Source organism: Lissotriton vulgaris, chromosome 3_1 (genome assembly GCF_964263255.1).
Source record: "Lissotriton vulgaris chromosome 3_1, aLisVul1.2, whole genome shotgun sequence".
NCBI lineage: Eukaryota > Metazoa > Chordata > Amphibia > Caudata > Salamandridae > Lissotriton > Lissotriton vulgaris.
The window spans coordinates 1,986,569,216-1,986,641,304 of NC_141689.1; the positions used below are offsets into that span (position 1 = coordinate 1,986,569,216).

General features: G+C 44.2%; 1 long non-coding RNA gene across 1 annotated transcript; it reads left to right on the plus strand.

Annotated features, from left to right (window-relative positions):
* The first annotated feature begins 5,118 nt into the window (after positions 1-5,118).
* LOC147728701 (uncharacterized) lies at positions 5,119-9,972 on the plus strand. Its single transcript, XR_015309572.1, has 3 exons — positions 5,119-5,211; positions 5,331-5,502; positions 9,833-9,972. It is a non-coding gene; the product is annotated as an uncharacterized LOC147728701 (long non-coding RNA).
* Positions 9,973-72,089: the final 62,117 nt, after the last annotated feature.

A 72,089-nucleotide genomic window follows, 5' to 3' on the forward strand; every position in this document is an offset into this window, starting at 1 on the left:
ATATATTTTTTTTAATATATATTGATATTTCATTGTTCTTTTCTCTGTATAGTTTAGACTAATTGTTCACTAATTCTTGCTGACGGCCTAGGTTGTTTTTCTCGTATTGGTTGTACCCGGTTTTTGCAGGTGCGGTAGCAGAAGTCTGTGGTCACTATTTCAATGAAAACTGGGGTAGTGCGACCATGAAATCCTTGGAAGGGGATGCAATGTAGGTGGTACTGCGGGTGAGTGTATAAAAGTAATGTACGGGTGCAAACAAAGACTTAATAGATCCTTGGCTGAACTGGAACTGCAGTTAAGTGTTCTGGCACAGGAGGTAATTGAATTGCCTCTTTGTTTGTCTGAATGGAAAGAGTGCAAGCGGGAGTTGTTAGAAACCTGGGACAGACTAGATACATTTGTCAGATCCAATTACAGACAGCGACTCCACCGACTCCATAAAGAAGGGGATATGGCCAGCAGAATGCTAGCCATGCTTATCCATTGTGAGACCCAGCACCAGCTCAAAGTGGGGTTACAAGACTCGCAGGGGCACTTAGTGATCTCACAGAAGGGCATCACAAAAGTATTTTACATAAAAATGGTCTTACTCTCTCAGGAGGAGAAAGACGGGATGGATACACCCTTAACCAAGGAAAAAAATCATAGTGAGGATATGAAACTTAAAGACAGTCAAGGCCCTAGGAGGTAACGGCCTGCCAGCAGAATTTTATCAGGGCAGGGGGAATATCAGACCAGTTGTTGTGGGCCTACAATGAGACAAATAACAGGCAGATACTCCCCGCCTCAATGAGGGAGGCACTCAAAGTCCTGCTCACCAAACCTGACAGAGATGGTATGGAGGTGAAATCCTACCGCCCTTAATAATGCTTAATGTAGATGTAAAAATACTTTGTAAAGTACTGGCAACAAGGCTGCTAGAGTACATACCCCAGCTGATCGCCAAAGATCAGAGTGGGTTCATCCCTCATAGGAATACCCTTTGTAACTTGAGGAGACTGTCCCTGGTGATGCATTCCTAGATCCCGGAGGAGGAGCAGTATGCATTGGTGCTGCTGGACTTCTGATAGGCGTTTGATTCCCTCTCCTGGGATTTTCTAAAGGGGTGCTGCACAAGGTCAGCATTAAGGGATCCAATTTTGAATGGATGCAATTACTGTACTGTACCCCAAAGGCGTGGTGAGAGTAGGGAGCACAGTTTGGACAGTGGACCACTCCTACACTCTCAAAGCACCAACCCACATATCTCTTAGTGGTGATTTGATTACTGCATCTTCTTGTACCACTACTATTTCTGACCTTCAGAATGCACAATTATTATTGTCCATTGAGACTGGTGACAACCCCTCACTGCAAGAAATTTGTTCCGACCTAAATATCGAGGAAGATATAACCATCAGTAGTGGTCTGAAGGTCCGTTCCAAATATATCCCTACAAACACACATAAAAACATTGACTTGTTCAAAGAAAGAGTTTCACAGGACTTTTGCAAATTGATTGACTCTCCTAACAAATATACACGTAAACAACAGAATCTAACAAAAAAAGAAAGATTGGCACTCGATGGATTGGCTAAGGACAACAGCATCACAATAAAGGAAGCTGACAAGGGAGGAAATGTAGTTGTCATGAACACTGTCGATTATGACAATGAGATCATCAGACAACTAGGTGACACTACATGTTACAAAAAACTAGAAGACAACCCCATTCCCTCCCTTGTCACTCATATCAATAATCGGATACAAGATTGGGGAGAAGTAGGTCTTCTGTCTTAAGAAGAATGTTGGTACCTCAAGGTAGCACATCCCATGGCACCATGTATTTACCTACTCCCCAAAATACACAAGGGAGGCCACTTCCCACCGGGACGCCCCATCATATCGGGGATTAATTCCCCGACAGAAAGTCTCTCACAATATGTAGACGGGTTTCTACAACCTTTGGTGGTTAACCTACCGTCTTACATACAAGATTCAGGTGACATTCTGAAAAAATTTGACGGCCTTGAATGGTCCACGGACCTTATGTTCGTCACACTAGATGTGACCGGATTATACACTTGTATACCGCAACATTTTGGTATTAGAGCACTTTCTTCATTTCTATCACTGAGAACAGCAGATCATATAGACCACAATGAAATGCTTATTGAAATGACTGAACTGATACTTTCAAGGAATTTTTTCCTACACAAAAACACCTGGTACCACCAAATAAGGGGCACCGCGATGGGGAGCAAATTTGCTCCCTTGTACACGGGGCTTTTTATGGGGTGGTGGGAACGTGAACATGCCTGGGGTAAATATGCCTCCCCCTGGATAGACATGATTATCTTTTGGGGGAGGTATATCGATGATATCATCATGTTGTGGAAAGGAAGTGAAGTACAACTATCAGATTACTTTGACTACTTGAAAGACAACCCTTATAATGTACAGCTGACAGTTAAATCAAACCACACCCAGATAGAATTTTTGGATATACTCTTCTATGTAGAAAATAATACAATACAGAGTAACCTGTACCGTAAAAGCACATTGTGCAACAGTCTGTTGCACGCGTCAAGTGCACACCCTAGTTCAACTATCTGTAATATACCTTACGGAGAAATGGTGCACATTAGACGTAACTGCAGTAATGAAAAAAAATTTAAGGATGCCATACGGGACAGTAAAACTAGATTTGCCAATAGTGGGTATAACACAAGAATCTTGGACAAGGCTGAAAAGAGAATTCTGACTGTTACTCGCAGTTTGACTCTAATCAAGAAAGCAAAGAAAAATAAAATGACAAAAAAATCCAATATGGCCTTTATCACTCAATATACACAAAATAGCACTGAGGTCTTCAAAGTTCTGAGAAGACATTGGAAACTATTGAGTGAAGTCCCCAACCTAAAAGAAGATATTAGTGATACACCTAGAATTACTTTTAGGAGAGGTAAAACCTTACGCAACACCTTTTGTCCTAGCTATCCCATCACCAAGAGGACAGGGACATGGATGCCCACAAAACCTAAAGGTTTTTATACTTGTGGAGGATGTAACATGTGCCCTCTTGGCAAGAACAAATCAAAGAAGTTCAAATATAACACCGATCGAGAATACGAGATAAGGCACTACATAAACTGCAACACAAGCTATGTGATCTATGTTATCTGTTGTGGATGTGAAAAGATATATGTTGGAAGTACTGTGCGACCATTAAAACTAAGGATTCAAGAACATACACGTGCTATGAAAAATTATGACTTAAAGTACCCCATGACTTACCACATGCAAGAACACCATAAAGACAACAAGACAATATGGTTTCAGGGTATTGACCACGTACCACCACATCCGAGGGGGGGGAAATCGTGAACTTACCCTAAGAAAAAGGGAACCAGCTTGGATATGTCGTCTAAGATGTGTGGAAAGGGGACATAACACAGAGGATGAAATGCATTACTATTTACAATAAATTAAGATGATAATGTTTGTATCCGTGTGAGAAGTGGTGGGCCACAGACACAGCACCCGTTGCCCTGTAGTTAATACAATTGGACCTGTTCCCCCTTTCTGCTACACTCTCTTGTTCTCCATCTGACCTCTGCAATTTGCCATTGTAGCCGATAGCCTTGTTAAGTATCAAAATTGTTCTCCATCTGACCTCTGCAATTCGCCATTGTAGCCGATAGCCTTGTAAAGTATCAAAATTGAGAAATGTTTGAGGATTGTATATATCTTGAAATGTTTTGGGAAGATATAATGTTTTAGATTATTTGAGTACTGTCTGTTTGGCTGTTTGAAAAGGTTGAAGGCACCTCTGGGTAATTCTACCGTGGTTTCGGTACCCTTGGTTATCAGACTGCCAGTCCGAGATTACATGAAATAATAAAAAAATGACCTTACTCTACACAGTGTATGTACCCATCCCCGCTAATGTCGATATAATTTTCTTCTTGATCTATAGTGCACACACATATTGTACATATTATTGCTGTAATAGGTCTCCTGATAGGTTTACAATAACCAAGAATTTGAAATGAAACTCTGGATATATTCCCGGTATGCTCGCAGTAACTATCACTTCGGTTAAAATTAAATCAGGAATTTATAATTGTCCTTAAACACAATTGTACACAGTGTTTTATGATTCGTTCGGACAAGGAATTAGTTTTCTTGTGATGAATCACACAATTCTCAAATACACCCTTGACACTTATCTCTGTTTAAATAGAAAATAGAGCCATGATTAGTTCTGATTGACTAGTCTAAAATGGCGGTCACATTAGACTGGGAGGTAGTGGTAAATGATGTGCGATCTACCATCCGCTCCACGTGGGCCAGGAGTGGCTACATTTAAACCCATTGAAGGGCGGGCCCCTCCTACGGCTTGCCGACAGAACTTGGCGTGTGGATTTTAGATACGCCAACTGAGGTTTACGGGACCGACCCTGACAGGTACGTTTCATAGGGAACTATCTAGTTTGGAAATAGAGTAGCGTGACAACTTACTATCGAGCAGATTCGTTTGGTCATGCCCCTCAATTTGACGTATGTGCCACACAAAATAACTTTTTAATAATACGGGTGGGTTTCCCGCGAGTCTGTCCCACGTTTACTTTAATGGCGGGTTTTGATAAGACCGCGTTTTGACTTGTTTTTGTAATGATATATACAATATAGTTCATGGACGGTTATATATCATTTTTAGGTGACTACCTCAAAGTGATTTTGAAATTGTGTGTCAACCGAAGAATTAGGTGTAGGACCACTTGACGGTGCAAAATGTGCATGTCACATTATTAAGGTACGTTATACTACAGCTTAAATATAATGTGAGAACTGAACACATACTCGGGTAGAAACAGAGGCCTATATTACCTTACATTAGGTTACTTGGTAACACCCACGGTTCCAAATGCGCCTTATGGACACATGGGATACATGTTCTAAATCACATATGGAGATTGGTCGCTTTTTGGTTTAATTACCATCAAAGTACTCTCTAAGTAACATGGCGGTTTTTTCATATTCCCGCATTCTCTTGACTCATAAAGTTACCAATGAGGGTTATATATACATTTTGTAACATATTGGTTACATTATATATATTGTTTCAGGTTACTACCTCAAAGCGACTTATGCAGCACACACAAAGCTAGGCAGAAGAAGTAGGATCGTTTGAATTGTGAGAAGTACGCTCGTCTAAATAGTAAGGTTTGCAATCGCTATGCTTTTACATCACGTGGGAATTACATACATAGGCACCCAAGGATACACATGTGCAAGATTTGGGGACTAATATTTCCCTTATATTTTGCTTTTTGCATTCCCAGGCGATTATCACATCTTCACATCCTCCAAAATATCTGTGAGAGATACCATTTGAAAAATATTCCCTTTAACTTGGACCTACTTCATCCTTGATCACCCGCATAGAGGGAACAGATATATTCTAACTGGACGTTTTGCCTTGGAACACATACACGTGTGATGACACCTATTGCGGTAGGAATCATACATATTTTCGAATGAATTCCATTTTATTAATATTTTCCTATTTGTAGTCAGAGAATCTAATAGAGAGAGAATTATCATTTTTCATGTATATCGAACTGGTTTTTTGATGACTGAGGTAAAGAATGATTTCAATACAAGTGCCTGTAATTGACAAGTCCCTTCAATGAAGTATTTTTTGAACAGTGTGGTATGAGGACAACCCTGAGCTCGAGTTTTACAATCACCGGTGTCATATTATATGTCTTATATTGACAACTTGTCTAAACACAATCTCCTTTTTTCAATATATATATTTTGCAAACATTGTCTGTAACAAAATTGGCTTATGGCTAAATAAGTGCCTGTGACCCTATACTATGTGATATGAATCGTTAGGTATGGAAAATGTTTGGTGCGGAATGAGACTTCATTTAAAAGCGCGCGCGCTGTGCGCCGCCTCCAGAAGTGCTAGAGCTCCGCAGGCAGACGCCGGGAGACACGATCCTTTTTAAAACTTTTCAATCTGTTTTTATCTGTGTTACTTGAATTATAATCTGTGTTGCTTCACCTACCTGATTTCACTCTTAAACAGCGTCCTACGTGACGGCTGCAACGACCCCTAGCACGCCTCCCCGGCGACTCACAGGCCACGCCCACTTTTGAAGGCCACGCCCCCCCCCTGCTCATATCATGTGTTGCCACCGGAAGCGCAGCGGACGAGCGCAGCGGGAGCGCCGTTTGCACGCCGAAGGCGCACCTAAGGCAAGCCCGTCTGCGCCCGTCCGCGGCAGTCCGGGGCACGGGGCCAGACCCCCTGGTCCTCACCTCCCAGATAACCGATACGATAAAGAGGAGCTCCTCAACCTCCGCAACAAATACTCTAAGGTATGTGAGCATAGCATTGATCTCAGTATACGCAGTCCTACAAATCCCTGTGAACACTGTGGCTTCACCCTCAATAAGCAACCTAAAGCAAGCACGCCCAACGACAACGCCCTACCAGGACACAGTAGGAAAATCAGTGGAGCACTGCTTAACTGTCGATCTCTCAAAAAACACAAACTAGAAGTATTCGACCTTATAACAGACAACAAATGGGACATACTATGCCTCACCGAAACTTGGCTGGACGAGGACTCAGACCCTGAAGTCAGGGAGGCCCTTCCCCCTGGCTATGCAATTTGCAGGCAGGATAGACCTAAGGGAAGGGGAGGTGGCATTGCCATAATTTATAGAGTGAATATGACATGCACCCTCGAACCAGCTAATATAAAAGATAGCGAATCTGGATCTTTCTCCATCGGTATCGACAACAATACGGTCATCAAAGGCCTATTAATCTATAGACCCCCGGGAGGTAGCAGAAACTTTGCGGAAAGTCTCATCCAGAACGCTACCCCATCGGCCATGAGATACAGGAAGTTCCTTGTATTAGGTGATCTTAATCTCCACTTCGAAGACCTCAACAACTCAGCTGCTCAAGAATTGCGTCAAGAGCTGCAAACCATACAATTAGAAACAGCCTCCTTCCTCCCGACCCATCGTCAGGGGCACCAACTTGACGCCATCTTTAGCAACTTGGGGGATCTGAAGCAGGACCCTCCCAATCCGTTGCTGTGGACCGACCACTTCCTAGTCCCCTTTCACCTCCTAGTCAAGACTCACTACAAACAAGCCCACCATAGTGCTAATAAACAACAAAGGAAATGGGCCCGCTTTTCCATGGACTCTTTTGAATATCACTTCCTACTGAATGGCTCCCCCACAGACTTAGGAGTTGATGTTGACAAGGCTTGCACGGCCCTGGACGGACACATCACTAAAGCCCTAAACATCACTGCCCCCTGGGCCAATAAGGGCCCGGAGCGGCAAACCAAAACTGCACCTTGGTTCAGCACAGCTCTTAGAGAAACCAAGGCAGCCTGCAAGAGGCTTGAACGCGCCTGGAGAAAGTACTATTTACCAGAGGCAAGAGATGTGTACAAAGCTAGCATAAAAAAATACCACTTCCTAATTAGGAAAACCAAAGCGACCTTCTACGCTGACCGTATAGATAGTGCTAACTGCTCATCCAAGGAGCTCTTTAGGATCTATAAAGAGATCACTACACCTCCCCCCTCTTTAGAGCAGGCCGATACCTCAGTACAATCTTGTAACGTCATTGCGGAATTTTTTCACAAAAAAGTACGTGACATCTACACCAGTTTCCCTGATGATGCCAGAACTGGCTCCAACCTTCTACCCCCTCAGGAAGAAGCGACGTGGAAGGCAAAGATCGAAGACTGCCTTTCAGTATACCAAGTTCCGACGGAGGACATATTGATAGCCACTGCTAAAGGAATTAAATCAGGCTCCCCCCACGATCCTGCCCCCGCCAAATTTCTGGCCAGCGCCATGAGTCTTCTGGCACCGTATGTGGGCCATATATTGTCTACCTCTTTTAACACTGGCAAGGTCCCACACGGGTGGAAACAGGCAGTCGTATTGCCTCTTAAGAAAAAACCCCATATCAGTGCGTCCCAGCTTAGCAACCTGCGCCCCATTTCGCTCCTACCCTTCTTCTCGAAACTGGCGGAAAAGCTGGTCAACCAACAACTCTCAGCACACATAGAGTCTAGAGGCCTCCTGCATACCAACCAGTCGGGCTTCCGGGCCCGCCACTCCACAGAATCAGCCCTCCTTTTTTCGACTGAGGCACTGAGGAAGCACGTGGACGCCGGGCATGTGGCGGCATTAGTTCTCCTGGACCTCAGCGCAGCCTTCGACACTGTAGCACATCATACGCTGCTACAGTGTCTGAAGAAAGGAGGGGTGACAGGCACGGCCTGGCTATGGCTGGAAACTTTTCTTACTACCCGTAGCTTCTCGGTGGAGCAAGGAGGAGCACGCTCTGACACCTTTGACCTCAGTCAAGGAGTGCCTCAGGGATCAAGCCTCAGTCCAACCCTTTTCAATTTGTATGTCACCCCCGTGGCTACCACTGCGGAGCGCTATGGGGTGGATGTAGTGACATACGCAGACGACACTCAGCTGGTGGTCGCTCTGACCCAACCTGCTGAACAAGCCGCCGCGAACTTCTCATCATGCCTCCAAGAGCTTGCTGGATGGATGGCGAAGAACTGCCTCCGTGTGAACGGAGACAAGACTGAGGTGCTAATTGTAGGAAAACCCCCCTCAGTCTGGTCGTCTGCCTGGTGGCCACAGACCCTGGGGCCTCTCCCTACCCCCAGTGATCAGGTCAAGAACCTTGGAGTATGGGTGGACTCAAAACTTAACTACGACTACCACACCATACGGGTAGCTGGTACGTGCTTTTCTATTCTACGGAAACTCCGTAAGACCCTGGACCTGCTCCCAGAATCCTCAAGGAAGACCCTGGTCCACGCTCTTGTCACTTCGAGACTGGACTACGGCAATGCCTTGTATCTAGGCGCCAACGCCATTAGTCGGCGTCGACTGCAGACAATCCAGAATGCTGCCGCCCGCCTGGTCCTCCGGCTGCCCAGACGAGCCGCCTCAAAAAAATCTCTACAAATACTCCACTGGCTTCCGATCAATGAAAGGATCGACTTCAAGGTCCTATGTATTGGTCACAGGATCGTACATGGCAAGGGCCCTGCCTTCCTTCGGAACCTCCTCTGCCCCTACACGCCAACCAGACAACTCCGCTCACTAGGAGCAGGCCTCCTTGCTGTCCCCAGACACAAGAGAGCCAGAATGGGGGGGAGATCCTTCCGCTCTTTGGCGGCACATAAATGGAACTCTCTTCCCCTGAGCCTAAGATTGGAAACATCGGAGCTCATCTTCCGCAGGAAACTTAAAACATTCCTCTTTCCTAAAGAATAGCCCCGTCTTTGTCTTACTGACTGAGCAACTAGTTCTTCTGACAGCGCGGGGACACACTGACAGTGTAACCAGGCGCTATACAAACTCAGAAATAAATAAATAAATAAAATTACTACAGTCTAATGCTCTGATGTCAATAATAATGATGACGCTGTTACTTGTAATTGCATCTTGAATTCATATATGTAGGAAGACTCATTTTCAAGAAAATATGTGATTAGCTGAAATTTTTTATTCAATAACACTGCCTCATTTTTGGGTTCGGTATATAAAGTGACCTAAATGGATTGAATATGCAGCATAATATTTAGAGAAATGGTTCAACAATGCATTTATGTGACGATATGCTGCAATTTTTAGACAGTATTGTCTTTTTAATAAGGGTCTCTTTTGGTGTATTTTTTATGTATTTATTCATGTATGTACACATTTTATTTTGAAGCAACTTACACTGGTTTTTTGTATGTCTTTTCTTCCACTTTATGATTTACAGCCCTGAAGAAGTTCCGCTTGACGGAACGAAACGCGTTGGCTTGTTTCTTAAATGGACTATTAAAACAACCTTGAACTTTTTTGCAATTACGATTCAGCGTCTTCTCATTTGGGACAGTCTTTGACTACGTATTCTATCACCCACGTTCGGTGGAGATTTAAACTCTTAAGCGGTGCTTTCAAGCTTGATAAAAATAGGGAGCACAGTGTTGAGAAGCTTTACTCTGAGCCGGGAACAAGGCAATGGAGCCCTTGGCATACCGGTTGTGGACTGTGATGTAGGGATGGGGATAACATTTGGGAAGTCCACTCAAGCGGTCCCCTTGTACTCTGACAACACTTTTCTGTATTTGCACTGTTTTGTATACTCAGGCCCCATCATTTTTTTTTTAATCTGTTTTTATTGCAGAATTATAAACAAGACCTCGAAGTAGGTCAACCATTACACTCAAGACACTTCAGGCTTAGGAGCAGCAATAACGTCATACACAGCCATTCAGCCCACATCCCAGAGGCCGGGTGGCGCACCAATTTGTTCCTGTAAAGAAAGTGTCACAGTGATCACCTCATAGAGGTGTCTGGTTAACAACACTATTCAGTATCCGCTTTTTTGCCCCCCCAACTTCCTCCCCCCCTAGATATCACCAAATATAGCCCGTTACCTCGCTGGGCGGAGCAAGTATCCCTAGTGCCCTCTTCCACATGACCATGTAAGAGCCCCTCTGTGGTGGTCTTCCCCAGGTTCCAACTATATTCGCACCCCGGTAACCCTCTAAACCCACCCGGGGGTTCCGCTTCTGGAAGGGCCAGCCTGAGGGCCTAATCACAGGCATATTACTCGACATTACAGTGATATCTAACAACACCCCTCCAACCCTCCCTCCCCTCCCCCCACTGCTGCTGATGTGGGTGTAATCATGTAGGTCTATTAGATGAATTCGCCTCAGGTCGGGGGATGCATTTGTCCATTCAAGCCTCATGGAGCCCTACTTCCTAAATGTACTTACTCCTCATCCTCTATCATGTAGACCCACAACGCCTGCACTATCAGTTCCCAAGCCCTCTATATCTCCAAACTCTTATCATTGTCAGTTCTGGCAGCCTGTCGCATTCTAATCACACTTTCACATCCAGACCATTTCAACAACTCATTCATCCATCTCCTCACTGACGGGCCCTCTTTGGATTTCCAGTGCCAGGTAATCTCTCTCTGAGCCAGTATGAGTCCAGGTCCATAAATTTGCTCGTGATTTTTGTCTTTACCGTGTGTGGGAACCAAAGCAGCAGACATGCCGCCATGTCAAACTCCACCTCCCTGTCAGTAACCACGTTTAGGAGTTCTCCTACTTCCTGCCAGTATGTCCCTAATTTCGGGCAATCCCATAACAGGTGATCCAGTTCAGCCTCCGGCGCCAAGCACCTCGGGCACATTGCGTCCTGCACCCGAAAGTACCGCTTAATCCTCCCCGGGGTCAGGTAGGCCCTATGTAGTATGAAGAAGTGTACCTGTTGGAAGCGTTCATTCCTGCTACCCTTCCACGTCCGCTTCATAATGTGGCCCCAGACCGTATCTGGTATAGGCTTACCTATGCTGTTCTCCCACTTCGTCTTCAGCGCCTGCAGTGGTTCCAGTCCCTCTTGTAACATTCTGGTATGGAGGCAGGTCACCGCCTTAAAAGTGCCCGCCGCCATCACCACATACTGGCAGGCCATGGTCGTATCCGGTTTCACTAGCCCTCCCTTCCAGTGCTTCTGCATTGCCGCGACCACCGCCGCATGCAAAAGGTAGTCCCCGTCTGGAAGACCAAACTGATCCTGCAACGTCTGGAAGGGGACCAGCGTCCCATCTATGTATAAGTCCCCCACCACCTGCAGGCCCAACTCCTCCCATTCTGATAACGGGGACCAATCACCCCCATGCGGCAGCGCCGTCAGCATCCCTAACGGGATCTCCGGCGCATATGGTCGGGCTGTCTTCGCTCTCCTCAGACTCCTGTGCCAGCACAACCGGAGGGTCCTTTCCTCCATCGTGAGATCCCTCAAGTCTAATTTCTGTTGCATGATTATATATGACAAGATATGTCCCTGGATACCGGTCCCGCGATCCTGGTCCGGGCCTCTGAATTCTCTGGCAATGTTCTGCGTCAGTACCTGCAGTTGAGCCACTAGATAATATAATTTGAAGTCGGGAACTGCCATCCCTCCCTCAAGTTTGGGTCTGAGCACAGTATTCAGTGCCACCCTACGTCGTCCGTGTCCCCAGAGGAAGTCTGTGATCATCATCTTCAAGTCTTTGAAGATCCGCTGTGGGATCCAGACCGGCAGGGTATGGAATTAATAAAGCAATCGTGGTAAAGCCACCATCTTCAACAGCGCTACCCGGCCTAATACCGACAGGGAGAGGGAGGCCCAAAAGGACATGCACCCCCTTAGTGCTCTTACGCAGTGTCCTTTATTTCCCTCCAGCAGATCCGCGGCCTCATGGTAAATGCGGACCCCCAGATAGGTAAAGCATATGGGCTCCCAGACCACCTCCACTGCAAGGGGGGACATAGCGTGTCCACCCGTAACGGAAAAATGCAGGTTTTACTCCAATTTACTTTTAGGCCTGATATCAGACCAAATCCGGATAACATCTCTACGGCTCCCTCCAGCGCCCGCTCCGCATCTGCCAGATACAACAACAGATCATCTGCATACAATGATATGTAATGCAACTCTTCACCACAACTAACCCCATGGTACTTTGTTCCCGACCTCGCCTGCGCTGCCAGTGGTTCCATCGCCAATGCGAACAACAGGGGAGACAGTGAGCAACCCTGCCTTGTACCTCTGCACACCGGGTAGTCCGAGGATATAACTGACCCCAAAAGTACCCTTGCGGTAGCAGACGAATAGGGAACTCTTGTCCATCGCCCAAATCCGTCCCCTATGCCGAACTTCCCCAATACTTCATCCAGATACTTCCACTCAAGGCTATCGAAAGCCTTTTCAATGTCAACCGACAATACCGCTGGGTTTTGAAACAAATCCTTAGCTCTGTCCAGTATGCGGACCAAGCGGCGCACGTTCATTGACGTGTTCCTAGTAGGGATAAATCCTGCATGGTCCCTGTGTACCAACTTAGTCATGTGTGGTAGCAATCTGGTGGCCAGAATACGGCTCAAGATCTTATAATCCACCGTTAGCATAGACAAGGGTCTAAACGACGTCACATCCAATGCCTCCTTACCGGGCTTCAGCAACGGCACCACTAGCGCTTCCCTCATCGACTTGGGCAAGTGCCCCAGTGTCCTGGCTTCAGAGTACACCACCAACAGCCTGGGCGCTAAAACATCTATATATTTGACGTAGAATTCAATCGGTAGGCCATCCACCCCCGGCGTTTTATTCCTAGCCATCTGCTTAATGGCCACCCGGATCTCTGACAGCGTTATGGGTCCGCCTAGGTCCTTCGCAGCCTCACTATCTAGTACTGGGAGTTGAACCGATTCCAGGTATTCGCTTATCGCAGAGATCTCCACCCCCAGCTGACTCTCATATATATTCACGTAATAGGACTGGAAGCGTGTCAGAACAGCCGTCTGCGAATAGACTATTTCCCCCGTCTCTTTCCTAATACTCATTACCGGGCAACCTCCAGGTTCTGGATTGGCAAGCTTGGCAAGTAGCATCCCCACTTTATCCCCCTCTGCATGTACCTTGGTGGCATATAGCTTGTAATTATAGCATCGCAGCCGCTCCGTTTCTGTCGCCAATAGTTCCTTGGCCTCCAGTAACTGCGCCTGTAAGTCCGGTCGTTCAGGCCTACGTTGCTCCAGATCCCTCAACACACATTCCGCCTTCGCCAGATCAGCCGAAACCGATGTCCTTGCATTCGAAAACGGGCCCATACATACGCCTCTCACCACCACTTTCATCGCATCCCATTCTATCGATCTCGTGGCAGCTGTGCCCTCATTCTCTCCAAAGTAGTGTTCAATGCCCTGGAGGACCTTGTCACTGAAAACTAGATCTTCTAATGTATCAGGTCGCAGCTTCGTCGGGACTGCAGACCTCACCTGCTGCCACTTCACTGACACTAACAAGGGATTATGATCTGAGACGGTCCTGGTTAGGAACTCCGTGTGAGTAATCATGGCGGCTAGGGGGCCACTAAAGAGGACAGAGTCAATCCTGACATGCAACGCATGCAGAGCTGAGAAAAAGGAATAGTCCCTAACTTCAGGATGCTGCTCCCTCCACACATCTATTAGGCCCCACCTCTCTTGCCAGTCTTTCCTGTGTGTGGCTAGCCTGCGCACCGGGGAATCAGCCAATGGTGGGTGCGACCTATCGAGTGCCATTTCGGTGATGGAATTGAAGTCGCCTCCCAAAATGATGGGGCCCGCTAGGAAGTATGCCAGGGAACCTGTTAGTTTATCGAAAAAATGGGCCTGGTCAGCATTTGGGGCGTATATACTACACAAGACCACATCTCGACCATATAGCCTCCCTTCCACCACCACATATCTGCCCTCAGGGTCTACTAGCTGGTTCGTGGCCTGGAATGGGATTCCCGCTCTCACCCATATCAGCACCCCTCTGGCGAACGCCGAATACGCGGTGCCAAATACCTGACCACGGCACCTCCTTTGCAGCGCAGCGCAGCGCATTCCTGTTTGGTCAGATGAGTTTCCTGCAACAGTGCAATCTGGACTCCTCGCCTCACCAAATGGGCGTGTACCTTGTGTCGTCTCAACATTGTTCGAAGTCCACGGACATTCCATGTAAAGCATTTCAAATTAGGTAAAGTCCCCATAGTAGTCATCCCCCGGCCATATCAACAGCGACAATTTGTCACCCACAGCATTGCAGTAATGTCCCCCTTTCAAAACACCCCAAAAAACTTCCCAAACCCCTCTCCCCAGGACAGGACCTAATAACCCAGCTTCAGCCCTCATCCAAACCCGTATCACATCACACATTTCACTAATCTGCGGTCGCCACCACAAAAGGCCTTAAGGGCAACGAGAGGGTGAGTCAGAGCCGACCCAGGGCAAGCAGAGCCCCCACCCCGCGCCCTCGATCCCATACTGCTTTCGCAGCACAATACCTGCCAGTCCACCAAACCTCAGGGTGGCCCACCCCATCAGGAATATCAGAGATGATCTGCACAGTTAAGAGTCATTTATTAAATAGGTCATCCGCTGTCTGTGGGGTGACCGCTGGCCCCTTCGAGCTCTCAGCCTCCTATGCATCTCCCCCTGATTTTCCTCCGTCGTCTTCAGAGTTCGAGCCCACCGATGCCGCCTCTCGTTGTGAGCCCGTTATGGCCACCGTTGCAGTTAAAGCACCCTTTCTGTCTGCCGCCATCTGGTCATCCCGCATCGCCCTCTTGAGTTTATTTCGTTTGCGAATGCATTGTGATTTTCGCACCTGGACCGGTTTTTGTCTCTCCTTCCCACCTTTACTACTGCGGTCCGTACCAGCACTGTACAACCCAAGCCACGACCATACCTCGTCAGGCGTTTGAAAGAATTGGGTCTTTCCATCCAGAATCACTCTTAGCTTGGCTGGAAAAAGCAAGGAGTATTGTATCCCTTCCTCCCTCAGTTCTTTTTTCACGGTCAGGTAGGATGCCCTGCTTCTCTGTACCTCCTGTGTATAGTCCGGGAAGACCGTGACCAAGCTATTGTCTACCTGAAACGGGCCCACTGCGCGCGCCCTCTGTATTAGGAGGTCTCAGTCCTTGTAGTGCAATAGTTTTACCACCATCGGCCTGGGTGGGCGGCCCAGCATGGACGGGCGGGCCAGGACCCTGTGCGCTCGCTCCAAGGAGAAGAAAGGAGAGAGGCCTTCCGGGGCCACAATCGTTTTAAACCAGTTCTCCATATAGGCCACTGCATCATCCCCTTCAATTTTTTCCGGCAGGCCCACCACCCTTACGTTATTCCTCCTATTGCGGCTTTCGGCATCCTCCGCACGTTTCTCCAGTGCCGCCAGGCGGCCAAGGATATCCGTCAGTTTATGTTCTGCGGTCACTACCGCCGGTTTGAGCTCCGGCAGCAGCAGTTCATTTTCCTTTACTCTATCAGAGGGTTTAGCATGGTCCGCCTTCAGGAGGCCCAGTCCCGTGGAGACCTGCGCTATGTCCTGATGTAAGGACTCCTTGGTCGCGGCTATCGCCTCCAAAATACTATCCAGTCTCAAATTCAATCTTTGTTCCTGCGCAGTTGCGTCCGGGGCAGTATGGGTTCTGCTGTCCGTGCCCGGAGTGGTCGCCCTGTCATGGCCCTGCCTCACGTTCAGGCCACTGCCACTAGCGGCCATCTTGGTTGCCTCATGCGTCGTTGTGGAATTGCCTCTAGGGGCTTTCCCAGCCCCCACCTCCATCCATCGTGTGAAGGCTGCTCTCTGTACACCTTCGTAACTCAGTGGTTTGAATGCACTCCTTCAGCAGTAGTCTTCACTTCCAGGAGCCTGTCTGTCGTCAGCACGAGGGCCTCACTCCACCAGCTAAGATGGCTGCTTACAGATCCTCTACTCGCCCAGTGCGCCAGCAGATGGATCATGGCCCAGGGGTCCCCGTACCCAGCTTATTGCTGTCTCCAGCGCCGGCCCCCCACGGTCCCCCAGCCAAATCAGGGAAGGCCCAGCTCAGCCACTCAGAGGAACCAACAGCACGCCTCCAACAAAGTAGACAGCCGACGGCCAGAGCTGGATATGCAGCCTGCTTACGGGCTTGGCGCCGTGTCAGTCCGATGCCCAATCTCAGCACCATTCAGTTCCAGCACCACCGCCGTTCATTGCGCTATTCAGTTTAAGTGTAGCACTGATGGTCCCCAGCTCCCCACTACCTCAGTTGGTTCAATTAGCGCGCCCAAGTCCAGTACCGCACTGCAACGGCTGCCCCCGCCAATGTCTTGCTCTGGAGCTATGCACTGCCAGAGCTCGCGCTAGGAACGGTACACATTCTTGTAGCTGGAAATTTGCGCTCCCCATGTAGGCAGCCTTTCTGTCCCGTATGTGTCTCCCCTTCCTGGTAGACCACCGCGAAGCTGCAGAGGAGTCCCAGCAGCCCGGGAGCCAGGGCCGCCATTCGTGAGCTGGACAGTCCTCACATGGCCGCCATGTTGGGGAGTGGGGGGAGGGGCGCTGCTTCTGCCGTTCTCCAGGGCGGCGGGGAGCACTCCTCGCCGCTGTCCCTTCCGCTGTGATTTGCTCTGCCGGGGCCACACTCCGCACACCTCCTATGGCCGTGGGTCGCACTTCACTCCAGCCGCGGTCCCTCTCGTGCCGGGGATCGGCCTCCACCGCTCTCGATCGCCGCCATCTTCCCCATTGCAACACGGCACCCCGGGGCTCCGGAATCGGGTCGTAGCGCCGTATTCGGTCACTCGCCGGCTCACAGCTGCACTCCTTCAGTCTCCAGTTCTCCGTGCGGGGTCTCCTTCCCACGATCAGCGCTTCAGGCAGTTAATACAGGATGATTTGCGGGATCAGGCGCGGAGCTGCAGGCTCACGCCGCCATCCCGATCGGCGTCCAAGCCACGCCCTCGTGGTAAGTGTCCTCAGACGCCATCATGTTAGCGGTCCTGACCGAGTTAACTGGACTACATGCAAATCGCACTAAATCGCTGCTTTTCCCATTGGGGATGTTGGTGGGGGTACCAGTGCAGGATTTACCCAGACTAACCCTTCCATTTGAGATGGAAGCAGTGAGGTATCTGGTGATCCGAATCAAACATGGGATCCGGGAATTCGAAATTGCTATAACTGGAAGGATGTTGGAAGGATTGAGAACCCTCAAATTAAAACATGCTTCATGTCTCCCATGATGGGAAAGCTAATATTAGGGAAGGTGATCATATTACCCCGATGTCTTTACATTTTTCAAGGGACTCTCATTGCAATCTGCAGGAGGTACTTTGCAGACCTGGGTAGGTTAATAGTAAAATTACTTTGGGCCAATAGGAGGAAGAGGGTTAACTTGTCCACTTTAAGTGCTCTTGGAGTAGGGGTGGTGTTGAGGTACTCGGCCAAGAAATTTACTATCTTGCCACACAGTTACAGCATAAGGTCCACTGGTTGGATAACAAGAAAAACTGGGAAAAAAGTATACTGAAAGGCACCTTTTTTGGAGTTCCTCTGCCAGAATTGTTGATGTTGGGGGCAAGAGCCCCAGCTGATGCACCCAATTCATTAGACAAGTATCTGGGGCTTGGCAGACAGTGATGCTGAGGGCTCCTTTCATGCCAGACATGAACATCTATGCAGTATGCCCATCTAAACATATAGAACAAAACTTTCCCCTTGGTTAAATGGAGCGCATGGGGATAAGCTACACTATGAGATATATATCCAGGGGATAGGTTTATAACAGTAGCGGACGCCATAGACACTTTTCAAGTATGATAAGAGAATTCCTTCAGTTTGCTAAAATTGCAGCAGTAGCACGCGAAATTTGGCTGTCTTTTTGGGATCCCCCACACATTTCCCACATATTGGATACATTATTGGCCATGGAATGCGGAAGAAGGCTGATTTCTCATATCTATCAGGCTCAGAGATAGGACGCTTCCCTGAAAGAGCTCTCCATACAACACAAGTGACAGGGGATCTTGGAGACATCCCTCTCCCCATTGGGATTAGGAGGGTATACACGAAGGAGTAAATACCATATCTATTAATCTTCCCTTAGTAATACATTTAAATATATTTGATATATATTTCTTCTATTATTTAATTCACAGTTTCCTAAATGTTCAAAATAGTTACGTACATAACTTCACAAAAGGGAAATGCCTACTAAGTCAAGTGGGTTATATATGCGCAAAAGGAACACTATGAAATGAAGTAGTCAACAAGGAAGTCAACACACTTCTACTCACCTTAGAATAGATGAGCGCACTCACTATTACCAAGTACACTGACTCCCCATCTAGCAGAGACTTTATCTACAACAGTAGACTCTCCACTCCCCAAGTCAATAAACTTCACCGGCAAAGAAGAACGAACCATCACCCCTCAGAACAAGAGATAAATATTCTGTTACTTCCAGATTTCACAAAAGTCCTCAGCTGACACAACATAGCCAAGATAGACCCTTCTCTGAGTTATTCACGGCAACCTGATCCCGATTGCAACAAACATAATTCTCACCTCAGTAACAAACTGAAATGCCTTCTGCACAATTGCACAATTGCACATCAGCTGAAAAACACGCAATGGATATAGCGGATGTAAACTTAGCTCATGATCTGGATAGGATTTTCCAAAACCTGGCTCAGCCCAACCACAGCTCCAATTCAAGACCTTCTAATTCTCCTTGATTTTGTCTTCCTACAGTTAGACTGTACAGGAGCAGGAGAGTGGTTCTGTAATTATTTACAATAATTACAACAGAATTACAATAACTCCCTAACCTTAAACTCTCTCCCACTAGAAGATGCACCATCATTTGAACTACTGGGAGTTGGAATCAAGCTTGAAAAGAAACTGCTAGCAAAAACACTCCTTTTATACCATCCGCCAGGGAACAACATAGTCTTCTTACAGCAACTTATGGAAATGATCACAATCAATACTACTTCAGTCTCTAATACAATATTATTAGGAGATTTCAACCTGCACTGGAACAATGACAACGTGCCCTCAGTGGCTGCTCTCAGCAACCTGCCCTGTCACCTCATCATGTTCAAGCATGCAATGGAAACCCACAAGAGAGGTGCCACACTTGACCTCATCATCACTTACACTGGAGTAATAGACATGCTAGACATCAACCAAGTAGCCTGGTCAGACCACCGTCAAATTATTTTCCAAATATCCGTAGAAGCAACTAAAATCAAGGGTCAAGTGAGAATTGATAAAATAGGAGTGAGGGATTACAGCTGCTTATTCGGAACAGAACTGGTGAGTCTCTGCCAACCCTCTTTGACATCTTGGCCAGACCAAAGCAAACAGAAGGATATGATGAACAGAGCACTGAAACTCTTCAGACATTCACCCTCAGTCACAGATCTGGGCTGAATCCATCAACATTGTTTAGCTCACTTCGCCATCTCATTTTAGACTCAGCTATATGCAAATCAGTCTTGACCCTCTGCCTCATTGAACAGTCCAGCCCGAACTGCCAAGCCAGGTCTTCTCTAAACCGGAAACAAGCATCCTGGGGCTGGTTTTGTAGTAACACCCCTCATCAGCCAGGCTAGATTGAAATCAGTGGAAAAGTGATTAAGGGACCCAAGTCTGGGACAGACTAAACATCGGTCCAAGACCTGACACACCCTATAACAGCAGGATGACAGAAATAGCTCAGAAGGTTGCACCATTACACCTTAAACAGCAAAAGAAAAAACCTTGAGAACCATGATACAACCAAAACATAAACAGTATATTAAGATGTATGGAACAACTGGAGGAAGGCCCCAAACAGTGCCCGCCTCAAGGAGTTGAAAATGCACAGAAGCTCATACAGAAAAAGCTATCTTGAATGCTAAAACAACAGCGACCAGATAGCAACTAGACAAAGCGAAGAAAAGGCTCAGGAATCTTTTTGATGTAGTAAAGCAACAATCATGAAAACATGCAGTACCCACATGTGCAAACAACTCAAAGTACTCCTTTAATGTCTTTTCCACTTTCTTTAAAGATAAAATCACAACCATTAGCAATTATATTCCCAGCCAAGCTAATACCCAACCTAGGGAATACATCAACCCCACTCTCTCAGCACACAGCATGAATACTGACCAATACTGAATACAGAATCTCTAATAAAAGAGAGAGGGACCCCAAGGCCAAAGGGATAGGGTTCCACAACTGACTCAAGTCAAAATAAGATTCCCTTTGGGCACCTTAACATAGAGACACAAATTCTAACAAACACTTAATTGTAAACTCATCAACAACAAAGACAAACTATGAAAGCATATATAATAACACTGAAAACACTATAGTAAAATAAATATGCACAATTTATTGGTATACAAAGAGACTAAATTAAAATTAAGATTGGGAAACAAACATTGTTAAAAATGGAAAAAATTTCATAAATTTAATTTAAAAATTCCTATTATTAAAAAGGAGATACAAAACAAGAGTAAAATTCAGCAAAGAGTCAGAATTTTCCTTGTTTTTTTTTAAACAGTTGTATTTCTCCTTTTGCATCGACGCGTTTCGGCGGTCTTTAGCATTTAACCACCTTCATCAGGAATACAATATATGTCTCCCAATAGTTCTGAAAATTAAACAAAACTGGTCTTAAATACATAATATATAAGACAAAAATAGTCTTTTCCAATGTATATAAACAAATCTAATCCTATGCAATTTCATTAACATTTACATTGCTTCCATATTACACAATAAAACACAATAAACAAATCAAGACAATATCACAACATTACACTACATTAAACACAACAAATTTTACACATTTCACAGTAGCAAAGCACCTTTAGCTAATCGGTCAAAAAGACTCTTATCCATTTCTCATTTGTAAAAGCACACTTGCTCTAGGCTAAATACTTTTAGATGACAAAGTGAATAAATATTCAAGCATTGAAAAACATAACTCATACAGTGACTAGCCTTGATTGTTTGTCAAAAGACAATACTCCACATTGGGTGCATGATGTGGTTCATTTTGGAAAAGAAGGACTAGAAGGAGAAAAACCATATATCAGTTCCATCTTAGACTAAACTCGACAGACTACATACCTCTCAAATATGTCGTTCGGACTAGATCAGGGGTGTATACCTCCTTCTCTATACAGATAGATTCTGACGTGTTCTCGTCCAGCGAGATATCAAATATCCATTAAAAACATATCTTCCTGTAATAGATAGGAGGACAATAATGCCTCTATTTTAGCCTCAGTTGTAAGTATCACTTTAGGAAATAATAAGAAAGTAAGTCAGTCTTTCTGAATATACCTTGACAGAAATGAGATGTCATCAAAAGGGCAGATATCACCGGATGATACCGTATGAGCTTCTATAGCTAGAATATATAGAATAATATTTCATGATTAGTGTCTTTCAAAAGTGCCACTTTATAGTGACTAAAGCAACTAATGCACATCACACTCACATCCTCTGTTAGATAGTGATGTTCAGAGGACCCAAATACCTTCAATCTTTAAAAACAGCGCGGTACCATGAAGCTAACGTCTTCACAAAAGTACAGCCTATGGGTATATTAGAGCACATTTTAGCAAGCCACTAAATAGAAAAAGCCTTCTATAAGATTTCTGACCTCTATTTTACTTACAGTGTAACTATGTTTATAACCGCACCAATGCACGCGGTAGAAAAATGGCGATTCAATAATAGAAAATGCCTCGTCAAGGGGTTGTATCCTCTTGTATGCACCCTGTTGAAAGAAGAAAACGGAGACTTGTAAAACCGTTTCCTCTGACCGTGTTTCCTACAAAATCATTTTTGCAAATATACTTACATCAAACGTGAAAAACCGGCGGCTTAATCAAAGAACTGTTTCAACTGCACATGTATTTGTCAGCGTGCCCTCCCTACAAATCCCCCACTGAAAACAGAAAGGGAGAACGAAATCATGATACGCCCTTGCCTATGTACTCATTAAGACACACAATCACTTTCCTGATATACTTACATGGAGCGTGAAAAGCGGCGGCTTTATGGGAGAGATATAATCAGCTGCACGTGTTGATATCAGCGTGCACTCCCTATAAGAGATCAAAGCATCGTGGACTTTGAATGGTTAGCTTTACGGGCCAATAAAGATATTTTAGAAACTACAAACAATGCCCCTACCTTCATGTACGGAAAGCCGGCGTCCCGCGTGCTGCTTCAATAAATTCGATACGGCAAACAAAACCCGGTATGCCCTTGGGAATTCCCATAGAAGCCCAGGTTAACACCAGAACCTGGACTTCTATGGGAATTCACAAGGGCATATTATCAAGCCCATTATCGCCGCTTTAGCTGCAGTTTCCTGCCGATAAAAGCGGCGATAATGTATTGCCCTTTCTTGATAATATGGCACTTGGAGCTTGACCCCAATATTTATTGCAGGGTTTATGACAATCTGTATCCTGGCTATTCCTACGAATATCAACACGTGCATCGACGAAACACGTGTTGGCTGTTTCTTCTTATGTTTATGAATAAATTGAATAACATACATGAAAGGACTTCAGCTTGATCATCTTGTCTCAAGGAGAACATTGTTGATGAAATGTGCATTTATTAGGATTACTTTGCCTTGAGATAAAAAAATCGCTTGCAGGCTAGTGCTTAACCGAACCCTTTTTGCAACCTTTTATGTTCAGATAGGGAGAATTGAGCATCTTACCTGTTGGCACTCTCCAATGACATCGCTGGCGGGGGGACAATTCCAGAACCCTAGAAAGGGGCCGAAGTGATTCCCATTTTCAAGAAAGGTGACAGGGCCAACCCCTCCAACTATTATCAAATCAGCTTGATCGATTGTGCCCAAAAATTCTTCTGCAGTTCGCTCCTAACCAAGATCCAGGTGTGGATGGATCAGAAACACATTCTTTGTCTGCTTCAATCAGAATCCAACGGAAAACTAATACAATCGATCAAGTTTTCGGCCTTTTCAAGCTGTTTTGGAAGGTGGTTCGGCTGGGGAGGGGTAGCCTATATATAGCCTTTATTGACTTAAAATCAGAATTCGATCTTGTCCCTAGGGACAAACTAGGGTGGGTGCATAGAGATATGGGCATGCCCCTGTGAATTCTGGCACTTATCATCAGGCTGCACGAAGAGAACTTTGCCGGAGTGTGATGGGGTGACCAGGGACATAAAAACATGGTAACGTGTGGTTTGCGAGTCAACGACGAGTTGCACAGCCTGATACACATTAGTATTCCAATTAATACTCATAAACCATTGTATTCCACGTTCAATCCTTTTTATTTCACATTGTTTAACATCACTTCAAAGGTGGGAAATTCAATTATCTTGTGCATTTTAATTGCTCCAGCATTGCCCACCCTGGCCTATTCATAGGCATTTAACAAACCTCGGATCCTCAAAATCATCCCAATGACATCTCACCCAATGCATTTTGGTCTGCAATGAGCTTTGTCAGGGATATCTATTATATACAAAGATATATGTCAGCCACATCTATATAATGTTCAACAATGATGATAATAATTGTCTCTAGGATCAAAATGAGACAACACAGTAAATATATAAAAATATACAAAATATACCCATGCCAATGTAGCCCGATTTCTAATAATCATAATAAAATACATTGTTGTTGACACCCTTTATGTAAAACAACTTGTAACACAACGTACTTGAACCTATGCTTTACCCTCCCCACCTGCAAACTCCTAGTTACGCAACGTCAAATGTCCAAATGCCCCCACGCCCTGAATCCTGATCTCCACCAATCGAGTTGTCCTCAATTGACAGCAATGGGTTAGCATTTAGCTGAAGCCATCTTATATTTAGAAGTTATCTTATCTGCTTTGTGAAAGCCATTTTGTATTTCTGGCAGCCATTTTGTTTGCCATGTGCTCTGTCCTACCTTTCTGTTAACGGCTCTTGTAGTCTGCCTTGAGACAAACTATATTTAGCATCTTCCACTTTGCACATGCCCAGAAGGGCGTATCTAGTAGAATGCACCTGCTTCTCTAGTATAACTGTCAGGCTATTTTTGCTGCTGTATGTAGAAGTAACTCTCCTTCCACTTTGTTGAGCAAGTAGATCTTGTATGCCCATCTTTGTCATTTTGCATGCTTACATGAGCCAGGACTGCCCCTTGGTTTTATGCTTACTCTGTAACTCTAAGCATATATAAAGCCCCAGTTTTCTGTACTCCTTAGACTGCCTCATTCAGTTGCTATGGCTTCTGTGTGACGTAGTCTCACCTCATTTGAGGGTAATAAATATGATCTTATATATTTCAGCTTCTGTGCCAAATTCTTCTTTGTTGGTTTAAAAGGACTAAGTATCAGTGAGACCCCTGGAAGGATTTTTGATTTCTTCAGAGTGAAAGCAGTCCCTGTCAGATATCACATTTCCAATTTGTACTGCTACGTCCTTGTAGAGCAGAAATAAAAATAAACATGACAATACAAATGTCCGTCCAAGAGTCAAATTTAAGTGTGTGGTCAGCATATATTCTGTTGTTCCTCCATGTCATTAATGTTGCATGAGTAGCCTTTGACATGATAATAATGTATTCAAATGTTCATTACTGCTTTTCATCAGGGTGATAGATAGGGTATATAATGTTCAACAATAATAATAATCATTATCTAACACGTCTATTTGATCACAATGAAACAACACAGCAAATGTTTTGTTATGTTATGTTAGTATGAATTTGTAAAGCGCATGTTCACCCCAGGGTTTCTTGGCGCTGTGTGCCGCTGGGGAACCCGTCCTGGCTTTCCCTGTGAGATGGTCCCTATTGGGCATCCCCAAGGTGAAGCCAGGCATCCCCGGCAGCGAGGGGGCCATTGTGGAGATTAAGCAAGCTATTGACCAGAGTTGCAGCGTGGGACCCATGGTTAGAGAGGCACTGAGGCGAGATTTATCTAACCCGCTGACATTGGTTCCGTACCCTGCCGCGTCGGGAATTGAACCCTGGTCCTGGGCCGACCTCTGCTTCTGGGTCTGCCACCTCTAACCGGTGAGCCACACTTCTCCACCAAATATATAAAAATATACAAAATATACCCCAGGCCAACGTACCCAAGAGATGTGTTAGATAAATAATATTGTCATTGGTCAACGTTATATAGATCTGTCTTACATAAAGCTTTGCATATCACAGATACCCCTGACGAAGGTCGTTTCAGAATGAAATGCATTGGGTGAGATGTCATTGGGATGATATTGAGGATCCAAGGTTCGCCAAATGCCTATGAATAGGCCTGGATGGGCAATTCTGAAGCAAGAAAATGCACAAGACAATTAAATCTCGCACCTTTGATGTGATGGACAAGTAAAGGTAAACAATGTGAAATAAAATGGATTGAAAATGAAATACTATGGTTTATGAGTATTAATTTGAATACTAATGTGTATCAGGCTGTGCAACTCACCGGTGACTCGCAAACCGCGTGCCACCATGTTTTGAAGTTCCACGATATGTGGACAAGGAAAGGAGCACATCACTAGTGCTGCACACCAAACGGAAAAAACAGAAGATAGGAACCTTAAAAAACATCAGGGTGTGGTTCAGGTTATTGACAGTGACCAGAAACATGTCACTTATCCCATTAAAATACAGGGGGGGTTCTGACAGGGTTGTGTCCCGCTCCCAACTCTTTTTTCGCTCTACATTAATCAAGTGTCTGAGCTTCTATCTTCTATCCCTGCAGACGCACCCTCGCTAGCAAACCAAAAAATAGCCACCCTATTATTTGCAGATGACACTCTTGTTTCAAATACTCCCATGGGCCTACAAACATTTCTGAAACTATTTTAGATCTTTTGAGATGGAGGGGCTAGGAAATGAATACCTCAAAAACTAAGTTATTGTTGCTGAACCCCAAAAAGACCTTCAAAAGAGACCTGTTTTTTAACAATGCTCCTCTTGAGAGAGCAAGCTCCTTTGATTACCTTTGAATTAAACTATCGGAGGGTATGGGTTGGAAATCCCATCGTAATAAGGCCTTCCTCAAACTTTCCCAGGTGACCGGGGCTCTGAGGAAGGAGCATTGCCTTTCTTATACTAAGCCAATAGCAGCTTTTTGAAATTATATAGCGGCAAGTCAGAGGGTAGTGCCCTATATGGGGTTGAGCTGTGGGGCATCGTAAATGCAAGCAACCTTTTGGCTTTGGAGAACAAGTTTTTGAGACATTTTGTATCTCTCCCGCAAAGCACCCGCTCTGCCTATTAAAGCTTGACCTGGGTATCAAACCCATTAGCGATATAGCGAAGCTCCGCCCCCTGCTATATTGGCAGAGATTGGTTACCACTCCCGAACTGGTTTCTTACACCGCAGCACTTAATGAGGTTTGCACTCTTGACACCATGAAAAAAATTGGCTGGATTAGTATTGGTTTGCCGGGTCATAGTATTGGCTGCTCACCAACCTTCACCAGAGGTCAGATTAAATTACTATATTGGGCATGGGTTGAGCAGACTGCACAGCCCAAAAGTAACAAGGGCAGAATAACCGAATAATTTAGAGTCCTTAAAACCTGTTGCTCTCTTAAAAGTTGTTTGGCTAACATTAAGGTGCCAGCTGATAGGAAGTTCCCTATCCAATTCAGGCATGGTAGTTTGCCAATAAATGCCTTCACAAACTCTTGGCAGATTAATAAAGCCCAGCCTAAGGGTTGTCATTGCTGTTCATGTCAAAACAAATCAATAGGTCATGTTCTTTTTGTTTGCACAACCTATGCGAAACCTAGGAGCAAGTGGATAGCCCCAGTTTGTAGACAGTTTGAGATCTGAGATTACAGAGTGGCCTTGCACATATTGAAATCTGATGCAAGACCCTTATTTGTTTGCGCAATTGCAAAATATCTGGGCCACTTCTGGGCGATCAGAAGGAAATCATTGTTAATATCTTTACCTACCTCTGAGAGCCAATGATGTGTTGACTCGCTCTTATAAGACTAATTGCCACAAGGGCTACTCTTTTTTAAATGTAAATAGATGTTTTTATCTCCTATTACCGACACATTTTAATATTTGTATTTGTGATTTATTGTAAATATTGAAGCTTTTTATGCAATTTTAGGAACTTTTCCACTTTATATACTGGAATTTTAACTCAGACTATGACCACTGTACAAACATTTTTTGAGCGCATTAGCACTTTAAGGGTCCTAGTTACTTCGCATTGCTTCCACTGGCTTGTCTGTGGCACCAAAAGACCTGAACTACGTGCTAATTGTTGTCTAGGTATCCTGTGTATGCTGTTGTTGTCTTGTCAATGTTTGTATTTTTTTATTTTAATGTACTTCTTCCAACGGTTACTTGTATGTTGCATTCAAATTCAAAAGTATGATGTCTGTCTTGATAGTTTGTAACTTTTTTGGTATTCTTGCCAAAATAAAGATTTCTGACTGACTGACTGACTGACCAACACACCCTAACACTCTCAAGTAAAAACAGAGCCTTCTGAAATAGTTTCAGAGCTCTGTCTGAGGGGGAATTCCAAAAATAAATTCAGGCCATGAAATCTACCACACATTTTGATGATCCCATTCCCTCCTACCTTCTGAAAGACATCCACCAATCTGTTATTTTCTTATGGACAAAAATCATAATTGCATCTCTCCATCAAGGATCCTTTCCAGAATGCCTGAAGATGGGCCAAGAACCTCCCCTTCTGAAAAAAATGGGCATGACCAGAAAGACTTCCAAACAGTATCCGATCTACCTTTCCTGATGAAATTTATAGAAAAATATGTCCATTATCATCTATGCAAACATATCAAGAATGTTTGCTAAATATTGGACGGATTTGTTAGCATGAGCTGAAAGCCGTTTTGTATTTCTGTCAGCCATTTTAGTTATCCATGTTCTGTCACATGCTCGTCATGTGCTCTGTCCTCCCTCAGTGTTGACTGCTCTTGTAATCTGCCTAGAAACAAACTATATTCAGCATCTCCCACCTTTGCACATGCTCAGTTAAGCTTGTAGCTGTCCTTGCAACTGTTCCTAGTCTGTCAGGATGTGTTTGGCAAAAACAGCCACTGTTAGCTCCTCCCACTTTCTTGAGCAAGCAGATCTTGTATGCCCATATTAGTCATGTTGCATGCTTACATGAGCCAGGACTGCCCCTTGGTCTTATGCTGACTATAACATGCTAAGCATATATAAGGCACCAGTTTTCTGTACTCCTTAGACTGCCTCATTGAGTTGCTAAGGCTTCTGTGTGACATAGTCTACCTCATCTGTGGTGAATAAATGTATTCTTTTTATATTACAGCTTCTGTGCCAATTTCTTCTTTGTTGGTTTAAAAGGACAAGAATCAGTGGGACCGCTGAGAAGGTTTGTTGTTTTCTTCAAATGGCGCTCCAACGTGGACCTCATCAGCGAAGTGGCTATCTGAGGGAGTGATCTTGTCAGGAGACAGAAATCTACTGAGGAGGACAGGACAGGACAGGATTCTACTAAGGAGGTACTCTGTGCATGGGGATTCTGGGGATTCTCTGTCTCTGCAGCCCAGTATATTTCTGGTCTTCCTGATTTTGATCCTCCACATGATGTCACCCCTGACTGAGAACCTTTTTGGCGTGAATATTCTAAAAAGACCGTTAGGTCATTCAGAACTTGGCAGTTAGAATTTGGACAAGCATTTGTTTGGTAAGAGTCGTTCTGCATCACTTGCTGTTAGTTTGATGCCTTGGATAGGTAAGGCAGTTTAGTAACACTTACTGTGGCTTAGATTAGTGTTGGCCAACTTTTGATTTGTATGGGATAGATATATGAATTGCAATTTGTGTAGGCAGGTAATGAGGAGATTTTTCTCTGTTTGAATTTGGTTGACCGGTGCAATGTAGGAAGAGTACCTTAAGCACTACTTTGATTATAATATTTGCATATTAGGCAATATTTTAGCAATGCCTGTTTCAAGCACACATCAAAGAATGTTTTGCTTTTTGGAGGTACCATAGTGAGATGTGAATCAACTTAGCCGGCTCCCCTAGAGGGACTGCCTAAATAGGTTTAGGTATAAAAACATATTTCTTGTTGATTCTGTATCCTAAGGGAATTAAAATATGACAAAATACAAACAAGGATCCTTTTTCTGCGCAATTTTATGAATGGAGAAATGCAGAGCGATTTTTTGGTGTTCTGACAGCCTAAGCTAGTGAATTGAGTGTATATTGGCTTCTTGGAAATAAAACAGGCTGTTGGGCTGTTTTTTTTGCAGTCTTTTGGAATACTATTGAGAAGTTCTTCTTGTAAATATGACTTACAACTATTTATTATTATTATTATTGCATTTCTTATATAGCGCCAGAATCGACCCCCGAAGGGGTATCTCCGCGCTTGCCTTGGGAACCCGTCCAGGTGTTTCCCTGTGAGATAGCCCCTACAGGGCATCCCCAAGGGGAAAGCCAGGCATCCCGCCGCGGGGGGCCGTTGTGGAGATTAAGCAAGCTTAATGCCCAGAGTTGCAGAGTGTGAACCCATGATCAGGTCAGGCACCGAAGCGAGAATTATCGAGTCCGTGGACATTTGAGCTCAACACCCTGCCGCGTCGGGAATCGAACCCTGGTCCCGGGTCTGACCTCTGCTTCAGGGTCTGCCTGCTCTAACCAGTGAGCGACACTTCTCCACGTATTACTAATGGTTTAGTTTAAGTACAGTTTGTGGGCTGTCCTTTGTTTCTGTCCTAAGTGTTGATCTCTGGGGAGTAAATGTGTGTTTAAATGTCTATGTGGTTCGTGGTTTTACATTGCAATTTCTGTGAGTAAATAGCAATTGCGCTCTTTGTGTAAGGATTGCAAGCCTTAAGCGCGCAGTATTATGTGATTCTGAGTGTATGACCCTCTGTATATGTCTGGAATGAGCTCAATGGGTGTGTTTGTGTTTTTTACCGTCATCAGTCTGTTATGCAAAATGTAATTTAATTAATATTAAATAAAAATAAAAAAAATCTAGAAATGAACCATATGATATGCTAAATAACTGCATGTTACTATTACAATTGATAAGAGTAAGCAACTATGCACATGTACAAACTGCTAATGCTTAAAAGATAACATTTGAATTCACTTTGAATAGGAATAAACTAGGCCTCAAAAAATCAAAATTGTGTGTTTTGCAATAAATGAACAATTATACAAATGTTACACCATTTTCCTTAGACACAATGTATTAGATATTAACTGGCAAATACATCATCTGAGTAAATTTTTGCTGAACTAAAACACATATTATAGAACATGCATTGAAATGCCTCAGTTTTAAATAGACTGTCCCCAAGCTTACATTTCAACACTAAAAAAAGCTTTACGACAGCTTTGTTTTAACTGCCGCTCAGCAAGCAGTTGTTCTTTAGATTGTAGGCCACGGAGAGACAGGAATGTTGACTCAGCCAGTATTTTGTCAGTTAAACACGGGGTAAAATCCTGCATTTCAGACTGCTGTTTTAAAAAGTTACAAAAATCAGGTTCATTATTTTAGATACCAGGAAAAGATTTAAAGTAGGGATTTCCTTTCTAAAAGCTTTTTTTATAAGCATATTTGTGGTTCTGATGTTAAATAATAACTGTACTTTTAAAAAAGTGGCACAAAAATTTGAAATGTTTCAAGTTAGGCTTCTGTGCTTAGGCTTGTGAATGAATGTGTCTAAATATGATAGGCAAGTAATTAAGCTTGCTTTTCCTATGTGGAATTATCAAAATGTTTGGTTTTATACATTATTTTATTTTATTTTATTAATTATGAAAACATATTTAAAAAATAAGTGCTTTTAAATTCTTTTTTTAATATTCATAAAGCTTAATACTCCTGGGCTATCTAGAGAACATTCTGATAATAAATATTAAGCAAAAGAATTATAGGATATTCATTTTTAAGTGCCCCAAATAATAAAGTCGAAATTCGGTAAAATTCACTATTTAAACAGCATTTTTTCCATTTAGAGTACCTTTTAAAGTGCCTTAGGCTTCAGTAAATGCATACATTTAGGTATAATACAAATAGTTGACTACTATATAGTTAGACAAGAATATTGCACACTGCTTACAATTGAAAATATGTATAAAAACCAGCAGAAGTTATTAAACTACAAACAGGGGGATAAGTGCTTCGCAGCTTTCTGTCTCTAGGGAAATTGGGACAGTCGCATGGACACCCTTGAATACACAATAGGACAGCTGGGAAGAGTTAAATGTCAGGTCTATATTTAGAAGCCTGGCAGGGCCACCGGAACAAGGTCTGCTTTGACATTTTGACATCTGAAACATTTTGAAAGACAAGATGGCAGCGCAGGGAAAAAGGAGAAGTTTAACCTTTTTTGGCAAAAAATAAGCACTTTATGCTCTCATGTGACAGCAAACGATATAATGGTATATGTGAACTTAGATTAACAGATAAGCTTTGCCATATTTATACAGTACTAAGGCCTAAAAGCTGAGGCAATGCAATTTAGTTTGACTGCATTTGCCCTCATGTTTCATTTGTACATTTGCTAAAATGATTGGGGTTTGGATATTCATGTTTTTTTAGCCTTCTCAAAAGTGCTATGTACCTCCTATAACTTTGTTTATGCCCAGTTGCTACACATAGGGGATGATAGTGTTGACAGAAGGGAAACCTGTTTCAGGTTTCCTACTGTCAAAATGGGGGAAGGAGGCTATCTCCTCTACAAATTAAGGCTAGGTAATGTGTATGTTGCTCTCTCCTTTTCTCAATTTATTTTTATCCTGTCTAAGCTGTCTGTGAAATAGCAATAAGACATTTTATTGGCTATTCAGTAATACTGTTTTAAACATTGTTAGCATTAATAAAATGAATACAAATATATGGTATGTTACTGCCCATCCTGTTTGATGAAATTATGACAGGATCAGTAGTCTAGATTGTTGTTCCCTTATTTGACCTTTAAGGGGAGCTACATGTGGGTTGTTTTTGTTCTAAAATTCTTAGGTGATAATACCATTATTGTATGTTATTCCATGGTACATAGTTTTGCAAGGGCATTGCTAGTTTTTTTTATTAGCTGTTCTGTGTAAATAAACTGACAGTCCTTATTAGTGCTGATGTTGCATAGTGTGGATCATGAAAAGTAGAATGCAGGGAAGATGCCTATGTGATCCTTAGCAAAAATGTTTGGAAGAAAATGTTGTTTTATAGATAAGAAACCCTGTTAAATTAGCAGTTTTAGATTTTCCTGCTGCTCCTATAACATGAGAGCATGATCCTAAGCGTACAATGTAGGTATAGCCCACAAATCTGTTACACCGATCTCAGTTATGAGCACTGAAGCTGACTATGATTGTAATCATTTACATATAGGAGTAAGGGTAAGGTGTGTTAGTATTTCTCTGCATTTTATGTTGGTTTGTAGACCTTGTATACCATGCATAGCGCTTGGATACCCTCAAGGGTCACCTTTGCGCTCTATAAGACACTAAAATTAATAAATAAATTAATAAGAAGAATCATTTTAGAAGTGTCTGCAGTCCTGTACAAGTGGTTTAAAATCTACGAGCAAAAGTGTAGAACATTTCCATTTTTTTGAGGGTTTTCATATTAGTACACATGAATACACCAATGGAGGGATTTAGGGTATGTCTGTGTTATTTTTCTCTTTACTTCACAATTTAGAAAATTAATACAGACTTCCTTTGCTGCTTGGGATTGGGTGATGTTCCTTTTATACTTGCCAATAGGTCCAGGCTGTTTTTTCTTTTACTCTCACATAGATAGATGGAAGTGGTTCTTGTGTCCCTTGCTAATATATGGGGCGTTCCAAGACTAGAAAATATTTTGAGACTATCCTCTCTGTTGATAGACTGTTTCTGTGCCTAGTCTTAAGACATTTTGTTCTGTCTACCAATTGATATTTGCTGCTTTACACCCATTGCCAGAGGGACCTGGACATCAGATTCAGCCTGATGTCATAATTTGACAGTGATCGGGTAAGTGTTCAGCTTTGCTACACGATTTTCCCCTTATCTTGACCATGACGTTCGGAGGCCATTTTGAGAACACTGGCGTCCATTTTATATGAACGCGCTGCCTCGTGGTCAGCCTGCCCTTTTTTCCTTTTTCTTGTTGCGTGTTTATCTAGGTTCCTGATCGATACTGTGACCTTATGCCCCTATTCGGCTATAAATCCATTTATTCCCTATATTGGCATAACCGTTCAAGTGCGATTTTCTGAAAAGTCATCTCTGGCCTCACACGAACAGAGCCACATTCCAGCATAGTTCCCTCTGCCACTTCCTTTGCGACCAATTAGTGCAATGACAGAGCAGTAGTCACTATCTGATATTCCTAGATAACACTCCGAGTTCTTCAACAAGATAAAAACTCAGCAAACCTGGAAATCCCCGCTTGCTATGTTTTGATTAGTAATGGAACTCTAATGAGCAACTGATAACTATCACTTCCTAGTGACATCTTTAATTGACGTCTTATGTCCAGCAAACTTGCGTCAAACCCGGCACCTGTCAGGTATAAATATTACCAACGTTGCCTTAAGCAATGCCTGTTGTACGAGCTACTGAAGCCAGCTGCCTGCACGACCCCGTGTTGGTAAATCTAGCACTCTGTCGCTGCAGCCTGCTATCCTGTGGTGGTGAAGCTGCTGATACCATTATCGCCGCTAAAGCGCGACCTATGGTGCAGTACGCTTAAGGAGCTGAACAGCCGTCCTCTGCGAAGACATCCAGCAGATTCCAGCTGCCCGCGGACGCTGTCCCCCCTCCTTCCTCGACGCGCTGAAGAGAAGCCGCTGCCTTTCTCGTGCAGAGAAATCCAGTCCCGGCGCTTCCGGTTTACCCTCGCGGGTGACTGGGATATCGAGAGAGACCCCTGAAGGAGATACCAATCCTCCATCATTCTATTCAGAGGTATGGTGTTGACTAAACCCTTAGACGAGAATTCTTGAAACAAACCTTGGCAAAACCAACTTAACTTAAAGCTACTTACTTACTCCCCTTTCACGTGTTAGGCTTAGGTCAGGCACACTGGGGTAGGCTTAGTTAGAAGCACCAGTTGAGTATGTTAGCCTAATGTATATATGACTGTATACATGTTTTATTACTTTTAAACCATTGTATGGCTAAGAAACCATATCAATGCTTTTACAGTTCTATTTCGCAATACTTATCTTACTGTACGTACTTTTTATAATAACAATTATTGCAATTGTGGCAATACATTTCTCTTGTACGAGAAGAAAGACTGTTCAATAAATGTTAACCTTTTATTGACAAACGCCCGTCTCTCTATTCTCTACATCTCGTGAAAGTAAACTGCACTAGACTGACTGAGTGAAATCTATGTCTATTGTTTCACACGACCCTAGAGATTGACTCTTGATCTGAGGAGCAAAGTTGTCATGTTGCACGGTTGTTGGAAAGCTGAATCCCTTCTTGTCTGTGCCAAGGAAGCTGATCACTTCCTATGCAGAGAAGAAAGTTTCCAGTGACCTCTGAGCTAGTTGGTAACACAACCCAATTAAGTTTAGCATAGTCAGTGGAGGCCTGGAATATCCGCAGTTCCACGTCGATACTACTGTTTATGTTATTCCAATGCGCAGGGCCTAGTGGGAAACTAGGAACTACACTACATGGCGCCCAATGTTTGGTAAGGCGATAAACTAACGCAAGACTTGTAGAGTAACTCAGTCGTGCATATTTCACACCCCTTTCTCCCGTAAATACTCCAATAGACGTCTGGAGTGGGTGAAAGGTTAAAATCCGCCCGACCTTAGTAGGAAGAGATTCCTATGTAAAGCTCTGGTTTATTCAACGTTGAAGGATACAGTGTTCCAAAATATTGTGCACCTAATCTTTGTCTCCTTGGAGACCTACTCTGCAAAGCCTGCATTTTTTAAAATGACAGACAGTGAAGAAGAAAGGGAAGCAGTTAGACTAGCTTCCATACTAATAGAGGAGGACTCGAGTCTCCTACAGACAGACCCGGATGCTATAATCATCCCGGTCCAATTAAGAAAATCTATAACTTCAAAACTTATAGTAAACGGACTGACACCTCGAGGTGGTACAGTAATTTTCGTGATAGAGGCTCACGAGTATCGGCAGACAGAGGTATTCTATTCATGGATAAACTTTCCAGCGGTAAACGCTATAACAAAAGAGTTTCACTATTACAAAATAGAGGAACCTCCGGAAGAGTACGCTCCTTTCGAGGAGATTGAAATTCCACTTAAATTTCAAGAGCACCTGCTCTGGTTTAATGGCGCCCTAAAACATACTGATCACATAACTAGGCTCGGTCCACTAGGTAGACCAGGAGCCACGTGGCCGGTTCTAGCCAGCTACACACCACATCCTGACATTGCAAAAATGTCTAAGGAAGAGCTGTTAGTACAGCTAAAAACATTAATAAAAAAAAAATAGGCAATTAGTCCAATATGTAATGCGGACTGCAACAGTCCAGCCAGCTGTTAATACACCACAGCTGACCCCTCATCAGGGGAACACAAATAAAATTACACCACAGAACATACAGTCATGTCTTGGTAAAACACCCGTAAAACGGGAACAAATTCCTTTCTGGTTAGCCCAGAAAATCACTCAAATAGAGGCAGTATTTCCTGATACTACCCCTATAGAGAAACACAGAATCTTGACCATCTGCCTTCCTATGGGAATCACACCACACGTGGAGGACTGCGACACTTGGGGTACAGTCTTTGCTTCCATTTACACAAAAACACACGGTGTTCCGTCTATGGCGGTAATACCAGAAGTGCTAAAACAGATTCAAAATGAATTCGGTCCAGAGCCCGCTTTAAATCTAGGTATGAAATTACTGAAAGACTTCAAGCAGGTCACGGCTATATTATTAGCCAACATAAAAGGAGAAGCAGCATCTGTGGCGATCCGCCAGAAGTTGAAGGAAACAGATATAAAAGATCCTGTTGAGCTTGCAAAAATCATAGAAAAATGCTATGAAGAATTAGGTAGAGACAGCTTGGGTGGAAAACCGGTAAAGCCCCAACTGCTCGAAAATCCTGAAAAATTATTTATTAAAAATAATTCAAACACTCCTAAAAAGAGCTGGGATGGAAATAAACAATCCACTCCCAAGGAAAAAGTTTTCCAGTCCAGAGGAAGGTCTCCTCGACGGAGGGAAAGAACTCCGACTCGAGAACGCTAGTCTTCCCAGAGGGAGCCCTCTGAGAAAAGATATAACCTTAGAAATAGGGATAATCTGAAAAAACCTGATAGATATCAAAGTATTGATACACGTCCCTCTCGATCTTTTCCACAGAATTCGGAAAGAAGAGGACGGTCAGAACCAGGAGAGCACACCAAGTCCAAAGACAAGGAACCTGCTCAAAATAAGAAATCTCAATTTCAGAAAAAGAAGGTAGCCAGTATTAGAGTAATCAACCATGCCGAGAATACTGAGGACACAGTTGAAAAACGGGGAGTGGGCATTGACAATGTTGGACAGTGCAGCAGAAATCAATATAGCGCGCAAGATCTTGATGAGTCATCTGGAGACAGTGGACACGAATGAATACATTCAAGTTGAAACTGCCGACGCCAGACTTAGCGAGCCCCATAAAATATACGAAATAACATTGCGTATAGAGGGTGATAAGACTAGCAAAATTAAGGGTCTATTTTGGGATAAGCTCTCAAAAGGCTATGATATTCTGTTAGCTGAAAAAGATTGGCCCCCAGAGTTTGTCAGGGAGTGCCCTCGTGGCGAAGAAGTGATTATGCCTGCCTTCTCGAATCACATACCGATTCACAAAAAATATACATATGCAAGGAAATGGGCAGTGGCCCAGGCACCTGCATTATATAAAAATCATGTAGGATGGGATGAGGATTCACCTCCTCACAAAATCCAACTAAAAAGTGAACCAACTGCCCAACGGCAGTATCCCATAAAGCAAGAAGCTAAAAAACAGGTCAGGGAGATCTTAGATCAACTTGAGTACCAGGGGGTGATTGAAACATGCACCTCTCAAATGAACAATCCTTTGTTTCCTGTCTCCAAGCCAGACAATTCATATCGTCTAGTTTTGGACTACAGACATCTTAATACATGTTGCAAAACCTTTGTAGTACAAAACTCGCATAGTGCAGCCCTAATGAATAACATAGTTAGGAAAAAATATAAAACGACATTAGACATTTCTAATGGTTTCTTTTGTCAAAACATTGCACCAGAAAGCAGATATTTGACCGCTTTCTCTGCATTTGGGTCACAGAAAAAATTCTGTCGACTCCCACAGGGGTTCAAGAACAGCCCAGGACTATTCTCAGCTAGAGTAACAGAGTTACTACAAATCTATGATGATGAAGCATTGTCTTACGTAGATGATATTTATCTCACAGACGACGACTTGGATACTCACTTGAAAAGAGTGAACACCATTATACTTGGGTTCGCAGCAGAGGGTTACAAATTCAACTTTAAAAAGTCCCGAATTGCCCATCTGACAGTATTGTTTTTAGGATACGAATTATCAAGAGAAGGGAAAAGCCTAGCGGACAACTTCTTAGAGAAGTGCGCTGTACTCCAAGCTCCAAAAACGCTGAAGAATTTACAATCCATACTAGGTTTTCTGAATTTCGGAAGAACTTACATACTAAATTACGCAGAGAGGGTTAAACCTCTCTACGAACTAATTAAACCTGATTTTAAACAAATCAATTGGACTCAAAAACACACAGAAATTTTGAGATCACTGCAAACAGACATGTTAGCAAAAACAAAATTAGATACACGTGACAACACGATCGATCTTGTAATCCGAGTCATCAAAGGAAGATGCGGATTCCAGTACCTAACCTCTAATGAGGGAGAAAAGGTACCAATTTCAATTAAATCTCACTTGTACACACAAGCAGAAAAAGCATTCAGTCACACAGAAAGAACTGTGAACGCAGTGCAAATCGCATTAGCAAATGAACGAGAACTAGCACACGGCAAACGGATTAATATCCTTACAGCGGAATCCGCCTTCGAGGCGCTATTCAGCCCAGTAAACCTGCCTACAGTGTCACTGGATCCGGAATGGATACAGTGTATAGATTCTCTAGGAGCGGAAGACGTGAAATACTATTTCGCCCCGCAATTTGAAGAACTGAATGATTTAGAATATGAAGAAGAATATCCTCTGCCAATCGAAATTCTACCTCTCCCACAATATGCCTGTATAATCTATACAGATAGCTTTGTACAGCATTTCAACGTAGAGAGGAAATCCTACGATGCAGCATGTGCGATCATTAAAGGTCGTTGGCTGTGCGGTAAATTCAGACCGAAAGTAACAAAAACTGAATCTGTAAGAAACTGTTCGGTTCAGAGAACTGAAATCAGATCTTTAAAGATGGCGCTCGAAAATGCAGAACGTGAATTCCCGACACTTATAGTGTGCGATTCTCATTTTTGCGTCAACTCTAACAATAACAAACTGCAGAGTTGGATCGAAAACGACTACAAAGATGACACAGGTGCCACAATAAAGCATAAATTGCTCTGGAACGAGGTAGCTCTTTTATACAAAGAACTACAAAAGACTCACGTGATTCACGCACAGAGTCTTCAACGTGATGGCGTTCACGTTGCAGGGAATTCATTGGCTAATACAGCCAAAGCGGAAGCAACTAAACCGGCTTCCGTAGCCACAAAAAAGCGTACAGATAAATACATAGACGGGGAAACAATGCTGGCAGTAAAAACGACCGTAAAAGGCGACTGTGCAGCACTACCCGTAAACTATCCACTCAATTATGCATACATAATCGATGCAAACTCCGTTCCTTTTGCTCGAATCCCTGGAGTGGGGGACAGAGTAATTCCAAACATGAACAGGAGAATATTTTTAATAGCAGACGCACACATGGGTTTGGGTCTAAGGCACAGAGAGATCAAGGAATCACTGACTGAATTACAATCAGTATTCTGGTGGCCGGGAATGAGTGTAGAACACCAAATATATGCAAACAACTGTGAAAACTGCAATAGGGATCGCAGTAGCGAACCTTGCTACCGGCTACCAGTCAGAAAGAGCGTAACGCTGCCTACACCCCGTCCTGCATCCTATTAATAGTTGAGACGAAAAGCACTTAAAAAATGAGGCCTCCAGCGCTCGGCTGACGCTAGAACGGTTATAAAAGATTTGCGAGTCAATATCGGCACATACGCAATTACCACGTTCCATTCTGACCAGGGTCCTGCTTTCAGCTCTCGAGCTTATGGGGAGGCCATGGCCAGCATGGGAATTGGGTTGCGGTATTCTTGTCCGTCGCACCCCGAAGGGAATAGTGTGGTAGAAAGAAAAAACCGTGACATAAAGCAATCTATAACAGCGAAGGTATTAGGTTCAGGCGCTGGGTGGGTCAAACATTTAATAAGTGTCCAGACTAGTCTTAACAACAGGCCAAGAAATTCTCTAAAAGGTTTCAGCCCAAACGAACTATTGTTCGGAATTAGAATGCGAGTTCAGGACCTCGATAGTCAGATGTCAGTGGTACAAGAAGAAACAACGCACTTTGATGTAAAAGATCGTTTGGCTGTTTTACAGGAACTGAATGAAACAAGAAAATCATTAAGCAACATAAAGTTAAAGCAACAGCCAAGTACCACTGACGAGGCACCACCCGCAACAGCCCCAGCAAGGCCTGTCTGGATTCCAAAGATTGGGGATCTAGTCAGAGAAAAGATCGCGGTTAAGAAGGAATTTGGGCCTTCTTACAGAAAAGCAGTACCTGTCTTAGCAGTCACCGGAACAAGATCAGTTGTGCTACCGCCCCTTGCTGGTAAAAAGGAGAACAGAGTCGTGTCTATCGATCTGGTAAAAACCACAAGCATGTGGCCTATAATCAACAGTAGGCCCAGTGGACTCCCAAGAAACAACAGAATACCCAAACTTGCAACAATCCAAGAGGTTCAAACTGAAAGACTAATCACATTCGATCAGCCTGCAGTGCACAATGAAGGACTATGCAATAATGCCATGGAACTCGTGCCTCTTGAAACACAGATTGAAACAGTTCGTCAAGAAACAACACCAGTCTACAATGATGTGGCATCAGAAAGTGCTACCGAGAGATAGATTGAAAGAACAATCCCATCAATTGACAGAACTGCCTCTGGTTATTTCATCATCTTCGACAACTTCTCTGAAGATTTAAACGACCCCGAAGTGATGCCAGAAACAAAAAAGACTTTTAAAGAAAAAGCAACGGAACTCTTTCATCAACTGAAGGAAATCTACCTAATTTCCCCTTGGCTAGAGTTCTGGTTCGGTCTAGGTGTATTTTTCCTCCTGCTTTGGCTCATCATGGTACTATGTTGGGAAAATTCATTGAAGGAAAATATATTACAATGGACACAGCAAGTCAGAACATCAACCTAGTCCTGAAACCACACAGATCATCCCACGTGAAGAAAAGAGAACTGTCAACAGTAAATGTCACAGCAATTCCAATACCTGGTGGGGTAGTATGGGAGAAAACAGACTCTGAGATCTATGGTCCAGTCGAAATCCTGAAGTATCCTCATCAACTAAAGGTTTCCTTAAGTGACTTTGTGACACCAAGTACATTCTCTGATGATTGGGACTTTAACAGTATTAATGACATGATGTCTGATTTAGTAATGTCAGCTAGATTCACAGATCATGATTATTTACAAGGTTCATCTAGTTATGAGCAGCTATTCTGTTACACCCACTATGGGGATCATTACTTGCATAAATCTGCACAGCCTAGAAATGTTTTTATGTATAATCAATGGGAACATTGTGCTACACCACCTAAAAGCAGTTCTAAAGCATTTTTTGAGAAATTCAAATACTTCTCAGGGTTTAACACCAGTGATGCAGAAACGTTTTATTACAAACTGTTAGATAAAACAGGAATGAAAACAATGCTGACAAATTCTAAATTGATATATTCAGAAGCATTTTATGATAAAATGATGACATTTGGTTTTGATTATTGGAAAAATAATATTGAAACAAAAACAATTTGGGGTACAAAAGATTGGCAGGTGCAAGGCATTGAAGCACTATTTAGAACCTGCATGATACCAGAACAAATGTTGTTTTTAAATGACACAATACACCAAACATCTTGTCTTGGCCTAGCTAAGATCAAAGACCTTAAAACACCGTCTATACCAAAGCCAATACCTGAAAATGCAACCGCTGATATTGAGTTAGACGTGTCACAAATTTTACATTTCAACAGAACACATCCTGATTGGAAAAAGTGGTTAATCTGGCCTACAGACACAAATTGCTGTCACGATAGGTTCCTGAATAAAACACAGGGGTTAAAAATGACCAGATTAGACCCTAGATACTCCCAGAGACAACATCCAGGGATTATAACAACATACAGTGTAGGGAAACTCTGCCTTGAATGGCTAACCTCGTCCACACTGGCTGAAATTAAGCAACACTTGTCTTTATTAAAAGATGGTGCTGATTTGCGCGATTTCATTCTTGGACCACGCAAACAGCGTCAAAAGCGTTTCATAGCGACCAGTATCTATGCTGCTTACAACGAGGCTTGGAAAGTAAAGCAAATTGAAACTGCTGAAAAAATACGAGAAATTGATCGTATTAATTTGGAGAAATCACTTTCTGTGGTAGACAATGGGTTAACGACTCTGTCTTCCAGAATATATTCGTTGGACAATATTGTATCCTCTGCCTTTGATGTGATAGACAGAGATTTGCTAATGTTACAACATGGCCAATCTCAATTACGCTCTATTATAGAATTAGGCTGGACGCTGCAAAATCTTCGTTCAGGCTATGTGCCTTGGCGTTTAATCAACACAACGTCATTATTTTCCAGTTTTAACCTTACTGATAAACAGATCAGTTTGGCACAGAAAGGAGCAGACTATACAATCCTGAGCATCGAAAAACTCGAGAGATTACCATTGACAATGTCAGAGAGTCCTGTCATTGAATGGATAATACACGGAATTATAACAATTCCGATAACAACTTTCCGATAAAAAAAAGTGCCTTGAGTACATACCTGCTGGCCAGTATGAACAATTGGGTAAAGGATATGTAAAATCCGAATGGAAATTACCATACACTCATTCTTGCTATAGTGACAGTGACAAAAATGTATTTCTTAGTGGTGAAAATTGTAAACGTTCACTAAGCGGTATACTTTTGTGTCAGGGTATTAATTTACACGGAGCATGTGATGGAAATTCAAACAACCTTTCATGCCACCAGCTAGTCACACCTGCAACTCAGATAGAGCCCTTCTTTATCCAACTCGCAAACGGGAGTTACATTCTTAGAACGGATCACAGATGTTGTGGCCTGACGCCAGGGAAAAGTTATCTAGTACAAGTTACGTCCATGGTCAAATGTTGTATGCAAGCATTGTTCCCGAGCGGGCCTCCAGACATAGTGACTCCCCTCTGGCCTCGTCTGAATCTCTATTCTATACGAATTGATACATTAAGCAAAATGAAATCTGTACTTTTACAGACAACAGTGCCTATAACGTCATCTAAAGAGACGTATGATCTTCTAGTCGCAAGGACGGCTACTGAAGTTCATGACCTTTTATCAACAAATTGCCCCGTGCATTTCGTAGAAATGTTCAGCCAACTCCTTAACATGTCTAGTGCAACAAGCATCCCAGGCATATTTAAGACAGTCTTTACGGGACTGCTAACACCCTTCGAGGCAATTTTGGGAATCTTTCCTAATTTTGTGCACTCCATTTTTGCCGGCATACCATTATTTTTGGGACTCGTCGCAGGGATTCTATTTTTGACCCTCCTGCTTCGTTATGGCAAGCCTCGGCTCAGACATAGCTCCCATGGGAATGGAAGAGTCAATCCTAGCAATGCGCTACCGGGACAGGATAACTAACGTCCTTGGATTGGCCAGGCTGAGAGATCTAAACATGACCTGGTTCCTTTCATTCAGACCGATATGGCAAAATTGCATTTTACCTGTGCTACGGTGTATGCTTTGCGGCGATGAATGCGTGTTGGACATCTGTCTTTCACTTCCATCAGCAGTACCAATGGACGTCGATACTTTGCTCAGTCCAATAACGGCTCACGCATTGTGTTGTCCCCAGCGGCTACCAATCCTGATGACGGCATTCGTGGAGACTCCTGTGCTACAGCCAAGTGGTAACAGTGGAGCGAGTGACAAAAGCAACATCATCCAGGTACAACGTTCTGTGAGCATTGCTGGTCCTGCCTTCGATGACAGCAATCATTCTCACACCTGCCAAGTTACAGCGCTATCTAATTTGGTTGAACTATCACCTGAATTTGTAGACCAATTCTTTGAGAGCCTGTCTGATACGATGTTCTCACCCATAGAGAAACAATAACTTTTGAGAAGCTTTCCGACACACAGCGTTCCCATGAACTCTGAATTCGGCCTTCAGTTTTGATCAACAAAAACTACCAAGAGCTTTGGAAATCTATTTTTCCCCGTTCAAGCAATAACTCTTTGAATTGGACAATTTTTCTAATATTGACCTTTTTTTGGCACGAACAATTCTTTGCTTAACGTAAAAACTATTCTTAGAGAACAGAAGCTTCACACTTCTATTTCTAAACACATCTAGAGACATAACAACATTACACGAGCCTCTAGCACACATGTTATTACAATGCATTTTTATGTGATGATTTATCTCGCTTTTCTTCTGTCAGAGATACTTCATGTGTAATTCCTTTTGCATAATCGTTCATTGATTTCATATGCAATAATTTTTTGAATGATTACTATGCTTTAAAAAAACGTACAGTACCTACATTCATGTATTACAAGTACGCCTATTTCGAATGCATTTATGTATTTTGGGGTGGGCAATGTTACACATGCATCTAATTGCTTAGTTTTAGTAATTTTGATGGACATTAACCCGTGGAGTGGGTGTTGCGTGTTTATCTAGGTTCCTGATCGATACTGTAACCTTATGCCCCTATTCGGCTATAAATCCATTTATTCCCTATATTGGCATAACCGTTCAAGTGCGATTTTCTGAAAAGTCATCTCTGGCCTCACACGAACAGAGCCACATTCCAGCATAGTTCCCTCTGCCACTTCCTTTGCGACCAATTAGTGCAATGACAGAGCAGTAGTCACTATGTGATATTCCTAGATAACACTCCGAGTTCTTCAACAAGATAAAAACTCAGCAAACCTGGAAATCCCCGCTTGCTATGTTTTGATTAGTAATGGAACTCTAATGAGCAACTGATAACTATCACTTCCTAGTGACATCTTTAATTGACGTCTTATGTCCAGCAAACTTGCGTCAAACCCGGCACCTGTCAGGTATAAATATTACCAACGTTGCCTTAAGCAATGCCTGTTGTACGAGCTACTGAAGCCAGCTGCCTGCACGACCCCGTGTTGGTAAATCTAGCACTCTGTCGCTGCAGCCTGCTATCCTGTGGTGGTGAAGCTGCTGATACCATTATCGCCGCTAAAGCGCGACCTATGGTGCAGTACGCTTAAGGAGCTGAACAGCCGTCCTCTGCGAAGACATCCAGCAGATTCCAGCTGCCCGCGGACGCTGTCCCCCCTCCTTCCTCGACGCGCTGAAGAGAAGCCGCTGCCTTTCTCGTGCAGAGAAATCCAGTCCCGGCGCTTCCGGTTTACCCTCGCGGGTGACTGGGATATCGAGAGAGACCCCTGAAGGAGATACCAATCCTCCATCATTCTATTCAGAGGTATGGTGTTGACTAAACCCTTAGACGAGAATTCTTGAAACAAACCTTGGCAAAACCAACTTAACTTAAAGCTACTTACTTACTCCCCTTTCACGTGTTAGGCTTAGGTCAGGCACACTGGGGTAGGCTTAGTTAGAAGCACCAGTTGAGTATGTTAGCCTAATGTATATATGACTGTATATATGTTTTATTACTTTTAAACCATTGTATGGCTAAGAAACCATATCAATGCTTTTACAGTTCTATTTCGCAATACTTATCTTACTGTACGTACTTTTTATAATAACAATTATTGCAATTGTGGCAATACATTTCTCTTGTACGAGAAGAAAGACTGTTCAATAAATGTTAACCTTTTATTGACAAACGCCCGTCTCTCTATTCTCTACATCTCGTGAAAGTAAACTGCACTAGACTGACTGAGTGAAATCTATGTCTATTGTTTCACACGACCCTAGAGATTGACTCTTGATCTGAGGAGCAAAGTTGTCATGTTGCACGGTTGTTGGAAAGCTGAATCCCTTCTTGTCTGTGCCAAGGAAGCTGATCACTTCCTATGCAGAGAAGAACGTTTCCAGTGACCTCTGAGCTAGTTGGTAACACAACCCAATTAAGTTTAGCATAGTCAGTGGAGGCCTGGAATATCCGCAGTTCCACGTCGATACTACTGTTTATATTATTCCAATGCGCAGGGCCTAGTGGGAAACTAGGAACTACACTACATTCTGTACCACTGACCACCTAACTTGCCCAGCAACAGGCAATTTTTAGTACTGGTCAAGCTTGCACATGCGTAGTCAAACCCTCTGTACTAGTGGACAGTCAATACTTAGGAATGTTCCCCAAACTGACCAGTAGTGTTATAACTCCTCCTATGAGTTGGCTGTGTTCCAAAAATGTCCTTATATGTACCTAAACTGAGCAAATGTGTTCCGCCTACTCTTTTTATTACTGTAAACCTGTATAAAAGAGGTCTTGCACCGATGTTCGGGTTGATACTTCTTGCATTGCCGAAAGGTGCTGTAGGAATGTACCACCACCCCATGGGGTCCTAATAAACTTGTCTTTTGCATTTCCAGTTTCCGTGCCAACTTCTGTTTTATGGTGTAAGCGGTTTTGCAGGATATGTAGGTCTGAAGAACCCAATACCACAAATTGGCGACCACGAAGGGACTCATCGGCGACTCGGATGCCCGAAGGAGAGGTGGTGACGAAGGATTGGAAACTCGCCATGGACGCGTAGGCTGCCACTGAGTGACCTGAATCTTGGCACCCACGGTGTTTTCTTCCTTTCCTTCTGATCTGACCTTCCAGGTGGCGCCGGTCCTCGACTGAGATCCTGATCGTTTGAGTTGTTGTATAGTGCCTGTTTGGCTGATTCGATTAAGGAACTTGGCAGTTGGAACCTGGATACTTGAGAATTTGGTAAGCTTGTGATTGGTAAGATAGTCTACGGACGCTTACTGTGGTTTTTTGACTTTGTTTTGAATTAGCTAACATTTGGTTCTATGATTTGAGTTATATGTGCAGTGCACTTCACATAGGCAGGCAATGTAGAGATATTTCTCTAATTTTGTATTTGTTTGAACGGCACACCTTGTGTGAAGTATATTAAGCGCCATTTTTGTAATATCACGTTTCCGTGATATTTTGACATGCCTGTTTTAAGCACACTCAGAGGAATGTGCTGTCTTGCAATAGATACCAGTTATCGATTAAATGAATCTCAGCCGGCTCCCCCAGAGGGGACACCTAATCGTTAAATGTACGTTAAGTTTGGCATTCCCCCTATTATATACAGCACATTGTGGCACAAGTATACTAACTCTGATCCCGAATTGCAATGGCCACTACATGGTTCGTTTGATTTACGAAAGGTTCAGTATGTGGAGCAATGTTTGTTTCAGCGCAGGTCTAGACAAGATATGTTTGATTGTGTACGTATGTGGGAGAAAGCGGTACGTGAGCGAATGAAGCGTGAACAAGCCTTGGCAGACAAAGAGCAGCGAAAGGCTGCTCGTGATAAAACTTTACAGCTGGAGGAGAAAGAGTTGCAGGAAAAGAAAGAGAGGGAGGCACGGGAACGTAATTTGCAAATGAATGGTCAATTCCCTATTCAACGTCCTCTTTATCCTGTCCTTACTAATCAATCTGATGATTTTTCATTATTAGACCGTTGCCCGCCTCCATATGTTTCACCTACGGCCCCAACTGAGGATTCGGACCGAGACGATCAAGGGGGTAGTCGTACTAGGCTAAGTGCTGGCGAAGCTGCGGAATTGCGTAGTTTTGCTCGAAAACTTAATTATAAAGCTCTAACTATTTCAGAGATTGATGACCATATGCGTAAGTGGTCCGAGCAAGAACAGCTGTATTTCTTGAGCCATTTTGGAGATGAAGTTGTAGAACGATTTAGAAAGTATTCAAATGATTTGGAGCCTAAGGATGTATCAGGTGGTCGTGAGAATATGCGTAAAGGTCTTTTTGTTATTGCAGATGCGTATCGGTTTTTCCAACTGTTGGTCCAGCTACGGGATAAGGCGTCAAGATTACGGGAAGCGAGAAAAGCATCAGATGCGCCTGCGCCGGGATCAACGGAGAAATCCAAAGAGTGTTCTATCTTTGGAGCAGATAAGAGTTCTACAGTTCATGTTATGCCTATGCGTGAAGCTGCACCTTTATATGTCCCTCCTAAAGGGCAAGGTACAAACGATGACAAAACGTCTGTGGATACAAAAGGTTCTTTTTTATATATAATTGGGTTTACACACCGTGGAACAGAGCAGATGTTATTGCACTTAAAAATGCTTTGCCTGACCCCCGTAAGAATCCGGCAGCTTTCTATGAAGGAGTGGAAGGGGCTATTTCTTTGTGTGTTATGACGTTAGTTGATATTGACCTTTTCTTTGGGTTAATACTGCCTCCTGATATGTGGAGGGCGATTCGTAAGTTCGATAATCAAACAATCCTGGGGGCGGATTGGAAAACTTTAGCCCAAGCTGATTTGGATAGGGAGCCCGCATGTTAGCCGTGTCAATTAATTTTAGATCTCCCGGCGGCTATCTTGAATAAATTAAAAACGCTTGTTCCCCCTAAAAAGATTGATTGAACCATGTTAGCCTCTTGTAAACAGAAGGCGAATGAGTCGGTTTCTGATTTCTTCTCACATTTTGAGGAAGCATTACAGTGGGCAATTATTAACAGAGGACACGGGTAGGCATTTATTCGTTGACAAGTATGTAGCAAATCTCCTACCGGAGATTGCAAAACGTTTAAAGACTAGTGAAAGTTCCTGGACCACGGCGACCCCTGCGTCTTTATTGACTATGGCTCAGTATTATGAGCGACAGGAATTGGAGGCTAAAGAAAGTGAAGAAATTAAAGACGAAAGTGATGTTGGCTAAGGTTTATGATACACAGCCGAGAGGGAATGATAGAGGTAGGCGTGGATCGTACGGTACGTTTCTGGTCGTACCGACATTTCTGAGGATCAGTGTGCATACTGTAAGCAGTTTGGACATTGGGCCTTAGACTATCCGGTGCTTCGAGAGCAGCGTAATCAGCGCGGTCGAGAAGGTGGAAGGACACGGAATAGTTATTCAGGAGCGAGGGGTGGAGTGAGTGATCGTGGTAGGTTTGAAGCGAGGGGTCGTGGTCAGACTGATTATAATACTTTTGATCGACGGAATCAGTATCAGATAGCGGAGGGTGAGGCTGCAGAGTCTCAGGATTATGTACATGCATAGGATTGCGTAGGATGGGGTATGGAATCGATTGAAGTACCAGTAGATCAAAGAGGTCCATATGTATCAGCGGGCGTTTTGGGTTCTACTGATCAGTTCCTGGTTGATACAGGAGCTACTCGTAGTGCTCTGTCTAAAAACTTGGTTCCAAGGGCTCCCCTGTCTGGCGAAATGATTACATCGATAGGGTTCGATGGAACACCCTCTCTTAGCCCATTGTCACAACCCGTTACATTTCACATTGACAGATTTATTGCCCCGTGCCTGTTTTTATTGTCACCAAACACTCCAGACAATATTATGGGAATAGATATGCTTAAATATTTTAGAGCAACCATACGCTGCGCTCCTGAAGGAGTGCGGGTTATTTTGAATGACAATCACCCAGATGTAGAGAGATTGTACCCCATGCAAGAAATAGAGGCGTTAGCCTCTCTCCCACAAACATTATGGGCTACTTCGGACACGGATGTGGGACAGATGATTATCCCTCCTATTCGAATCACTGTAAAGGAGGGAGCATCTCTGCCTCGTGTGCCACAATATAAAATTTCCAGGGAAGGTGAAGTTGCTTTAACGCATGTTGTGCATGATTTGATTATTGCAGGCGTAGTAGAGGAAGTTCCCTATAATGTCTGTAACAGCCCTATTCTTCTGATTTTAAAGAAAGATACTGATGACAAAATCTATCGTTTATTATTGATTTGAGAGAAATTAAAAAGATAGTAGTGCCCCAATACCTTGTGGTGTCTGATATTACAACTCTACTTACTTTGATTCCGCCCACAGCCACTACCTTCACCGTAATAGACCTGAAAAAGGCTTTCTTTCCCATTCCCATCCATCCTGATAGCCGATATCTGTTTGGCTTCACATTAAATTAGGTATGGGCGGAAAATCCGTTTCGCTCGCGGATTTTGCGGATTTTCGGGAAATTCGCAATCCGCGAGATTCGCGAATCTCCCGCAAAATCCGCAAATCCGCAAATCCGCGAGCAGCGGATTTTGCTCGCACTGCTCGCACTGTTCGCGTGAGTTCGCGGCTTCCCAGTACAACTTCGCGCCCCGCGAATAAGTGCTAAATTGCAGAAATACAATCTTAGCAAAAATGAAACTACTTGCCAGGTTCAAAAGTTCAGGCTCATCATTAGTAGCCATTTCCTGTAGTGCTTCCTGAGGGGCCCCTCCAGAGTTCAGTTGCCAGTTGCAACTATTATGTGACCCTGCTCTGAACCTCAGAATAGTTACACATATGCCACAAAGGTCCTGAATTACAGCTAAGGGAGACAAGCAGGAGCCAGGCTGGAAGTTAAAATCCATTAAGCAGCCCCTAATTCATTATTGTCAGTTGGGGCAGGGCAGGTGTTGTAACTAATTTTGCAACAATGAAAGCACTTAGCAAGTGCAAAAGATCACTAATCAGGGCGCACTAAGGAAGCAGGTGCCAGCTAAAAAAATATTCTGTGACACATTAATCAGCCCCAAATTAATTCAGGTCACTTGAGGCAGGGAAGGTGTGCTTTGCTTTGCCGAAAATAATGTACACTGGACAACCAGAGGGTGTAGTGATGAAACATAGGGTGGCATGGGTGGGCCAGAGGGTGGCATGAGTAATCAGAGAGTGGCAGTGGTGATAGAGAGTGGCAGTGATGAAGAAGAGTGTCCCAAACAGGCTGGACACGTAGAAACAACAAGTTCGCAAAACTTGCGACCCGACAGGTAAGTTCGCAAATTGCGAAATTGTAAAAACCCTCGTGAACTGGCAGAAACACGGGCGAACACAAAAAAAAAAAAATCTGCAAATTCGCGGGAATTCGCGGATTTTGCGGATTGCGAGTTCGCAAATCCGCAAAATTCGCGAACGCGAGATCCGCAAAATTCGCCCATGCTTACATTAAATAATAAATCGTATAGATTTTGTCGAGTTCCTGAAGGCTATACAGAAAGTCATAGCATTTATAGCCAGGCTCTAAAAACACAGCTTGATTCTTTTGACTTACAGCCTGGAGTGGCTCTCATTCAATATGTTGATGACATTTTACTTGCAGCAGACACGCAGGAGAAATGTGAGGAGAGTAGTCTTGCTTTGCTTTCTTTTCTTGCCCACAATAATCACAAGGTTTCGAGGACAAAACTCCAATATTGTAGACCAAAGGTGACCTACCTCGGTCATCTTTTGTCTAAGGAGGGACGTGCATTGACATCTGATCGAATCCAAGCGATTTTAGATACACCAGTCCCCCGCACTCAGAGAGATGTTCGTGCTTTCATAGGTTTAACGTCTTTTTGTGGGCAGTGGATAATGGGGTTTTCACACATTATAAAACCTTTGTTAGCATTATTGTCCAAAACTACACCGATTCCCCTTGAATGGACAGATGAATGTCAGAATGCTTTTGAACAATTGAGACAAGCCCTTTGTTTTGCACCAGTATTAGGTACACCAGATTATACGAAGATTTTTACATTATACGTACACGAGAGGATGGTGTGCATTGTCAGTCTTAGTGCAGACACACGGGGATAAGCAGAGGCCGTGTGCGTATTTCTCGGCAGTACTTGATCCTGTAGCACGAGGATTACCTGGGTGTTTTCGAGCAGTCGCAGCAACAGCAGTGGCTGTACGACAGAGTGAGGGAATAGTTTTGTCACATAAATTGTTGGTGTTAGTTCCCCATGCAGTAGATGCTCTGTTAAATCAAAAAAAGACCCAGTATTTAACGAGTGCACGTTTAACAGGATATGAGCTAACACTGTTGGCGCCGCATATCACACTGAAGAGATGTGCTACTCTGAACCCTGCTACTTTATTGCTGTATCCAGTTGCTGAGGGCCAGGAGGAAGAACACCATGATTGTGTTTTCCTGACTGAAGAACAAACAAAGGGTCGTATTGACTTACAGGATACGCCACATCCAGATGTGGATGGGGAACTGTGGGTTGATGGATTGTGTTTGAGGTTGCCAGATGGTACGACTTCTGCAGCATATGCGATCACGACACTTAAGACACTGACACAGCATTCTTTTCCCCTCCTGAGGTGGAAGCCGGGAGGTCTCCTACCTTTCCTGTAATTTTAAAAATCGATTTTAATCGTAATTTGTATTTCTGTGCACACCTAAGTTTAAGAGGTGTGTTGAGACTCCCTTGCGCTTTGTGGCGCCTTAGACTCTTTTTCACCCCCTCCCTTCAGCTCCGGACCTGCTCTCGGCTGAGTGTTGACGCCGAGGGCAGGGCTCCGGTTTCGGCGGCCATCTTGGGTCGGGTTGGGCTGGTGACGTGATTGGCAGCGTTATAAAAGGGGCTTGTGTTAGGTGAGCAGGTGATACTGACACAGCATTCTTTTCCCCTCCTGAGGCGGAAGCCGGGAGGTCTCCTACCTTTCCTGTAATTTTAAAAACCGATTTTAATTGTAATTTGTATTTCTGTGCACACCTGAGTTTAAGAGGTTTGTTGAGACTCCCTTGCGCTTTGTGGCACCTTAGACTCTTTTTCACCCCCTCCCTTAAGCTCCGGATCTGCTCTCGGCTGGGTGTTGACGCCGAGGGCAGGGCTCCAGTTTCGGCGGCCATCTTGGGTCGGGTTGGGCTGGTGATGCGATTGGCAGCGTTATAAAAGGGGCTTGTGTTAGGTGAGCAGGCGATACTGACACAGCATTCTTTTCCCCTCCTGAGGCGGAAGCCGGGAGGTCTCCTACCTTTCCTGTAATTTTAAAAACCGATTTTAATCGTAATTTGTATTTCTGTGCACACCTGAGTTTAAGAGGTGTGTTGAGACTCCCTTGCGCTTTGTGGCGCCTTAGACTCTTTTTCACCCCCTCCCTTCAGCTCCGGACCTGCTCTCGGCTGAGTGTTGACGCCGAGGGCAGGGCTCCGGTTTCGGCGGCCATCTTGGGTCGGGTTGGGCTGGTGACGCGATTGGCAGCGTTATAAAAGGGGCTTGTGTTAGGTGAGCAGGCGATACTGCCACAGCATTCTTTTCCCCTCCTGAGGCGGAAGCCGGGAGGTCTCCTACCTTTCCTGTAATTTTAAAAACCGATTTTAATGTGCACACCTGAGTTTAAGAGGTGTGTTGAGACTCCCTTGCGCTTTGTGGCACCTTAGACTCTTTTTCACCCCCTCCCTTCAGCTCCGGACCTGCTCTCGGCTGAGTGTTGACGCCGAGGGCAGGGCTGCGGTTTCGGCGGCCATCTTGGGTCGGGTTGGGCTGGTGACGCGATTGGTAGTGTTATAAAGACAGACGGTGATGACTCCGCGCAGCGGACGCGAACAGCGGGCACGCCGGACCTGCGCCGGAGTCGTGCCAGAGTCCTGCCCGTCTGCGCCCGTCCGCGCACGATCGGGTTCAGGGATCAGGTACTCTGGCACATGCATTTCCTACACTGCAAATGATCTCCTAGCACTGAACTCTGACAGGTATAGTTTAAATCCCATCACGCGCTCCATCCTGAAGGAATGTAACATCTTTCGATCCCCTAGCCATAGGAATACTAGCCTTTTACACCCACTAACGCTAGCTACCCTAAACACTAGGTCACTACAGAAACATCACCTGGAAATCTTCACCCTTTTACAGGACGAGACCATTGACATATTGACACTCACCAAAACCTGGTTGAGCGATATTTCCTCCCCCGACATCATAGCCGCCCTCCCTAGCGGATATGACATGATTTGGCATAATCGGCCAGACGGTGCCCGGGGTGGTGGCGTAGCAACGATCTTCAAAAAACAGCTCACGGTGTCAAAAATGTTAACCGAGTCTATAAATTCTGTTGATCTACTGGGGATAAAAATCACCATGAACAATTCCTGTCTTATCATTTTAACGATTTATTGTCCACCCCAATGTACATCAATATTTAATGATCTCTTTTTTCCTATAATATCGGATTTATGCACACGTTATAAAAATATCTTGGTGACAGGTGACTTTAATGTTCACTGGGATAAGGCAGATAAAGATCTACCAACACGGCAGCTACAGACTTCCATGACCGCTTTAGGCCTGGTACAAATAGTGGAAGCCCCAACCCGAATAAAAGGCCACATTCTCGATCTCATCTGGTCTTCTATGCCAAAAGTGGCTCTCACGAGTATTACACCTTGTATTTGGTCTGACCACCACCTAATCCTGTGTGATATACCACAAAATAATCCTCAGGTAAAACTTCCGCTAAAAACCAAAAAGGTGCGCTAATGGAAAAAAGTCGACTCAGTAACCCTAACAGAAGCCCTGTCCAAACATATACATAAACCAATGATCCCATCAGATGGTGTAGACCTAGATTTAAATTATGACACTATAGTAGCCACTCTCAGGCAATCAATTGATCAGATAGCCCCAGAAAAGACACAAAAAATAAAGGGTGCGGAAAAAGGAGCTCCCTGGTTTAACTCAAAACCTGAGAGATCAAAAAAGAAAGCTCCGTCATCTTGAAAGATGCTGGAGGAAATCTAAAAAGGATACCGACCGCGAACTATATAGAACATCCTTTCAACTGTATAAAAAGCTCATTGTATCAACCAAAAAGGACTACTATGAAACCCGCATGAACAACGCCGTAAATGTCCAGAAAGAAACCTTCCAAATACTGAAAGAATTAAGCAAAAAGGAAGAAAAGGTAGATACACTGATTGACTGTAACACCTTTCAAGGATACTTTCTTGAAAAAGTAGCGACTATCCTGTCAGACATCAAGAAAGACAGCTCAACTATACTCACCACGTCATCACCCCCTCAAAACCCCTCGACCCCCATTATTACTAGATTTCCAATATCGACTCCACTACCCTCAGACAACTAGCTATATCAACCAAGTCAGGCTCCTCTGCTGACCCCTGCCCTCCCGATATTTTTCGGCTAGCAATTCCCATTCTGGAGGACCAGATCCTAGACCTCCTAAATAACTCATTAGCTACAGGATCATTACCAACTACATTTAAAGAGGCACGTGTTAGACCCCTGATAAAAAAACCTGGGGCGGATCCAACTAGCCTGAAGAACTACAGGCCAATCTCCCAGCTGCCGTTTCTGTCAAAAATTCTAGAACAGCATGTATTAAAATCATTGTCACCCCTCCTGGAATCACATCACCTACTCCAGGAGCGGCAAGCTGGTTTTCGCGCCCACCATAGCACGGAACTAGTAATGCTGTCGGTGCTGGACGAGCTCAGATGCATGGCTGACAGTAAAAAACCAAGCGCCCTGATACTTTTAGATCTTTCAGCGGCGTTTGAAACTGTCGGCCATGCACTGCTCCTGGACAGACTAGCCATGTCCGGGATAAAAGAACAAGCTCTCCAATGGCTAACGGCCTTTCTGCTAGGGAGGACGCAGAGGATCCAGCTAGCAGATCAGGTATCTGACGTTGGCGCCTTGGTATATGGAGTCCCGCAAGGGTCCGCACTCTCACCACTTTTATTTAATTTATACCTGCAGCCACTGATAGACTCTTTGGCAAACATGGGCTGTAAAGTTTTTAACTACGCCGACGATACTCAGCTGCTGCTGAGTATCGAAAACACAACATCGGCTCAGTCCATGGCCCAAAAGATAATACGGTTCACAGTAAACTGGATGACGTCCAGCCTATTAAAAATTAGTCCAGACAAAACGGAGGTCCTTGTACTCTCAACCTCTGCCTCCCCCTGGAACGATCTTTTCTGGCCCCAAGAACTCGGACCTACCCCAAAGCCATGTCCTAGTGTAAAGAGTCTCGGTATGAAAATCGATCAGGAGCTCTCGATGACCAACCAAGTATCCGCTGTGGTTGGATCGTGTACCAACGTGATTAGACAGTTGCGAAAGCTTGTCCCTTTGCTCTCAACGAACATGCTTCGAACCATTGTTTCAGCCACAATAGTTTCCAGAATCGATTACGGGAACGCATTATACCTAGGTCTTCCAAAAAATTAAATCAATCGTCTACAATTCATCTTGAACGACGCAGCACGGCTAATCTTCGGATTACCCAGACGGACCCATGCCTCCCCTCTACTTTATAGGTTACACTGGCTCCCTATAAAGCAAAGGGTTGAATTCAAGAGCCTGTGCATTTGCCATAAAGCAATTTATGGGCAGGCGCCGGCCTATATAAAAGAGAGGCTTGAAGTGCGACGTGTACCCCACCGTCTCCATGTACCAGCTTAAAGTGCATGTAACTTCCCTCCTGTGCCAGCTATGAAGACGCAAATACATTTGCGTCCAACGTTAACATGTCCTCTTTCAGATCCACCCTGAATGGGTGGAATATTCTGTTCCTAAGTATGCCATGCCAACGTCTTTTTGTGGTGTACCTTACACGTTTTTCAGCTCTGGCGAAGTAGGCCCCTGAATTCTTCCATCAAGCCTTTTTTCTGCCTTCTGACTCTGAAAGACTCAGCCCAGGCTGTCTCTGTACCCGTGACCTCTGCCTTACTCCCTGTGCGGCTAACGGCGCTTAGCTCAGCCTGCTGCCTGCCAAGACTGAATTCAACCTTCGAATTATCTGTTCCGCTCCTCGAAAATGCATTCCTACCTACTAGTTCAAGTAAACATCTTCCAGCTGCAGAGCAAAGGGCCCGGCCTCACTGTCTCCGTGCAAGTAATTCATAGCCTCTGTTACCATGGTAGGCCCATGCCCCTCGCATCTCATGCAGACACTTAGGCGCTTATGCACGCACTCACAGTCAGTATAGAATAGCTTCTGCCCCAGAGACCTTACCCTCTAGATAATATGGTTCCCAAACATCAGATATCAGATATGATATAGGTACGAGTTGATCTGACATGCCAGACTTCTGTCTCTTTCCGTCAGTGTAAATGTCAAGTCCCCTGCACCCTCCAGTTCCACGTCATTCACGCGTCATGCAGCTGCGCGCGCATCCAGGCCTCAGATTTCTGATGACATTGCAAGATTCTGCTAAGTACCCACCTACTTGTGACACCTACATGTGACGTTTCTAGCACACACCTCTATGTTCACGCCTAGTTCACGCCTTCTAATTACGTATCACTACCACGTGTGTGTTTTATCTTGTTTCTCTCAGCTGTTACGCCTACTGTATTGGTTTCTATAATGTGACTTAAGTATATAAGCTATGTATTGTCAATAAAATATTGCTCTATCCCTTCCTGCACCCCAGTGGTGGCAGGAACAAGATATCCGATCTGGTACCATGACCATTCCTTTTTAAGGAATAAAACCCCTAAGAACTCTAACACCACGGACTCTGCCTCTTTCTTTCCGATTGAGTTATTATTGATTAAGTACTTACCTGCATAGAAATTAGGACGGTAAATCAAATATTTACCACAAGTGTATGAACCCAAGCGAGTTCTGCGATCCTCCAATTCCCTTCTGCTATCTTGCCCACGTTTTAAAATGGCAACCAAAGGTGGCAGATCCTTTTCAGTCCAAGCCCCCACCATTTGGAATAAGCTACCGGAGGTGCTTCGTAGAGAATCCAATCTTCTCCGCTTTAGGAAATCCCTGAAGACTCTGCTCTTCAGGGACGCGTTTACATCCCCGTAAGATAGGTCGGCAATCTGCATCCCTTCTAATTAATTGTGTGTCTTGTAAAGCACACTGCTACCCGCACCGCAGGCCTCGTAGCGCTACAGACCTCTCGCTGGGGAAGCCGTCCTGGCTTTCCCTGTGAGATAGTCCCTCCTGGCAGTCTCCAAGGTGAAACCAGGCATCCCCGGCGTTTGTGAGGGGCCGTTGTGGAGACGAGGCAAGCTTAATGCCCAGAGCTGCCGAGTGTGATCCCTGATTAGAGTAGGCACCGAGGCGAGAATTATCAAGTCCGCTGATCCTGGTCCAAGACCCTGCCGCGTCGGGAATCGAACCCTGGTCCCAGGCCGTTCTCTGCTGTCGGGTCTGCCGCCTCTAACCAGTGATCCACACCACTCCACCCTACCCTTCTTCTTGTTGCTGTACTTGGTCAGAAGCGCTTTGAGACCTGTCGGTGATTTGGCGCGATATAAAACCCAGATACAAAATACAAATACAGTGGTAGAAACAGCACGAATACCACAGAAATTGGCCCAAGCAGTGGAATTGATAGCCTTAACAAGAGCATGTGAATTAAGCGCTGGTTTATGTGTGAACATCTACACTGATAGCCCTAATGCCTTTGGAGTAGCGCATGATTTTGGCCTACTCTGGAGAGAGCGAGGGTTTTTGACTTCACACGGAGTGCACATTATGCACGGAGAACTAGTGCGTGACCTCCTGAATGCGTTACTATGTCCAAAGAAAGTGGCGATAATTAAATGCAGCGCACATAAGAAAGTGACGGACAAAGTAGGACAGGGAAACGCCTTTGCAGATTGCATAGCGAGGGAAACTGCTATGTTACAAAATGCCTCACCGATGTATGTGGTGAAATCGCAGGCTGAGCGATGGCATGATGCTAGAGAGGAGATACTAGACATTCAGAAATCAGCGTCTGAAGCAGAACTCGCAACCTGGGCAACGGAGGGAGTGTTGGACGATGAGGGTTGTTGGAGGAGCAAAGATATGGAGAGATGGAAATTGCCTGCAGCGTACTTGCAAGCAATGGTTCAAATGACGCATAGATTGGCACATGTTGGAGCTCTTGCAATTACTAAATTGCCTAAGTGAGTCTGGGAGCATCCTGAGATTGCCAATACGGCCAAAAGAATAGTGCAGACCTGTCTGATATGCTTGCAGTACAATCCTGCTAAAGGGACGTATACTCCAAAAGGAGGGTTTGTGCCACCTACTGCACCATTCGAAGTACTACAAATGGATTACATCCAGCTTGAGCGTTGCAACAACCTTAAGTATGTCTTAGTGGTGGTGTGTGCTTTCAGTAAATGGATTGAGGCTTTCCCCACGAAGGATAATACAGCGCTGACAACAGCTAAGGTGCTGCTCAAAGAGTACTTCCCGCGCTATGGTGTTTGTAAATTTTTGTGGAGTGATAATGGTCCCCATTTTGTTGGGAAAATTGTGGAATACGTCATGAAGGGATTGGGAATCCAGCAAAAGTTTCATGCTGTATTCCATCCGCAGTCAGCAGGTCTGGTGGAAAGGTACAACGCTACTTTGAAACTGAAGCTAGCAAAGATCATGGCATCTACGTCTTTGAAATGGCCGGACGCTCTGCCTCTAGCATTGCTATCTATTAGATCAGTACCCCATTCCCGAACTGGCCTCACACCTTATGAAGTGGTGTTTGGGAGGCCTATGAATATATAGGGAGTTCCTAAGCCTCGGTTATTACATGATGTGCCTTGTATAATGATGAACGATTATTTGGCACGATTAACAAATGATTTACTTTCTATTCATCAACAGGTTCGAGAAGCGCTCCCCGACAATTCCATCGGAGAGGCTCATAATCTTCGTCCTGGCGACCATGTGATGATCCGGACTTTTGAGAGAACCAGTAGCTTGGAGCCGAGGTGGCGTGGACCTGAGCAGGTGTTGCTGGCGACTTGCACGGCTGTGCGAGTCACAAACAGGAAGCGATAGGTGTAATCTACTCATTGTCGTTGTGTCTCTCCTGATCTGGTGAGCCCAACTGTGCTGTCTGATTATCGAGATATCTTGGACGAAGAGAAGAGCCCAGTTGTTACGTCTACTGAATCGGAGGGAGCCTTCCCGGACCACACTATCTCTGGTGGAGAGAGATATAGTCTACGGCCAAGAAAAGCAGTTGTTTTGTGCGAGACTGGTTGAGTTACCGCTTCAGGTTTGTGAAACGGAAGCCGGGAATATCAAGGGGGGTGGGGGGTCAGTTCTGCCAAGTGTAGCGACACCCGTCTTGAATCTCGGAGAAGAAACCAACAGCTACCTCGGAGCTCAGCACTCATATTTTTATTTTTTTTAGTTGCTTTCTTTTTGAGACATTTGTACTTTGAACTATGGCACCTTCTACGATATGGAATAAGAGGATTATTGGTGCAATACTTTTTGTTATGACCATCGTGGTGATAGCGGTAATAGCTTGGGTGGTAGAATTACTGGTGCCGGCAAGAGAACATTTATTGCCTACTACCCCAATTCCATCTGAACATTTTAATTTCACTTTGCCCTATCATGAAGAACGACATAGACAAACTTATCTAAAACCCAGTTTCATTCAAATTTCGCATCACACTCATAATATGGCGAACACTTCGAACTGTTGGGTATGTGGAATGTTGCCTGGCCATCAAAAGAAAGGAGGCACTCCGCTTATTCCTCTCCCGTTCTCTCACAATGGTTCTTGTAATGCTTGGTACACTCTTCTGTTCACTTTGAGATGGCCGACGAAAGGTGGACTACTTTTCCGACTTAACAAGGTTTGCAAGCAGAAGGAACTAAATTTGAATGGGAAGAATATCGACCAGATAATGTATCTTTGCCCCGAGTTTATATGAACCAAAGAAATGTAAATATGTCTAGTCTGTACGTGATCACAGTTATTGATACTAAAGCTGATTTATGTGTCCGAAATAAAGGTACAATCCCAGTAGGAAGAAGTGAATGTAATACTACTCTCACCTTTGACACTCCAAATGGTATCAACTTTGTGGCTTCACGAAACACTTACTTTATTTGTGGAAATAAAGGTTATCACCGTCTCCCTATAGGTTGGTTAGGAACATGTTATATATCTTTTGTATTACCTCCTGTGTTTATTGCCCCGCCTATGTATCATAATGATTTTATTTTATACCATGATTTTATACTAAATAGAGTGAAGAGAACATTAGCAATTGACAAAATTGACCAGACGGATATCTCCCTGCAGCAATATGTTGATTTCAATTTAGGCCTCTTCTCGTTTGTTGGTGCTGCTCTAAATAGCAGAAAGATCAGACGACTGACACGTGTTGTGGAAGCCGTTGCTACTGAGACCATTTTTGCTTTGGGGAATTTGACTGAGGAACTTCAAATCACCAGAATTGTAACGCTCCAGAACTGAATGGTTCTAGACGTAGTGTTAGCTGATCGTGGGGGTGCATGTCGCATTATCGGAAGTAGTTGTTGCGTGTATGTACCTGATAATTCACCTTCTGTATATGATGCTATTTCTAAATTACACAAAAAAAAGCTGCTGAAATACATCCTGATAATGGTACCTGAACACCTTCAGGCTGGTTTTGGACATTGCTCAGTACCTGGGGTTGGAAACTGTTGACAATTTTATGTATAATAATTGGGATACTCTTCTTTCTATGCCTATGTATTCAGTGCGGCCCTATGTTATGTTCTATGTGTATTTCTGCTTGTATTCCATCAAAACGAGCTATTGTCAAGAATGAGCAAATGATCAATAAAGAAATAACGAATATTATGTCAATCAATATTGATGATGAATACCCTGATTACGTCCATTATGAGGTAGCTTCAGCTAAACGCTAAAAGGGTCGTCTGTCGTAATTTGACAGTGATCGGGTTAGCGTTCAGCTTTGCTACACGATTTTCCCCTTATCTTGACCATGACGTTCGGAGGCCATTTTAAGAACAATGGCGTCCATTTTATATGAACGCGCTGCCTCGTGGTCAGCCTGCCCTTTTGTCCTTTTTCTGTACCACTGACCACCTAACTTGCACAGCAACAGGCTATTTTTAGTACTGGTCAAGCTTGCACATGCGTAATCAAACCCTCTGTACGAGTGGACAGTCATTACTTAGGAATGTTCCCCAAACTGACCAGTAGTGTTATAACTCTTCCCATGAGTTGGCTGTGTTCCAAAAATGTCCTTATATGTACCTAAACTGAGCAAATGTGTTCCGCCTACTCTTTTTATTACTGTAAACCTGTATAAAAGAGGTCTTGCACCGATGTTCGGGGTGATACTTCTTGCATTGCCCAAGGGTGCTGTAGGAATGTACCACCACCCCATGGGGTCCTAATAAACTTGTCTTTTGCATTTCCAGTTTCCGTGCCAACTTCTGTTTTATGGTGTAAGCGGTTTTGTGGGATATGTAGGTCTGAAGAACCCAATACCACACTGGGGAGTCAGCGTCAGCACCAGTCCAGCTTGAAGCCAAAGTGAAGGTAACCAGCACAGGTATTGCTGGCAACTAGGACCTCAGTGAAGGCAGAAGCCCTGTGATCAAGTGTCCACCCCTGCCACTGTCTTGGGCGAAAGACGGGGTCACAAATCAGAAAGGAGAAATCATGGATCAGGCCCAGCTGAGAGTCACAGACCGAACAGAATGGCGAGGAGGCTTTGCTTGAGGTGACCCCTTTTGAAACAAGGGTTGCTTCAGAGATCCTAGCATCAGGCCTCTGAATCCTGGTCCTAAAGTGAATGCAAGTTTGCACCTTTGTTTGTTGGTCAAGAGATACCTGGGTACACTGGATGCAATGTGTGGCCCCAACGAATGAGCAGTGCACCAGCAGAGCAATACAGGAGTTAGGGAAGGACTTGAGATGGGGGTACAGGTGCTGTGTCTCTGTTGCCTGTTAGATTGAAGTGAAGAAAACTGGTGCACTACCTGATACACTGGACAGGATCCCTGAGAGCATTTGCCTGGTGGGTGACTGCCCTATCCTGAAAGAAGAAACTTTTTCCTTGAAACTGGGCTGTGATTCTTGAGTTGCGAGTTGTGCAGCTCCACCGTGGAATCAACAAGAGCCTGCCTGTGAGGCTCAAATGGACACAGGGAGAAGACTCCTCTCTGGTTGGGTTTACAGCGGATTCAATTTCCCCAAGGACCTCTTCATTTTTGTCAATAATGTACCCCTTTAATTGTCCCATTTTTAAGGAGGAGCAGCCCTTTGCAGATCTTCGTCCTAATTCTTATGGCCCTGTGTAGTCCTCCTGGTCCCTTGAAGCCAGTATTGTTTTTGTAATAATATGTTTAGTCACTTTAATATTTGCATTAGTTATACTTATTATGCATGAAAAACATTTTTCTGAGCAATTGAAAAATGCGACTTTGCCCTTTCCTTGAATGTATTAAATTGATGTTCTAGCCCTCATAAAAGTAAAATGGAACAGTCTAGTGAAGATTTTTTTTATTAGATATGTGCTGTTGGCTATTCTGAAATGAAAATGAATAGTCACAGAAATACATAGGAGCCCTGAAAATGTTTATTAGATGATTCTAGGATTTGCTTTTGCTTAGGACCAGAAAAATGATAATTCTGTTTGTAATAGTGGTCATTACTCTCTCCGACTGACTGTATGTTAATTATCACCTGATGCTCCGTTCCCTTTGTATTCCTGCTTATTCCCGCTTAATGAAATATTTAGAATGGAAAATGCCCACCTAGCAATGAATTAGGATGTTGATAAATTTATGAAAATTAATATGCAAATATTTTCTATGTTCCTGCTTGATCATAGGAATGTCTTTATGTCTTTTCATGCTAAAAGGACCATCTATTAAATATTGGAAGGATTTGTTAGCATGAGCTGAAAGCCATTTTGTATTTCTGGCAGCCATTTTAGTTAATAGTACTAGTGACTGTCGTCATTAGACCCTGTCCGCACTACCTTTGGCTGAAATCCATCTGCCTTTATAATCCAATAAGTAAGCTTTGTTTGTATTTTCCAAATAAAGTTTATTCTTTTGGTTTTTCCAGATTTTCTCAAAACTCATTCATTTCAGTTTTTTCAAAATAATACTTGTTCGTACAATTATTGTTGAAGTTCAAATCATTGATCTGATTCACATAACACGTTCATAAATCATATGAAATAATATTTTTTTTCTCCCAATGCATTTCGGGATGGTATCCCTTCGTCAGGGGAACTAAAAAAACAAATAATAAACATTTTTAATCTTTTGTCTTTCAGCACGCTGTGATATAGCTAACATGAATTAGCAGATTGAAATACATTTCCATGGGATTATATCATTAATCATATCAGTGAATTTAACATCTTTCAAATGTGGAACTTTGCTAGACCTAGAGAAAGATAGAAATAGATATGCCAAGTGAGTGGTAAAAAATGTGTGAAAACGTGTATGACTGGTTTTACTCTGTGGGAGAGTAAAATATAGATTGTACTAAAAGAAGCTTAATAATCCGGAAAAAAACTCTATGTGTTGCTAGATTTCATACCATATTGTAGATGTCCAAGGTTCCTCGAGAAGAAACCGCTTCTGTAATTTCAACTGTTGCAAAATCTAAAAAAATGAATAAAGTTGATGTGGTTTAGGTTTGCCAAGATTTGAGTACAATTATCAACCAAATGGTCGGAAATAAATCTAAAGAGTCACCTTGAAATTTGTAAAGGATCTTGTGCGATTCTAGATGATGGCGTCCTCCTAAATGTACTTGGATAGATAAAAACTCGTACGATGTATCTGCAATTAAAATGTAAATATTTTGTAAACAGAGTGTGCCCGGGCTGTGTGATGAAAATAGTTTCATGTGAGTTTGTGTATACCTCTTCAATACACTCGTCACGTGGTAGCTTGTCTACTGGGCACTATATAACTGTATGTCCCTTTTCCTCGAAGCTGACAACTGATAAGAATAAAAACGAAAGATTTTAGTTACCAGACCATGACGATTAAGTGGAGTTAGTGGTGTGGATGACGGAGAAGAAGTACCTGGATATTGAAAAGACAATCAGAAAGCTGGGGTTCCTTTTTGCTGTGTTGCTTTTCACAGATCGATTTCAAGCTTGGTGTATGTAGGAACTGGACTGAAATTTAAAAATATAAAGAGTGAACAACCCGATTCTCACCCTAAAATGATGACATAAACTCGCTCGCTGTGACTGAGTACCTCTAATGACGATATATTTTTGATTGACACGAGAGCCGTTTAGATTTGACAACCGTTGCTGCTAACTACTGTTAATGAAGTTTTCAGATTTGAAAAAATGTCGGCAATAATCTGAAAATAAAATAAATTGGATCAACAGTCTGATTCTAACCAGAAAGTGTTAGCGTAAACTGACTGGCTGAGACTAAATACCTTTAATGACGGTATGTTCTTGGCTTGCACAAGTGCCATTTGGGTGTAACAACTGTTACCAACAACTTCTATTTATGAGGCTTTCAGGTTTAGAAATGTCGAAGCTAGTCTGAAATTAAAAATAAATTGAATCAACAGTCTGATTCTCCCAAAAACTAGTGTAAACTGACTTGCTGAGACTGAATACCTGAGTTAGCGATATGTGCTTGGCTGTCACAAGTGCTGTATAGATATAACAATCGTTGCCGACTGCTTCTAGTTTTGAGGCTTGTCAAAAACTCTGAAATAGATAAATTGGTATGAGTGATTTAGAGTTACCATGCGTGGTGTTAGGTACTAAAATTACCCGGGAGGAAATTACCTGTTCGCTATGTGCATTCCCGCAATCTTATGATTTAATTAGTCATCCGCCGACGGGAATCCGGGACACACCCCACGATTTAGGGGGGTGGCCTGCTGCAGCTTGAGTGACAGACAGTCCACACACTCAGGCTGCAGCATACCATAGTGCGCAAGTGCAATTTGGGGCTGAAACTAGCCCGAGCATGCGCATACTGTCAGTATGCTGTTCCCCTTAGAGAGAGGGACCAGGGGTTGCTGGTTTAGCCGGCCGCAGACCCCGGGGTTTACAAAGAGCGACTGGGTGAGTAGCAAATGTGCCCCCCTAGCCAATCCTGGTGCTGCATTGAGAACCAGGATTGGCTGGTCCACCGCGCAGCAGGGCAGGCTATCCATTATTGGATGCCGCGCGTGGGGGTGGCACACTGCCTCAGCCGCACTGTTAATGGCCAATCACTGTGTGACTTAATGTCAAGCCATGCAGTGATTGGCCAGTTCCCCGGGATGCCTGCCCGCACTGTGACGTCAGTTCTTGTAGTGTGGTCCCTCCCTGGAGCTCGCCACACCGTTGTGCGCAGGCAGAGACCGACGACACCGTGTCTGTGACCGACTCCCTGAAGCACTTAACCAACGTCACGACTGCTGCTGTGCTTTGTGCTGACTTCCGTGACTTGTGATGTGCAACGAAAGGTAGGTAACGCATAATGAATCAACGTGTTGATAATAATCCAGACCATTCCCATCGTGTGCTTGCGCAAGATTAGGCCATTTGCTCTTTGCGGTGGCGTGGCAATGTGACCATTGGCTTTGACACAAAACCGACATGGGGGTCGTGGGCATTGAGGCTGGGGACATGATGCCTGACGGACCACAAAATCAAGGCGATATACCAATCACTCTTAGTTTATATGCCAGACTCCTTTCGCTGCATATGCAACACCTTGGCTCGGGTCTGCCCTAATGCCCACTCACAGATTTTGAAGGGCGGCGGAAGGTGTTGGCATCTCCATAGGAGGCAGCCATTGCAACCCAATACTGAATTATACAGTTAAGGAGCCCGATTCACACAGGGCCTCTGCAGTCCAGTTTCTCATTGCGGAGATCCCGCCACAAGTGCGGGCCTTAGTCACGGGTGCGGAAGCCCTTTGTGTGAATAGGGCTTAAAGTATCTACATCGGGTACATTTCACAAGAGAGAGGGGTTGTGAAGAAAGAAGCTCATTCCAATCAGGCGCTGCTTGCAGTGCAACATAGAGACAGGGAATTTTTATTAAGCATGGGCCTAAAATCCGTTCCGTTCGTGGAATTTGCGGATTTTGTGCAATTTCGCGGTCCACGAATCTCGTGAAATTGTTGAAAAATCGGTGAAATCGCGTTTGGGAAGGATTTTCAAAAACTGAAGTATATGAAGCACTTACAGGGTTACAGCAGGTGCCCAAGTTAAAGCTAATTTCTTTGTAACCATTTACAAAATGGTTACAAAGAAATTAACTTCAACTTGGGCATCTGCTGTAACCCTGTAAGTGCTTCCTGAGCGGCGCCTCCAGAGTTGTTGCCTACTTGCAACTATTCTCTGACCTTCGAAGCAGGGTCAGAGAATAGTTACAAGTATGGCACAATGCTCCAGGCTGTCACAAAAATTAAACCACAACAGGAAGCACTTACAGATAAGGATGCAGGTGCCGGACTTGAAGCTCAAATTCAGTAACACATTAACCAGCCCCCGGTTAAGGCTGGGCAGGTGTGCTTTCTCCCCATAATCTACAGTGGTGAACCAGAGGGTGCTGTGATGAGCCAGAGGCTGACAGTGATGAACCAGAGGGTGGCAGTGGTGAACCAGAAGGTGGCAGTGATGAACCAGAGGGTGGCAGTGGTGAACCAGAGGGTGGCAGTGATGAACCAGAGGGTGGCAGTGGTGAACCAGAGGGTTGCAGTGATGAACCAGAGGGTGGCACTGCTAAACTGCCCAGGAGCCCTTTGGGTGTAAGCCCCTGCGCTGCTGAGCTGCCCAGTGGTTGTGAGCCCACACGCTACTGAACTGCCCTGGGGCCCAGTGGGTGTGAGCCCCCGTGCTGCTGAACTGCCCCGGAGCCCTCTCAGTGTGAAAATCGTTTGTGCTCAATAGCCTGGGAGCCCTCTGGGTGTGAGCACAAATTGTGCAAAGTGTCCCCCTGCCCCCAGTACATATATACCCGTACCGCACAGCACCATTATGCACTTGCACCATGAAGTCTGGTGCCTGGATACTCCTGATCCGTGTAGGTGGTACCACCATCTGGTGCAGTCAAAATGTAAAGTCATAACTTGCTACACAGCACCAATAAACACATGTCCCCCCAGGGTGCTGTGATGAACCAGAGAATAGCAGTGATCAACCAGAGGGTGGCAGTTGTGGACCAGAGGGTGGCAGTGATGAACCAGAGGGTGGCACTGGTGAACCAGCGGGTGCTGTGATGAACCAGAGGGTGGCAGCGATGAACCAGAGGGTGACAGTGATGATCCAGAGGGTGGCAGTGGCTAACCAGAGGGTGGCAGTGATGAACCAGAGGGTGGCAGCGATGATCCAGAGGGTGGCAGTGGCAAACCAGAGGGTGGCAGCAATGAACCAGAGGGTGGCAGTGATGAGCCAGATTGTGGCAGTGATGAACCAGAGCGTGGCAGTGGTGAACCAGAGGGTGTTGTGATGAACCAGAGGGTGACAGCGATGAACCAGAGGGTGGCAGGGGTGAACCAGAGGGTGGCAGTGATGAACCAGAGGGTGACAGTGATGAACCAGAGGGTGACAGTGATGAACCAGAGGGTGACAGTGATGAACCGGAGGGTGGCAGCGGTGAACCAGAGGGTGGCAGTGATGAAACAGAGGGTGGCAGTTGTGAACCAGTGGATGGCAGTGATGAACCAGAGGGTGACAGTGATGAACCAGAGGGTGGTAGTGATGAACCAGAGGGTGGCAGTGGTAAACCAGAGGGTGCTGTGATGAATCAGAGGGTGGCAGTGATGAACCAGAGGGTGACAGTAATGAACCAGAGGGTGGCAGTGATGAAGCAGAGGGTGCTGTGATGAACCAGAGGGTGGCAGTGATGAACCAGAGGGCGACAGTGATGAACCAGAGGGTGACAGTGGTGAACCAGAGGGTGGCAGTGGTGAACCAGAGGGTGGCAGTGATGAACCAGAGGGTGGTAGTGGTGAACCAGAGTGTGGCAGTGATGAACCAGAGGGTGGCAGTGATGAACCAGAGGGTGGCGCTGCTAAACTGCGCGGGAGCCCTGTGGGTGGGAGCCCATGCGCTGCTGAGCTGCCCAGGGGTTGTGAGCCCACGCGCTACTGAACTGCCCTGGGGCCCAGTGGGTGTGGGACCTCGTGCTGCTGAACTGCCCCGGAGCACTCTCAATGTGAAAATCATTTGTGCTCAATTGCCTGGGAGCCCTCTAGGTGTGAGCACACATTGTGCTAAGTGTCCCCCTGCCCCCAGTACATATATACCCGTACCGCACAGCACTATTATGCTCTTGCACCATGAAGACTGGTGCCTGGATGCTCCTGATCCGTGAAGGTGGTACAACCGTCTGGTGCAGTCAAAATGTAAAGTCATAACTTGCTACACAGCACCAATAAACACATGTCCCCCCTGGCACCGGTATGCGCATGTACCAGGCGTGGAGCACCCACATGCCACTGCACCCTACTGCCCAGCGCCAGCATATGCCTGTACGGGGCAGTTTAGTATGAGATGGGACATTGTCCAGCAGCAGCAGCTGCATGCACCTGAACCCACTGAGCAGGATCAGAATGGCTTTGTACCAACATGCGCAGCAGAGCTATCTTGGACATCTGAAGGATTCTGGGGTCCTGTGCCAAATGTATTTTTGCATCCATGAGTTTCCCGAGCGCCATCCCTGTGTAGCTCCTGTGACTAGGAGGCTGCTTTCTCCTCATCTGCTGCTTTGCCTCTGACCCTTTATAAACAAGATCATGTGTATTCGCATAGAAGCCCCGCCCGTTTGGCCCCATCCACCACACACCGGCGGTATGAAACGTCTTCCCGCCCGTCCCCAATATATTCGCCAGCTCACTCAAGGGACCTCGGCGCTTTTTGGCATGCTGGCAAAGTTACAGGCACACGTGGTCACATTTGTGCAAATGACACAAAAATCTGTGAGTTTGCGGGAAAATTCGCGAACTGGCTGACATTTTTTTGCAATTTTGCACGTATTCGCGGACCGCGAATTCGCAAATTTCGCCCATACTTAATTTTTATGTTCACAGTGTAGATACGTGACAGAATCTTTGGCTTCTGTGAGGGGGGCTTGCGTGTCTGGAGGGGTTCCTGGGGTGGAGGGACCCTAGATGTGCACTTATTCAAACGAATGAAGGCATTGAGAGTGATAGTTCCAAGGGGGCATTTGTATGGCTTGGCCTTGTGCTAGCCAAACAAAATCGGTAAAAAAGGGGGTGGTGATGGACGGAGCATCTGAATCAATCAAACACTCACACCCAGTCAAAAGATCTGGGTTTAATCCATCACTGTTCTTTAGCCCACTCTGCCACCCCAGTTGAGACATGGCTGTATGCAAATCAGTCTGACCCTGTGCCTCATGGGAACAGTCCCGCCCGAACTGCCAAGCCATGTCTTCCCTGGACCGGAAACAAGCTTCAGAGGACCTGTTTCTGGCATTCCAGCCGTCTTCAGCCCGGCTTGCTTGAATCCAGTGGCAAAGTGAGCAAGGGACTCAAGTCTGAGTATAGCCTGCCACACTTATGGCGGCCAAAAGCGGTACAAAAGGGGGTGGTGATGGACGGAGCATCTGAATCAATCAAACACTCACACCCAGTCAAAAGATCTGGGTTTAATCCATCACCGTTCTTTAGCCCACTCCGCCACCCCAGTTGAGACATGGCTGTATGCAAATCAGTCTGACCCTGTGCCTCATGCGAACAGTCCAGCCTGAACTGCCAAGCCAAGTCTTCCCTGGACCGGAAACAAGCTTCAGAGGACCGGTTTCTGGCATTCCAGCCGTCTTCAGCCCGACTTGCTTGAATCCAGTGGCAAAGTGAGCAAGGGACTCACGTCTGAGTATACCCTGCCACACTTATGGCGGCCAAAAGCGGTACAAAATGGGGTGGTGATGGACGGAGCATCTGAATCAATCAAACACTCACACCCAGTCAAAAGATCTGGGTTTAATCCATCACCGTTCTTTAGCCCACTCTGCCACCCCAGTTCAGACATGGCAGGGTCAGACTGATTTGCATATAGCCATGTCTGAACTGGGTATCAGACATGTGGAAAGACATACGTGATAAAGTCACATGCGTTCTAATGGAAACGTGGTAAAGGTAAGGCGTCGTTCCAAATGCTTTGTAAAGGCTGTTTCCCAACTGCTGTGCAACTTCTTCTACTCTTAGAGCTGAGATTTTCCTGAAAGTCTTATAGTCTGAATTCAGCACCCCAGCGTAATAGGACAGAATGTATGAAACTCTGTGGTTATACTGAACAAGCAGCTACCTATGTTATGCCATCTATTAATGTATTAACTGCACTTTTACAATTGCTTTATTAACCTTCCTGCTTTCTCAAATTTGCTTGAAAATGCATGATTTTTCTACTTTTTTTAAAAAGAAATTCTCAGGGGGTGATCCCCCAAACCCCCTTATGGGGTTCGGGGTCTCTCGCTGCGCTTGCTCGCTACGGTGCAGTATGCAAATCAGTTTGCGCCCACCACTTTCAAATGTCACCAGCCGCCCCTGCTATCAAGTGATAAAATATTGTGTCTTGTCAAAATATCAAAGCCAGAATATGACTAATACAATTTCATGAAAGTATACATGAATAGGTAAGTATAGATCTACTATTTTTAACTCCACATCTACGTACCTTTAAGGCTCATATATGGGCAAGATAAATAGATGTAAAATTTAGAATGTAATTGAAATTAAACTCTTCTATAAATACTTACCTTCATGATATTGTGATAGCTAATATTCTGGCCGCAATATTTTTTCAGGACGATATTTAAAACTCAATTTTGTAGAAGCACACCAACCTCCTAACGTGTAAGAAACAGTGAAGAGTTGCTAACATCAATGTCAGGAAACGTTTTATCAATATAAAATGCTTCTACATGACTAATGAAATAACCCCCACCGGTGAAAAGGCTCAATGATATAAAGGGAATACAAACAGATATAAACATCCACCAGCTTGGTTTGAATTATTATTCAAAGGGCGGATATAAATATATTTTGTATTTTATTACTTTGTTTTCAAAAATTAGCATATTAGTTTTCCAAAATGTGTTTTCTATGAAATACGAATATTTCATATTGGGTAAATACACAGAAAGAATATCTTGCCTTTTGCAACAAACATACTCACAATATGAGGGTATAGAAATGTGTAGTGCAACCATCATTAAAACTGCTAGACCCTCGGAATTACTTACAATACTGGGCTGCACTACAGGGAGCTACTTCCAGGGTACTGGTGAGCTACCGGTAGCTCCCAAGCTACCTGTTGGAGAACCGTGAAATAGATATTCCAAATCACCTAAAAATTACACATACAAAGGTGACCTTCAATCTCTGTTAGAATGAGAACGTCAACAATTTAGCTATTTGCTGCACAGGAAATAAGCTACTAGGTGGTCATACAATGTACTACTTGGTAATGGATGGACTTCTGAAAACTTGTCCCCCACTTTTTACCCAGGTATACACAATTCACCGGCAGCACCAGAACACTAGCATATCACTAATTTATGAACCGATAATAAAAAGCAAAGTATCACATATCAGAAATTATTAGCAACTATAAAAGAGAAAAACAATAACTACTAGCCACAAAAAATCGTTTTGGATTTTTAAACAGTCAGTGATTCAAGCACCCTATAAAAAATATCCTCACACAGCAATTCAAAGTTGTTATTACCATTTCAATCATACGATATGG